This window comes from Hibiscus syriacus, unplaced genomic scaffold, assembly GCF_006381635.1.
Source record: "Hibiscus syriacus cultivar Baekdansim isolate YM2019G1 unplaced genomic scaffold, ASM638163v2 tig00006507_pilon, whole genome shotgun sequence".
NCBI classification, from domain to species: domain Eukaryota; kingdom Viridiplantae; phylum Streptophyta; class Magnoliopsida; order Malvales; family Malvaceae; genus Hibiscus; species Hibiscus syriacus.
This window is the reverse complement of record NW_024062101.1, coordinates 267,194-339,282: the sequence shown is the minus strand read 5'-3', so window position 1 is coordinate 339,282 and position 72,089 is coordinate 267,194. Positions and strand designations below refer to the sequence as shown.

At 34.2% G+C, this 72,089-nt stretch overlaps 4 protein-coding genes across 5 annotated transcripts; 3 read left to right on the top strand and 1 right to left on the bottom strand.

The window, feature by feature from the left end:
• The first annotated feature begins 23,920 nt into the window (after positions 1–23,920).
• On the top strand, positions 23,921–25,883 carry LOC120200736. Of its 2 annotated transcripts, none has more exons than XM_039201500.1 (4): positions 23,921–24,245; positions 24,457–25,066; positions 25,160–25,504; positions 25,598–25,883. In XM_039201500.1, the coding sequence occupies exons 1-4, from the start codon at positions 24,097–24,099 to the stop codon at positions 25,871–25,873; spliced, it is 1,380 nt and encodes a 459-aa protein (XP_039057431.1). In that variant the 5' UTR covers positions 23,921–24,096; the 3' UTR covers positions 25,874–25,883. The 2 variants fall into 2 exon arrangements, with proteins under 2 accessions (XP_039057431.1, XP_039057430.1); XM_039201499.1 differs by having other exon boundaries at positions 23,921–24,246; positions 24,449–25,066.
• A 4,092-nt stretch (positions 25,884–29,975) lies between these two features.
• On the top strand, positions 29,976–34,273 carry LOC120200735 (alanine--glyoxylate aminotransferase 2 homolog 2, mitochondrial-like). The gene is made up of 9 exons (XM_039201498.1): positions 29,976–30,316; positions 30,874–31,104; positions 31,389–31,559; positions 32,556–32,699; positions 32,811–32,990; positions 33,209–33,434; positions 33,534–33,647; positions 33,740–33,826; positions 33,904–34,273. Exons 1-9 carry the CDS (start codon positions 30,077–30,079, stop codon positions 33,945–33,947), a joined length of 1,437 nt encoding a protein of 478 aa, XP_039057429.1. The 5' UTR covers positions 29,976–30,076; the 3' UTR covers positions 33,948–34,273.
• A 2,135-nt stretch (positions 34,274–36,408) lies between these two features.
• Positions 36,409–37,622, top strand: LOC120200713 (protein LURP-one-related 10-like). The gene is made up of 4 exons (XM_039201476.1): positions 36,409–36,665; positions 36,787–37,076; positions 37,161–37,400; positions 37,468–37,622. The coding sequence occupies exons 1-4, from the start codon at positions 36,659–36,661 to the stop codon at positions 37,606–37,608; spliced, it is 678 nt and encodes a 225-aa protein (XP_039057407.1). The 5' UTR covers positions 36,409–36,658; the 3' UTR covers positions 37,609–37,622.
• Positions 37,623–39,117: 1,495 nt separating this feature from the next.
• Positions 39,118–44,691, bottom strand: LOC120200734 (acetolactate synthase small subunit 2, chloroplastic-like). Its single transcript, XM_039201497.1, has 11 exons — positions 44,457–44,691; positions 43,420–43,645; positions 42,834–42,917; positions 42,381–42,449; positions 41,395–41,478; positions 41,144–41,296; positions 40,736–40,822; positions 40,055–40,159; positions 39,844–39,966; positions 39,410–39,562; positions 39,118–39,334 (listed from the first exon to the last, which is right to left on the bottom strand). Exons 1-11 carry the CDS (start codon positions 44,669–44,671, stop codon positions 39,185–39,187), a joined length of 1,449 nt encoding a protein of 482 aa, XP_039057428.1. The 5' UTR covers positions 44,672–44,691; the 3' UTR covers positions 39,118–39,184.
• Positions 44,692–72,089: the final 27,398 nt, after the last annotated feature.

Below are 72,089 nucleotides of genomic sequence, written 5' to 3'. Positions count from 1 at the left end.
TTTTTGTAAATAAAAAATCAATCTTGAGAGGCGGAATGAATTCTGAAGATATTGTCTTTTACTTAGAAAACCATGTATGATTAAAATGGACTTTTCATGTACGTAACGTAGGTCATGGCTTATGGTTACGAAAGAAAGGAATAAAAAGGCCCAAATAAGTGTTTAAGGGTAATCAAACCAAGGATCAATTCATTCTGATGCCATCACCTTGCCTTGCTTAACTTGGATCTGCTTTGTTGGGGATTTTTCCATCATCTGGATCCCTCTAGACTGCCAAATTTTGGATTCATTTCCATTTTCTCATATCTTCAACATTTCTTGCTTTTCTTGTTTGTACTTGATCCATCTTGTAACTTGAGGCTCACCCATCTTGATTTAATTTTTTTCCTTTTTTTTTTCTCTTTTGTTTTGCTTTTCTTCTTTCTTTGCTGGATGAGTATAATACTTCAATTGCTTTGATCACCTCCTTTTCCTTTTGTATTTTGGAGGTTTTCCATTATTCTTGATTGGATTGATATTCAAGCACTCTGTATTTGACATACTTTGTAGTTCAAAACTTTTATGACTTCATGGAAACTTGTTTTCGTAAAAAATGTATTGACAATCTTTATTCTTATGAGCCAATATCCTTTACCTTGCCCCCCAATGTAGAGGGTGATCCTTGGTTAGGGTTGAATCAGAAGAAAAATTATTCAGGCTCAAATGGGGATAACAAAGGATATATATATATTAAAGGATAAATGAAACAATGCCATTCATCATCTCATAAACCTTTGTAAAAAGAAGTATCTCCAGGGGGATAAATATTCAAGATTAATTTTACTTACATGAAAAATGTAATTAATGCATGATATATTTATTTCAATCAATCACTTTCCCCTTCTTCTTGAGTATGCCCTAATCATCCAAAATCATCTTCAATGAGTTGGTCCATGATACCTCATCTCGTCTCTTCTTGCAGTCAGATTCATGGATAATTGAAATTTTGGTTCTTTTGAGGTCTTTTGGTTTATGATGGTTTTGTGTTTGGAAGGACAAATGTGTGACTTTTAAAGTCATGTATATGGTGGAAGGTAGTATCATCAATCAACTCTACCCGAAAAGGTAAACATCTGGAGTATGTGTCTCAAAAACAGGTGGAGACATTTCTTCAGAATCTTTGTAGTGTCAAGATTTGGTTTGAGTAATTGGCATTGGATGGGATATTGAAGATATAATTTTATCACTTGCCAATAGATCTATAACTCTTGCAAATTTAAAAGAATATTTAATCTACTTGATACTCAATAATCTCAAGATTAAAACTTGATTCTTTGCTCATAACCATAAAAGCAACACAATATTTATTTATTGCACAAAAGGCGGAGAAAGGAACAAAAACAAGTTCAAACAAGATGCTGAAAATAGAAAAGTACTACAGTGGTAGATAACACTTCCACTTATTTATTTTATTATGCCTCATTACTCCTATAATGGTATGTAATAGGATCAGGGTTCTTTTCTTCATTTGCCCCCATTTCATTGATCATTTCTTGTGTCAAAACCCCTTTGTCAACAAGCATCTCAATTTCTTTTAACAGTGGCCTACAATCGCCTGTAGAATGCCCCTTTGCCCCCAAGTGGAAATTACAAACACTATTTTGATCATAGCTATGAGAAGAAGGGTTTGATGTCACTTTAGTTGGTCTTGGTGTGATGTATTGACCTTTAACCAAATGAGGATACAAATCTGAAATGGAAGTTTGGAACACTTCCAAAGTTTTTCTTGATCGCATGACTTTCTTTGGTCGATCCGAACAGTTACTTGCTCTTTTTCTTTTGCAATTGCTAGGACTCTGGATGCAACATTCATTCACATGATCAGCTTTTGCTTTTTGATCCGTCGGGCTCCTGGATGTGACTTTTGAATTTTCTTCATTGATTACATTCTCAATTAAATCTCCACTTGTCACAAGATTCTCGAATTCCTTTTTCGGATTTGCCTGCATCAACTCGCAGAAAGGAGCGGGAAGGGAATCATGAAACATACGTGATATCTCTTCTTCTAACATGGGAGGTTGAACTTGTGCTGCCACTCCTCTCCATCTTAGGGCATATTCTTGAAATCTTTCATTGGTTTTCTTCTTTACTCTTCGAAGATCCATACGTGTTGGAGCTAAGCCTTTAACATACCGATATTGTCTCAAAAATGCATCAGCTAGATCTACCCATCTCTTGATCTGTTCTTGGGTCAACTGATTGTACCAGACTACTGTTGGGCCAACAAGACTATCATGGAAAGAGTGAATTAATAGATCATTAGAACTTAAATATCCTTCCATTTTTCTGCAAAACATTCTCAAATGGATTAAAGGACAACTGGTGCCATCATATTTCTCAAAATCAGGCATTTTGAATTCATGGGGAATAATCAAATCTGGAACCAAGCTAAGCTCTCTTGCTTCTAATTCTTTGTGGGAAGTATCAACACATTTCATATTTTTGATTGCTTCATCCATCTTCTTGAATCTTTCCTCATATTGCGAATAATGAACAAGGCTATTCTTTGGGTTCAATTGGGATGCCCCAGAGGGTTTACCATTTTGACTCTTCAATCTGACAGCATGGTTGCTCTTTATAAATTATCTCTTCTTTATCAGATGTCACATACTGAATAATTTGATTTGATCCATCTGGTACTGAATCTGATGTTTCTTTCCTTATATCCGGAGGTAACCCTGTCAATTGTTCTGGCCACTGGTCTTGTAGTCCCTTATAAGATTGCTCCATTGTTTTCATGATGACATTAAAGTAATATGAATGAATGACCTTGGTTTTACTGTTACAAAACCTTTCATTAATTATTAACATGTTTTTATAATTAAAGTACATAACAGTAAAAAAATGTAATGTAAATGCGAAAATGCATAAATTCCAAAAATAAAAATGCAAACTGTGCAATTCAAAGGCAAACATAAAAGTATGAATGCAAAATGGAAATGCAAAGATGTAAAAAGTAAGAATAAGAATGTAAATGCATTTATGAAAAGGTGTTACTCAAGAGTGATCATCTTAGAACAGATTTCATTGAACACAAAAGCTTCAGTACATCGAACAAAACTTTTACATGTAGGGGACAACTTTTAGTCCTAACTTCAACAAAACTAAATTAGTCTCCATTCATGCTCAAAAAGTTGAGTCTTCAGTCTGTTTCATCTCCTTGTAAAATCAGCTAAATCTATCATTTAAGAACCATATTGCTTGTCTGGACTGCAACTTCTTCTATGACATTCTCTTTTATCTTCTGTGTCACTTCTCGAAGTTGCTCATTTTCCTTTGTAAGAGAACCTTTTTGTCCAAGAAGTTCTTGAACAAGATCCTCATATATATTGCAATTCTTTTTCAGCTTGATGATCCCTGTTATCCACTATTCTGGGGTGTTTCCTATACCAGCATTTCGAAAAGCTTGACTGATCTTCTGAAAATCTTCATGCATGGTTTTCATTTCTGTGCTCAATTTCTTGTTTTGATCGTTCAAGTCCTTCAAATAACATGCTTGAGCTTCATAAAAACCTCCACTACTCTGAATGCCCTGACTGATGTTCTTACCATAGACTGCTTTTGGTATTAATCTGGTAGGATCCTTGTGTAATACTTTTGGTATTAATATAACCGGTTCTCTATGTATAGAACTTCCCTCGATCCTCGTAGTTTCTTCAGGATGTCTTTCCTTGGCCGCGTCATATTTTGTTCGATCATAAAACTTTTTGTCCATTTATGATTTCTTTCCAATTTGATGAACAGTCTTTCAAGTCAACACCTTTTGATTATGCCATGATCATGCAATGCAAACAAAAGAAATCAATATGAACAGATTAGAGCAATGTAACATGCATGAAAAAAAAATAAGAAAAAATAGAATAGTTAGTACCAACTATAAAAATCTATTTATCAATGTATAAATCTTAACCTCATGCTTTCTAGTTCCATGCTTTGTTTGGAAAAATTAACCTAACCGCATGATTTCTAGTTCGCATGCATTTATTCAGGAAAAAGAAATAAATTAAAAGCTAGAGTTTATTTCTCCTTTGTGTATACCTACTGACAAAATTTCGGCATGGTTTCAGATCGGGAGAAGTTCTAGGGTTTATTATATGCAGGTTTTCAGTTCTAGGAGTAAAGGTACCCGAACTGTCCTTGTTGATGTCCCCTTGGGCTGTCAAACCCTCAATCCTAGTCCATTACAGACTTAAGCGGATCGAGTTCAATTCGAGGGGATACATTTCTCTATACCTGACACGGAGAATAAATTCTCACGAAGACATAGAGCATATGAACCCCGAAAGTTACTTGCTAGGTCTGACACGGAGAATAAATTCTCACGAAGACGTCGCTTTAACTCCCACTTAAAAGGGACAACTCAATTTTAGAGCTTTATATAATGCAATGCAAGTGTTGTGTGTGAGGAGAAATGTCCATACCTCTGACAAAATAAATAATGAAATAAAATAATTGCAAATAAAATAAAACATATAAATATTATGAAAATAATAAGTAAATATAAACATTTTGAAAAGAAAAAAAATTAAAAAATTAAATATATAAATTTTTAATTTTTAATTAATAGAGACAATTTATAATTGATTTTTAAAAGTTTGACATCATCCCCAGCGGAGTCGCCAAGCTGTCGTAACCGGTTTTCGTCCGGGCACGAAATATTATACTTGGCGGGAAAAGTGATGTGAATAAATGGTTTTGAAAATAATTTGGGAGTAGCCATCGGCCTTTTGGGTCAGGTAGGTCGAATACCTAAAAATTATTTTTTTAAAAGAGTTTTAAGAAAACATCAATTAAAAAATGAACTGATCTGCGTTTATAACCAAAAATTCGTTCTTTTTAATAAAAAGGGATTCGTGGTCGGTTACGTTTAGGGAATGATTAGCACCCCTACAACGCCCAAAATTGGTACTTTTTAATTATAAATTGTCTCTATTATTAAAATTTAAAAAATTCAAAATATATTTAATTTATAATCATATATTTATTTATTTAAAATATCAGAAAATGACTTCTAGGTGCCTTAAGACAGCTCTTTTCTTTGATATTAATAAATATTTAATATATTAAAATTTTAATATTTTAAATAAAACTAAATTATAATTTTTATAATATTTAATTATTTAAAATACCAGAATAGGACATCCAGTTATATTAAGAATGCCCTTTTCTTTGATATCGAAAATAAATAAACATTATTTTAAATATATATATATATATATTTATATGACTAAGATAATAATAAAATAATAATTAAAGCAATAATTAAAATATAAAAGTAATAACAAAATAATATTGTAATTAAATAATGATCAAAATAAAAGAAATTCAAAAATTATAAAACTAAATATAAATTATTAAAAATAAAGATAATAATTCGAAATTTTATGAAAGATAATGATTAATAGTGTAATTTAACCTAATTAATTAATACGTGATTAAAATAATAATTAATAAACTATGAGGACCTAAATTTGATATTTTCCTAAATATATATAAATATAGTTAATGGTTAAAATATAATAAAATAAAATTTAAACACTAAATTAAAATGATTAAAAGTCAATTTCAGTGACTAAATTAAAACGACGTCGTTTGGGGAGGGTTTTAAATACCCTTAACGCCTGGCCCGAAGGGCCAGGCTTCCTCATTTGCTTCTTTCTCAGCTTCTCTCTAAAACAGAGAGAAGCATTTCTCTGGCTTCTCTCTAGGTTCCCTCGCCTGAGGGAAACCGGCAGCCATAGGCCACCGTATTCCAGTGTCGATCACCGCCGCCGGCCACCGTCACGGTGGCCGGAAAAATCCCAAAATACCCCAAAACGTAGCTCTAAAACCCCTAAAGCCGAACCTAGCCTCAGTTTTCCTTAAAAATCTCCTAATCGGAGTAAATCTAGAAAACAAACCGACGGTTTTACCTCGGTTTTTACACCGTTTTCGACTATGTTTGGGCTTCTCGAGGGTAAGTCTTTTCCTTTTTTCTCTCTTTGCTTTAGATTTGCTGCTATGGGTGTTGTTTGGCTCGCTGTTGTGGTCTGTTTCTCGTTTCTTTATTTTTTCTTTTTTCTGTTTCTGTATCTTGGTTGCTCTCCTCTGGTTTGTTGGTTGTTGTCTTTTTTTTTTTGCTTTTGCAGGCGCGATGGCTTTTATAGCCATGGAGGTACGCCCTTCAGACCGGTTCCAGTGGGGACTTCTGGTGAGTCACCATAGCTATGGCGGTGACTCACCATAGGGCTCGATGTGGGTATCTTCGTAGCGTTCTGGAGACTTCTTCATGGGAGTCGTGGTAGTAGTGGATCGTCGGCAGCATATGGTTGGGTCACCTGGCAGTGGGAGTGTCGGCAGAGGCGGCGGCTGGGCTTCTGGAAGCATCAGAGGCGGCTGGGGGGGGCTAGGGTTTAGAAACCCTAGCTGAAACCCCAAATGTTTAGGGTTTCTGGTTGGTCTGGGCCGGTTCTGGTTTGTTTGTAACTGGGCCGGTCCAGTTTTGTAATTATTTATTATAAAATAATATATAATATTAATAATAATAATAATAATAATTATTATTATTATTATAATAATAATAATAATACTAATAATAATAATAATTTTAATAATAATAATAAATTTAAATGAAAAAATGATGTCTACACGTAGCTTTGCGTATTATAATGAAGAAGCATAAGGTGGAGATAGTGTTGTTGCAAGAGACAAAGAATGAGGTCTTAGACGAGTTGGATATTCGTAAACTTTGGGTCGATGATGACTTTGATTTCAGGGAATCACAGGCAATGGGAAGACCATGGGGCATCGTTGTAGTGTGGAATAAAGCTACATTCAGGGCGGATCAATCGCTCTCCAATTCGATATTCATTTGTTTAAAAGGTAGCTGGGCACTGTCAGGTCACAAAGGGTGGAGATGTCATTTATAAAGGAAACAAAATTGTAATCAATGGACGGAGTGGTGAGATGACTATGGTATGACAATGAATTCGAATTTTCAATAGCACCGTTCCCGTTGAATTTCTGGCATCTCCCTCCAAGGTATAGTACTATTATTTTTAGTGAACATGAATATTCATAGGATCCTTATTCATGTATTTGATTTGTAAATTTTAAAATTTATATTATTTTGATTTAAACTAAAGCGTCACATAACTTCGTTTTATATAAATAATTTATAATTATTATGAATGTTGTATTTAGATAAATCATGTTATGTTTTGAAATAGAAATAAAAACAATATTTTAAATTTAACTGTTGCTTTGACTATGATCTTTCCAACCCATCATATAGGGGTGAGTTTACTATGCGTCATCTAAAATATTGTTAATAAATGGTGTGACTGATTCTATCTTGTATCGGTTGCCAACCTAAAATTGATAACAATTTTGGCTGCAACCTAAAATGTTGTCTAAGTTTTTAAATTAGTTCCAACTTAATATTGATGGTATTTTAGGTTGCAACTTAAATTGTTTCCAACCGTATAACATTTTAGGTTGCAAATTGAAAATGTTATCAAACTATAATATTTTAGGTTGAGTATACTTCACAACAAGTATTGAAACTTTTGCTCCAAGTTTCGATACTTACCAGTCCAACCAAAAAATGTTATATAGCATTTTAGGTTGGACTGGTAAGTATCGAAACTTATTCTCTGAAGTTTGATACTTATCATTTTCAACCTAAAATGATACCAATTTATATAACATTTTAGGTTGGCTTGGTAAGTATAGAAACTCATAGTCAAAATTTCGATACTTATCGTCAAATATATTCAATATGGGAAGATAAAAAATTCATTTAAAAATTTAGATAGAAACCTCAAATGTTACCAACACCAACCTAAAATAATATATATTTGATAACATTTCAAGTTGCAAACTAAAAATGTTATGCGTTTGGTAACATTTCAAGTTGTAAACTAAAATACCATTAATATTAAGTTAAAACCAATTTAGAAATGTAGATAATATTTTAAGTTGCAACTGAAATTTTATCAATTTTAAGTTGGTATGAGTAACATTTTAAATTGGTTATCGATGACAAAGCACTTTCTAATTATCAACCTGAAATATTAAAACAATTACAAATTTGATAACATTTTCGGTTATATCAACTTAAAAATTAAGTCTATGCACCTTAGACTCACCCATCATATAGTGATAAGGTGTGTTACAAAGAGCATGAGATGTGATTTGTTGTCCAATCATACAATTGGGATATTTACGAAAATAGTGCTAAATTTGGAAAATTGTCTCGTGACGAAACCATTGTTTTTGCTACACATAGTTTTCTGGCAACTCAGATTCCATTCCCTAGTAGAAACAGATAAGAAACAACTCAATATTTACTAAACCCTAGGGATGCTACTAATATTACTTAAATGAATTACAGTAATTCTATTTGTTTGTTTGTTAGAGGTTAACTTTGAAGCCATGATTTTTAGGGTTTTGTCGACTAATGGTTAAGGCTTGTTGGACGAGAGATTTGACAAGTGATCTCTCAGTCGGGTCCATGGCAAGACGGCAGACAATGCCATGTCCTCTTTCTGTTGTAGCTGTGACTCATTTAGGTTCACGGGCAATGTTGTTAGCCTTGGAAACCCAAAAAGAAAAAAGTTGTATTTTATTAGGATTACATCTTCTCACATGTGGGATCCTCTATAGGTAAAACAAACACTTACAATTAGCTAATTAAAAACTGTGTTTATGGATTTAAATTAGAGAAAATAACCTCAGTGACCAAAAATCTCATATAATATACGATTTTAACCAACTTTTTCCGGGTTTGCCAAAATGACCAACAAAATCGCAATGCGATCGCTAATTCGCCACGCGATCTCCATTATCGCAAATTCGCGTTGCATTTTCGCAATGCGATAGTTGAAAATCGCGTTGCGATGGTCTACAGTGTCGTTGCGATTTTCCCAATTCGCAATGCGAATAAGTAAATCGCAACGCGAATTGGGAAAATCGCAATGCGAATAAGTAAATCGCAACGCGAATTGGGAAAATCGCAATGCGATACTGACTATCGCAATGCGATAATACAAAATCGCAACGAGATACTTACTTTCGCAACGCGATACTGACTTTCGCAACGCGATTCTGACTTTCGCAACGTGATAATACATAATCGCAATGCGATTTTCAAAGCGCCATTAGTATCCTGGCCAAGTATTTTATTTTTAAATTCCAAACACGAATATTAATATATTGGAACACTGAACCGTCCACAGTATATCCCGTAATCGCAACTCATAACCTAAAACCTAAAATCACAACTCAGTCCCATCTCCATCTCTCACTCTCTCACCCATCTCCGACGAAATCCGTCCCCATCTCCGGCGAAATCCGTCTATCTCCATCTCTCAGAGCCACCCTCACAATCAGAAATGGAAAATCAACCAAATCAACCAACGAGGGTTAGTTTTTTTAATTATTTTCTTTTTGAAAATTTTGCATTATTATTAGGTTTTTCATATTGAAATTGATGATAAGTTTACTGGTAATTTCAATAATAGATTAACCATTTCACTTAGATTGCTTATTAAATCAACCGAGAATCGCAACGCGAAATGCAAATCGCAACGCGATTTTAGTTTCACGTTGCGATAGTCAAATTCGCGTTGCGATAGTCATTTGCGTGTTGCGATTTTCATTTTCAGAAACTATTCTTCTTCTGCAAATTGAAACTTGAATGAATTGCATTACTTCAACCAAAAAACAAAGACAAATACGAAATTCACAGTGTTGCAAATTTAAGTTTGAAGAATAAACTACTACTCTTTATGTTTATTATTGTTTTTGGTATATCTTCACAGTGTAGTTTTTGGTATATCTAATTTAGTATGTTTATTGTTTTTGTAGAACTTTTATTCGGTTCAATTGACCTTGAGAAATAAAGTCAGCCTGGTCAAAACAATTGCGTCGAAGCTTTCACCTGCACAAAGAAAAATGTTTGAGGATACATGCTTCGGGCCATGGCTGAAAGTACAACATCCCGGTGGAGATACGATGTTGACACACCTGTTTCTTCAAACCATGACTAGCGATCTACCAGAGACTATACAACGTCGTGATGAAGAGATATGGTTTGATTTTCCACCGGCGTATACGTGTTTTGGGCGGGAGGAGTTTTGCTTAATCACCGGTCTACGCTTCGGACACGATGATGTAGGTCGGTACACTAGACACATTACCCGCCCATCAGGGCTATCCCGGGTTTTTCCTGAGCTGGAGAGGCCGAGTCTACACGTAGAAGACCTGACAAGATTTTTGAATAATAAAGACGGTTTTACTCGGATGGATGACGTCGACGTTGTCCGAGTATGCCTTCTAATTCTTTTGCATGCCGGCTTTTTAGGCAGAGATGCCAGACAACCTATTCCAAATGATCTAATCAAATTGGTAGAAGACCTAAATGCGTGGAACCTGTTTCCGTGGGGCTCGTATTTATGGAAAGCTACATGGAATAAGTTATCGTCTGCCTTGGATGATCGAAAAAGTTTGCATGGCGATGGTTCCAAATACACTTTGACAGGCTTTATTTGGGCCTTTAAGGTAAGAATTTTTATATGATGTTTCCAAAATTATAAGTAATTATTTAACAATTACTAATGTTTGTTATTATATTGTTTGTAGATTTGGATATTTGAGGCCTTTCCCGCCATGAAGACATATGCAATAAAAACTTCAAATGATATTCCCAGGGCTATTTCCTGGAAGAGGAAACGGACCTTGCAATGGGAAGATTTACTACGGTATACGATAATAAATAATGTAAGTTAACATAAATACTACCATATGTTTATAAACAAGTTATTACTAGTACACGTTTAACTTTGTTTGAGCTTTTATATTGTTAGGAGGCCAACACTCCTCTACAGAGGCTGACACCCACGGAAGCTGAGCTTGCCACTGATTGGTGGCAAGCTAGTAAGCGTTTTTTGATGGAACGGTTGATGAGCAGCCTCCACTTCGGGAGCCATCACCTCGCCCAGAGCTATCACCTCACCCAGAGCCATCATCTGATCGACCCGGCTATACACCTCCACAACGACAGCCATCACTTATTCTGTCACATCATCGAGCCTCTTCTCCACCATCACCGCAAGATAGGCGACCGGCAAAGATGCCACGACGTTTATCTCCCTGTTCTCCACCTCCACCTCAACGGGATGAGTTAGGGGAGTTACGTGATGAGGTCAATGCCTTGCGTGAGGAGGTCGGTACTTTACGCAAAGACGATGGTGCATGGCGTGTTGAGGTGTCTACATTATGCGGTGAGGTAGCCGCTCTACGTGAGATGGTAGCATCGTTGCAGAATGAGGTTCATACTCTACGCAACGAGGTAAGTTTAAGATTTTTCATACTCGTAATTCATTCGGTTGCTGCCAATACTGCTAAACTGTTTTTGTTAGTATTTGTTTTTGGTTTTGTTTTTGTCTTTTGGTTGAAGTAATGCAATCCATTCAAGTTTCAATTTGCAGAAGAAGAATAGTTTACTTTCGCAACACGAAAATGACTATCGCAACACGGAAATGGCTATCGCAATGCGAAATGAAAATCGCAACGACAAAATCGCAATGTGAAATGAAATCGCAACGACAAAATCGCAACGCGAAATGAAAATCGCAATGCGATTTATGTTTCGCGTTGCGATTTTGTCGTTGCGATTTCATTTCGCGTTGCGATTTTGTCGTTGCGATTTCATTTCGCGTTGCGATTTTGTCGTTGCGATTTTCATTTCGCATTGCGATAGCCATTTCCGCGTTGCGATAGTCATTTTCGCGTTGCGATTTTAAGTTTCGTGTTGCGAAAGTAAACTATTCTTCTTCTGGAATGTTTATATATGTTGTCCTTTTAAATGTTTATATAAGTGCTTACTTCTGGAATGTTATCTGAGCATTTTGTGAACTATGATAGAATAATGACTTGGGTGAATACAATGCTAGTTTGAAACATATTTGTCTTTGTTTAATATCATGTCTGTTTATTTACTGATTTATGTATTAATTTTTTTAGCGGCCCGATAAGGTGGATGCTTTACGTCGGGTTTTCCTTGCACGACGGAGTTCACGCATCAGACGGCGTGGACGTGCTATTACGTCTCCGTTCACCCCAATGGTGCGAAGACTCCGCAAGAAGAAGCCCGACTCACCGGTCATCCCTCAAGAGTCCCCTCCAATCGTTCAAGAGGCCCCTATTCTCCCTCAAGATTCCCCCCACCGTTCAAGAGGCCACTGTCATCGTTGAAGAGGTCCCTCCCACCATTCCAGAGCCCGATTCACATGGGGTATATATCGAAGTATTGAGAAACCCCCACCGGTTCCGGACATGATGGATGAGAGTTGGCTCTCGTATGAGTTACCGGCTAGTACCCTTCCGGTATCTGAAGTGGAGAGGAGACAACTACCGGAAACAATTGTGGATAATACCCTTTGGGCTAAGACCGCAGTTGATTTTTATCTACATGAGTGGAGCCAAGGGTGTTACACTGACATCAGCAAACTCAACGATGAAATGTTTTTGTTGCTTGATCGGTCTTGGTGGGGTGTGCTATTAGGGGTTGAAGACAGTGGCTATTTGGATGGGGAGGTAAGTCTTATATTTGTCTTATATATGATTTTGATTAATTTGTTTAAAAATTAATGTAATTCACTAATATATGTATTTTTTTGTAAAACAGTATATCGATGCGTGGGTGTCACGTCTACTAATAATAAGGAAGCTTAGGAAAAATAAAAAAAATTCGCTATATACAATAATGCCGACGGCTTTTCACGCAGTTCACTTGAAGAATCAACGAGATGAATCATTTTTGTTGGGCAATGGACAAGCTAAACTTTATCCTGCATGGTGGGAGGTCGATAAGGTTAGTGTTTATTTTTTAAATTTTTTAAAGGTGTTCATAAATAAGTGCGCAAATAAATGAATTATTACTTATGATCGTAGGTGTTTATCCCTGTTTTGGAACATCATCACTGGCTTCTCGTCCAACTTCAGCTCCCATCCCTGAAGATAATAGTGTATGACAGCATGATCAATTACATATCACTGTCTGATTTGAGAGATATTTTCAAGGGATGGAGCTCTCATTTGGCTAAATTCTTGGATGGGATTAAGTATTGGAGTCATTCTGGACACAAGAAGCCAAAGAAGTTCAATGTCATAGTTGTCAGAGACGAGACCGCGCCACAGCAATCGCCGGGAGCCAGAGGGGATTGTGGTCCTCTCGTATGCCTTTGCTTGGCGCGTTTGACGACGGGAAGCACAGAGTTTTTACCTCCCACCGATATAGATAGAGCTGCAGTAGGCTTGTGGTTTCGGTATTATATGGCTAGAGCAATATATTCGAGACGCTGCCTACCTGCATCCGCGTTATGAAAGTGTCCATTATTAATTGGTAAGTCAAATGCAAGTTTTGTTAACATATATACTCCTTTTGGTTTGAAAATGTTTGGTTAAGTACCTAGAATTCAATAATTTGCTGTTTGTAGGTTTTAGATGTGTAGGAAGTCTTGTTTGAGCAAATGTTTGGTTTCTGCAGGTTAATCCTTAAGTGAGCTGCGTGAAATGGATGTACGGGGTCATAAAGTTGTTGATTCATTGATTCAATAATTGATGAAGAAATAAGAATTATTATTATTTTTTGATTGTTTAATTGATTTGTAAAAGATGATTTGTAAATGTTGATTTGTTTAATTGATGTGTACATAATTTGTGTTGAAATGTAATAGTTGACTTGTTGATTTTCAATCTGCTTTATGTTGAAGGCAAAACAGACTATCGCAACATGAAATGGCTATCGCAACGAGAAAATCGCAATGCGAAATAAAATCGCAATGCGAAATGAAAATCGCAACGAGAAAATCGCAATGCGATTTTCATTTCGCATTGCGATTTTCTCGTTGCGATAGCCATTTTCGCGTTGCGATAGCCATTTTCGCGTTGCGATAGTCAAATGAATGTCTAATAAGTGATAACAACTGAACAGATCATAGCAATGTTCAAACTCAAGTTACTAATACATGCCTAACTGAAAATGTTAAAAGTGCACACATAAAATACACATAATGCAAGTTTTGTTAACATATATACTCCTTTTGGTTTGAAAATGTTTGGTTAAGTACCTAGAATTCAATAATTGTTAAAAGTTTATGCATGTTAATCCTCGTTGCCTTTTTCATTTCGCATTGCGATTCTATCGTTGCGATTTGCATTTCGCATTGCGATGGTCAAATGATTGCCTTTCGCAACGCGATTCTGACTTTCGCAACGAGATAATACAGAATCGCAATGCGAGTTTCAAAGTTCGCAACAGGTTTTAGTTTCGCAAGCCAAATTTTTTGTGTATATATCTACGCAGCAGCAACAACTCATAACCTAAATCCTAAATCGCAACTCATTCCATCTCCATCTATCACTCTCTCCGGCGACATCCGTTCCTATATCCAACGACATCCTTCCCCATCCGGCAACAGGTCTTAGTTTCGCATCTCGTTTGTTTAGTTACAACCATGAAATCATCTAATGTTGATCATGTTTGGATAGATTTGTGTTTTGGAGGGTCATGGGAGAATGTTCATGGTGTTTTACAATATATGCCTTTACCCATGAATCTTTAACTAAAACTGTCATTAAAGAAGTTAACTTATGAAACCCTAATGTTATGTGTTTCAAAGAAATTGAATTTAGAGCCCCTAAGTGGATTTAGGCTATCTTATCAGAGAAATGGTAAAGTTTATTTGTTAACCGACAATGAAGATGTTGAACGATTCATTGCTTACATTAATGTTTCAAGTGATGATGTTACATTGTATGTTGTTGAACCTAGAAGTAGTATTGTTGGGTCAGTAGCGGGTAGTAATCAACTAAGTGGGTCTCAAAACCCACAGCCTTTCTCTAATCCAAATCCAAATCAACTTTCAGCACCAAATTCCGGTTTTCGTATTGACCAATTAGACGATGATAAGCCAAGAGAAAAAATTGTGAGTACTAGTCAGTATTCGAAATTTGATCTTGGTTAATACTCGGACTTTGATATTGGTCAATACACGGATTTTGATGATGTTTCAGAAGAAGAAACAGACCCTGCGTGTAATGATTTTGATATTGGTTAATACCCGAATTTTGATGATGAAACACCCGTTGCCGAGGAAGATGTTGTTGATGATAATGAGGAGGAAGTTACGACTGTGAATGAACATGTTGAACATCCATTCTGTAATTCATATAATCCTGAAGAAGAAAAAGAAGAAGAAAAAGTCCCCGAAGAAAAGAAAATGCCACGGGAGTATAACTGGAATATGCCAGAATTACTTCAGCTACCGGAAGAAGAGTTGGCAAAGAAAGCAGTTGATTGTTACACAAAAGTTATTCGTATCAAGAAAGATGATTGTTTTGATACAAAGGAAGACTTGAAGATAGCTTTGTATACGAAATGTGTGGAAGATGGCTATCAACTAAAAGTTAACAAATCAAGCAAAGATCGTTTCGAAACAAGGTGTACGATTGACAAAAACTGTACGTGGCGTATGATTGCAAAGAGGATAAAAGATTGCGCAATGTTTCAAGTTAGGACTTTTATTGATAAACATACATGTTCAAGAACCCAAGTTTTTCCTCACCATAGACAGGCAAACAAAAAGGTGTTGGGTGGTTTTCTGGCTGAGTTAATGTTTTTTTAATGGCAGGGTATATCGGGGACATGAAATTATGACTGACATGAATGCTCGGTTCAAGATTAGTATATCATATTCTCAAGCTTGGAGAGCCAAATGTTATGCCTTGGAATTGTTGAGGGGGTCGCCAGAAGCATCGTTTGCCCAACTGTCGGCTTATTGTCACAATTTAAAGCTGAAAAATCCTGGGTCGGTAACTCATATCAAAACAGATAGAGATGGACGCTTTAAGTTGCTGTTTATCACCATTGGTGCTGCGGTTAGTAAATCAAATAATTATGTTGACTCATTTCTGTTAGTTACATGCATTTCACATTTAAATGATTATATTTCTTGTGTATATTATTTTGTAGATTCGTTCGTTTATTACTTGCATGCGCCCAGTTATTATAGTTGACGGAGCACATTTGAAAGGTCGATACCTTGGAGTAAACTTATTAGCAGTAGCCATGGATGCTAACAATGGGATATTGCCAATAGCTTACGGGGTTGGCAAATCTGAAACCTCTGATTCATGGACATGGTTTATGGGGCATCTTAGGGATTGCATAGGTCCTATTAGCAATCTGACAATCATATCCGATAGGGCAAACTCAATTGACAACGCTGTTAGAAGGTGTTTCCCAGATGCTTTTCATGGACTTTGTGGTGTTCATTTGTATAGAAATCTAAAATCAAGGTCTGCTGGTATAAAAAAGCACAAATGGACATACTGGAAGACTGTAAAGGCTTATCGGGAAGTGGATTTCAATAAGCATATAAACTGTTTAAGACATGTTTTGCCTCAGTGTGCTCAAACACTAGAAGATGTCGGGTTTGAAAGATGGTCAAGAGTACATCAACTTGGAGCAAGATATGGTTTCATGACGTCTAATAGTGCAGAATCAATTAACGCTCTAAGTCGTCATTCCCGAAAATTACCCATTACTATGTTAATGGAGTTTTTTCGAGCCTCTATTCAACAGTGGTACTACAAGAAAAGAAACCATGCAGGTATTATTTCTTTGAATTCGTAACTTATCATATATTTTACTAAGTATTATTTATTTAAATTTACAGGAACATTGGAACATCGTGTTACACCATGGACTGAAAAAAGATAACGAAACGTGTTGTGAAGTCAACGTCATGGAGAGTTGAACCATGTTCAAACACTTTGTTTGAAGTACTGGATAATAACTTAAATGGGCTTGTCGATCTAAATGCAAGGACGTGTAGTTGTATGAAATGGCAAACATCTGGTTATCCGTGTGGCCATGTTATAAAATTTGCTCTTCATCTAAACCAAGATGATTCAAGCACATACGCTATGGATTGCTACACTACAGAAGTATATCGACAGACTTATGCCGAGATTGTCTACCCTATTTCACATCCTTCTGAGTGGGACATACCAGATGACTTACAAACAGTTTTGCCACCAGCCATGGACAGAAGGCTACCTGGCCGACCAAAAAGTCACGATCGTATACCGTCTAAGGGTGAAGAGAAGAAGAGATCGACATGTAGTCGGTGTAAGGAAAGTGGTCATACAAGGTTGACATGTGGATCACCAGTGCCATCACAATCATCTTTTCCTCTACCAAAATATGGATCATCATCAAAATCCAAAGCTCATATGGTGTCAAGAAAAAGGCAATCAAAATCGCAATCATCTTTAAAATCCCAATCACAACTGGCTTCACCTTTTGGGACTGTTAACTTAGGTGATTTTTAAATGCAAACGTTGTATTATGTAGATTTTGTGTGAACTTTTAACATTTTCAGTTAGGCATGTATTAGTAACTTGAGTTTGAAAATTGCTATGATCTGTTCAGTTGTTATCACTTAATAGGCAATCATCTTAATGTCTATCGTAACGCGGAAATTACTATCGCAATGCGAAATCAAAATCGCAACGAGAGAATCGCAATGCGAAATGAAAATCGCAACGCTAATTTCGCAATGCGAAATGAAAATCGCAACGAGGGAATCGCAATGCGAAATGAAAATCGCAACGCGAATTTAATTTCGCATTGCGATTCTCTCGTTGCGATTTTCATTTCGCGTTACGATTCTCTCGTTGCGATTTTCATTTCGCATTGCGATAGTACTTTTTGCCTTCAACATAATGCAGATTGAAATCAACAAAATCAACCATTACATTTCAATCAATTAAACAAGCACAAATAAGAATTATGTTAACATCAATTAAACAAATCAACTTTTACAAATCACCTTTTACAAATCAATTAAACAATCAAAAATAAGCAATAATTATTAGAGAAAATAACACTTCTACTATTGAATCAACTTTTGCAGCCATACATCATTTTCACGCAGCTCACTTCTGAGATTAACCTGCATAAACCAAACATTTGCTCAAACAACACTTTCTACACATCTAAAACCTACAAACAGCAAATTATTGAATTCTAGGTACTTAACCAAACATTTTCAAACCACAAGCCTATAAACATACCAATTGTTTATGGACATTTTTATAACGCGAATGCAGGTAGGAAACGTCTCGTATATATCGATCTAGCCATATAATGTCGAAACCACAAGCCTACTGCAGCTCTATCTATATCGGTGGGAGGTAGATACTTTATACTTCCTGTGATCAAACGGTCCAACGTCAAGCATACGAGAGGACCACAATCCCCTCTGGGTCCTTTCGTTTGTTGTGGTGCGGTCTCGTCTCTGCTAACTATAATATTGAGCTTCTTTGGCTTCTTGTTTCCAGAACGAGTCCAATAATTTATCGCATCCAAGAATTTAGCCAAATAAGAGCTCCATCCCTTAATAATATCTCTTAAATCAGCCAATGATATGTAATTTATCATGCTGTCATATACTATTGCCTTTAGGGATGGGATCTGAAGCTCGACGAGAAGCCAATGGTTACGTTCCAAAACAGGGATAAACACCTGCAATCATAAGTAATAATTCATTCATTTGCGCACTTATTTATGAATACCTTTAAACTCAATCTAAAATAAACACTAACCTTATCGACCTCCCACCATGCAGGATAAAGTTTAGCTTGTCCATTGCCCAACACAAATGATTCATCTCGTTGATTCTTCAAGTGAACGGCGTTAAAAGACGTCGGCATAATTGTATATCGTGTATTTCTTTTATTTTCCTTAAGTTTCCTAATTATTAGAAGACGTGACACCCACGCATCGATATGCTGTTTTACAAAAAAAGACATATATTAGTAACTTACATAAATTCACAAAAAAATAATCAAATTAAAATATACGAAAAATATAAGACTTACCCCTCCATCGAAATAGCCATTGTCTTCGACCCCTAATAATACGCCCTACCAAGACCGATCAAGCAACAAATAGATATCATCATTGATCTTGCATATGTCAGTGAAACACCCCTGGCTTCGCTCATGTAGATAAAAATCAACTGCGGTCTTAGCCCAAAGGGTGTTATCCAGAATTGTGTCCGGTAGTTGTTTCCTCTCCTCTTCAGATACCGGTATGGTACTGGCCGGTAACTCATACGAGAGCCAACTTGAATCTATCATGTCCGGCACGTCAGAGGGTTTCTCAAGAATCCTACATATGACGCCATGTGAATCGGGCTCTTGAATGGTGGGAGGGACCTCTTCAACGATGGCAGTGGCCTCTTGAACGGTGGGAGGGGACTCTCGAGGAATGATAAGGGCCTCTTCAACGATAGGAGTGGACTCTTGAGGGATGACAGGCGAGTCGGGCTTCTTTTTGCGGTGTCTTCGCACTATTGGGGTATACGGAGACTTAATAGCACGTGCAAGCCGTCTGATGCGTGAACTCTGTCCTGCAAGAAAAACACGACGTAAAGCATCCACCTTATCGGTCCGATAAATAATTAAATACAAATATCAGTAAATAAATAGACATGATATTTAAACAGTGAAAACAAAGATAAATATATTTCAAACTTTCAACCAAAAGACAAAACAAAGACAAATACTAACTTCACAGTGTTAAAGTAAAATGTTTAGCAGTTTTGGCAGCAACCGAATAAATTTACTAAGCAATCTAAGTGAAATGGTTAATTTAAGTGAAATTACGAGTAAATTTATCATCAAGTTAAATATGGAAAATCTTAAACGTATCTCGTTGCGTAGAGTATGAACCTCATTCTGCAACGATACTACCATCTCACGTAGAGCGGCAACCTCACCACGTAAAGTAGACACCTCCACACGCCATGCACCATCGTTATCGAGTAGAGTACCGATCTCCTCACGCAAGGCATTGACCTCATCACGTAACTCCCTTGACTCATCCCGTGGAGGTGGAGAATAGGGAGATAGAAGTCGTGGCATCTTTGTCGGTCGCCTATCATGAGGTGATGGTGGAGAAGAGGCTCGATGATGTGACGGGATAGGTGATGGCTCTCGTTGTAGAGGTGTATAGTCGGGTCGATCAGGTGATGGCTCTGGGTGAGGTGATGGCTCTCGAAGTGGAGGAAGTGGAGGCTGCTCATTATTCGTGCCATCAAGAAAACGCTGACTAGCTTGCCACCAATCAGTGGCAAGCTCAGCCTCCGTGGGTGTCAGTCTCATTAATGGAATGTTGGCCTCCTAAAAATATAAAAACTCAAACAAAGTTAAACATCTACTATTAATAACTTGTTTATATATGATAGTATTTGTGTTAACTTACATTATTTATTGTCGCATATGGTATTAAGTCTTCCCAATCCAACAGACGTTTCCTCTTCCAGGAAATAGCCCTGGGAATATCATTTGAAGTTTTTATTGCATATGCCTTCATGGCGGGAAAGGCCTCGAATATCCAAATCTACAAACAATATAATAACAAACATTAGTAATTGTTAAATAATTAATTATAATTTTGAAAACATTATATAGAAATTCTTACCTTAAAGGCCCAAACAAAGCCTGACAAAGTGTATTTCGACCCATCGCCCCGCAAACTTTTTCGGTCATCAAAGGCAGACGACAACTTAGTCCAGGTAGCTTTCCATATATACGAACCCCACGGAAACAGATTCCATGCATTTAGGTCCTCTACCAATAATATTAGCTCCTGAGGAATAGGTTGTCTGGCCTCTCTGCCTAAAAAGCCGGCATACAAAAGTAGTAGAAGGCATACTCGGACAACATCGACGTCATTCATCCGAGTAAAACCATCTTTCTTATTAAACAATTTCTTCATGTCGTCGACGTGTAAGTTCGGCTTCTCTATTGACTCATCAGGAAAAACCCTGGATAACCATGATGGGCGGGTGATATGACGAGTGTACCGGCCTACATCATCGTGTCCGAATCGTAGACCAGTGATTAAGCAGAACTCCTTCCGCCCAAAACAAGTATACGCCGGTGGAAAATGAAACCATATCTCTTCCTCACCACGTTGTATACTATCGGGTAGATCGCTAGTCATGGTTTGAAGCCACAAATGGGTCAAACTAGCATCTCCACCCGGATGCTGTACTCTCAGCCATGGCCCGAAGCAGGTTTCTTCAAACAATTTTCTTTGTGCAGGTGAAAGCTTCGAAGCAATTGTAGTGGTTAGGCTAACTTTATTCCTTAATGTCAATGAAGCTAAAAAAATTTCTACAAAAAAACAATAAACATACCAAGTTAGATATACCAAAAACTACACTGTCAATATATACCAAAAACAATAAACATAAATAGTAGTTTATTCTTGAAACTAAAATTTGCAACACTGTTTTGTCTTTTGGTTGAAATGAAAATCGCAACGAGATAATGAGAATCGCAACGCGGAAATGACTATCGCAACGAGATAATCGCAACGTGAAATGACTATCGCGACGAGAGAATCGCAACGCGAAATAAAAATCGCAACGCGAAATGAAAATCGCAACGCGAAATGAAAATCGCAATGCGATTTTTGTTTCGCGTTGCGTTTTTTATTTCGCGTTGCGATTCTCTCGTTGTGATAGTTATTTACGCGTTGTGATTTTCATTCTCGAAACTATTCTTCTTCTGCATTACTTCAACCAAAAGACAAAACAAAGACAAATACTAACTTCACAGGCTAAACAGTTTAGCAGTATTGGCAGCAATCGAATGAATTTAATAAGAAATCTAAGTGAAATGGTTAATCTATTATTGAAATTACCAGTAAACTTATCATCAATCTCAATATGAAAAACCTAAAATAATGCAAAAATTTCAAAATAAAAATAAAAAAAACTAACCCTCGGAGGTTGATTTTCCATTTCTGAATGATTGTGAGGGATTTTTGACTGTGAATGGTTGTGAGGGATTTCGCCGGCGATGGGGACGGAAATCTTCGGAGATGGGGACGGATTTCGCCGTAGAGAGTGAGAGATGGAGATGGGACTGAGTGTTGTGATTTTGGGTTTGAGGTTATGAGTTACGATTACTGTGGACGGTTCAGTTTCCGATTTTTTAAGAAAAAATTCGTGTTTGGAATTTGAAAAAAAAAATACGCGTTAATACGAATGGCGCTATGTAAATCGCGTTGCGAAAGTCAGAATCGCGTTGCGAAAGTCAGTATCTAGTTGCGATTTTGTATTATCGCATTGCGATAGTAAGTATCGCATTGCGATAGTCAGTATCGCATTGCGATTTTTCCAATTCGCGTTGCGATTTACTTATTCGCATTGCGAATTGGGAAAATCGCAACGACACTGTAGACCATCGCAACGCGATTTCCAACTATCGCAACGCGAAATGCAACGCGAATTTGCGATAATGGAGATCGCGTTGCGAATTAGCGATTGCATTGCGATTTTGTTGGTCATTTTGGCAAATCCGGAAAAAGTTGGTTAAAATCGTATATTATAAGGCATTTTTTGTCACTGAGGCGATTTTCTCTTTAAATTATTGTTATATATGTATAAATTTGACATAAATCTATTTAAGTTTTATATTTTACAAGCAGATTAAATTTCATATCTCAAAGATGAATATAAAGTATAAATATTAAAAAGAGGGTAGATATTATAGGGATTCTCCCCTATGAAGGGTTTTTACCTTGAACAGAATGCTTACGTCCCCCACAAAATCGGAGGGGAAAAACACCTTTCTCTCCCTCAGCGAACACCCTACATTATAAAGTTTGATAACTTCTTTTACCTGAATTAAAGTATGTGGGTTAGTATCATCGCTCAAATTTTATAAAATTTAATCTGAATTAGCTAATTAATAGATTAAATATTAGTATTTAATATATATATGATCAATAATAATAATTAATTATGTTGATGAGAGAAATGAAAGTTTAATAGTGTTTGAGAGCTCACCTCTTCTTATTTAGGTTAAGAAGAATAGATGGGCATTCTTTTGATTGTTTAGTCGAGAGAGGAGAGAGAGTCTCTTTTTTTATTCTTACATGGTGATTTATATACAAGACTCGTTAGTGTTGATGTCAGGCCTAGGGTAATGATATAGCTATTTGTAAGCTAGCATAATAAATAGATCTAACTGTCACATAATATATTTGGTTGGTAGATCACGTGGATCTTTCAGTGGTCGTGTCAAGTGCAGTCAAGTTAAGGAATTGTAGCTAGTTGGAGAATATGAAACTCAAGAGGCTTCAAAGTTCGATACGCGGAAGAGTAACGATGGAGGTGTATCTTGCAAGTAGGTCTAGAGGAGTTGTGGCTTCGCGTACAAACTTTCAATGGCTCAAAGTCAATCATAACATTAGTTCTCGAAAAACAATTCCTTTAATGCAATAAATGTATTTTTTTACAAGTCTCACCTCAAGTCACTTTATGATATTCTCTCGACAAAAGAAGGACAAATGGCGTACTTTCTCTAGATTTCTTCTGCAAGTCATACCTGCCACTCCTCCCATCAAACCCTAAAATCTCCAAAGTTTTAAATATTTCAATCAACTATACTATCATGAATAAACATGACATGGCTAAGACCCACATAATCAAATGATAAAACCTAATATCTAATAATCAAATTTATTTTTCTTCTAATGTACAAGTAACTATCATCATATTAAGTACATGATTAAATATGTAATTTACTTATTTTTAATCTAGCTCGACGGTAGTTGAATAAATATGACCCAAAAGTTTTAAAAAATTGACAAATCTCAATGATTTGCATCAAATTAAATAATAATTCGTCCCTTTGAAAGAATTTAGATGGATTTAGAAACAAAATAAAGAAATTTTTTTGGTCCAATTCATCTATTATTTGTAGCTTAATATGGGCCAAGATCGGTCCAACTCCAAAACCTGGAAGATCTTTCGTCTTTCGTCAAAACAAAAACACTGACTCTTCGAAATCCGGCGGAGAATCGAAATCTTCGCCGGCAAGCTTATCGTCGCCCACCTTTACTCTCCCTTGACTCTTCGGTGAACTCAATCGTCTCTAACGGCGCATTTAATTTAGCACCTTCGCCTATCCTTTATAAAAAAAATGCTTGCTTTACAGCGAATAACTCGATTCGACCATTGTCGCTTATCAACTGCTGCCCTTATCTCTCGCCAAATTTCTCTTCCATATTGTTTTATGAAGAAGATGAATGCTTCCCAGAAACACATTTCCAGCAATTCTGTATATTCGTCGGTGAGTTCTCCAATCTCTGAATAAATTTTCTATTTTTTGAGAATTTTGGTCAAATTTTAATTGTATAAGGTTCTTAGAATAATTACACTCCACTGGTTTATTTTATGATTTATTTCCCATGGCTGCTTCTTTTTGTTATTTTAATTCAACTGTGTTGGTTAATTTGAGAGGAATTACTGAAATTTATTTGGGTTTGTTTTAGAAACAACATATTACTGCTCAAAAGCCCTTTGGCAATGAATCTTCTGCTGAAGAAACAAGCCAATCTTCTTTGGGGGGAAATATAAATCAGAAGCAATTTCAATCAAGCTATGAGAAAAACTTTCCTTCATTGTCTGTGAATGTTGGTTCTAGTTCTAAAGGTAAGAACTTTGAAAATTGGAGAAAAAGGACTGGTTCAGCATTCGAGCTGATGCAAGAAGCTATTAATTCTTCTGAACTCGAAGGGATTGCAATCCTACAGGAAGACGGCGGAACCTGGATTGATTTGGGATTGCGGCCGAGGCCTCGTCCTGCTAATTCATCTGAACATGAGGGAATTGTGAGCTTGCAGGAATCTGAATATGAGGGAGTTGTGAAGGTTGCAAGCGTGCAGGAAGAAAATTATTTTCCTAGCCATTTTGGAAAGAAGAAGGTTTATCGTAAATACTTCGAAAAATCCAATAATGTTGTTGGTACTAAGAGCTCTGATTGTTCCGAGGGTTTGCCTAAGCCTGAAAGGTTCAATATATGCTTACCTCGATTTAGAGATATCAAAGCACAAGAAATCCTAAGGCCTGGAATGGTTTTGCTGAAACATTATATATCCCTTCGTGATCAGGTTTTGCCCTCGAGGCTTAGCTTTAATTCAATTTCATTCTCTTGTGAGAATTGGGTTTATCTGATAATGAATTTGTTTATCTTAATTTCTCAGATCAATATAGTCAAAACGTGCAATTCACTTGGTGAAGGCCCTGGGGGATTTTATAGGCCAGGCTACAAAGATGGAGCAAAACTTAGACTTCACATGATGTGTCTTGGTTTGAATTGGGATCCTCAGACAAGAAAATACGATAAGCGACATCCAGTTGATAATTGTGAGCCACCCGAGATTCCGCTGGGATTTCGTCTCCTGGTTCAAAGTGCAATCAAAGATGCTCATTGCCTGATCAAGAAGGATTCTGATATGGTCAATCCAGAAGATATACTTCCTTCAATGACTCCAAACATATGCATCATAAATTTCTATTCAATTCATGGTCGACTCGGCCTCCATCAGGTCTGTTCTTACTTGGACATTCTTTGGATTTACAACCTTTGAACATCAAAGCCTTAACAAAGTAATAAACTCATAATATGCTTTGTATTGCAGGATCGAGACGAAAGCAGAGATAGTCTCTATAAAGGATTACCTGTTGTCTCTTTCTCCATCGGTGATTCTGCCGAATTCCTATATGGTGATGGGAGGGAAATTGACCAAGCCAAGAAAGTGTTATTAGAATCGGGGGACGTACTATTATTCGGCGGTGAATCCCGAATGGTGTTTCATGGGGTTCCATCCATCGTCCCATCCTCCGCTCCTGAGCCTCTTAAAACCAAAACCGGGCTTCGACACGGTCGTCTTAATCTGACCTTCAGACAAATTTGAAAACCTTGAACTATAAACACAACTCACTTATACATATCCATTGCAGTCTTCATATCTATAGCTTGAGTAATCTGTATTTTGAAGTGTTTCCTTGTTAGAATTGTTATACATAAGCACAAATATTTATAGAATATTAATTTGCAGTTATATTAGTTCATGCGTTAAACATAATATGTGTCCAACATGAATATATTCAATATCTATTGAAGTTCTGGCGTATTATTTAATTTATTTTTTCAGCTTTTTATGTATGATTATATTTTTTATTATATCCATTTTAGTATCTGACATGAGTGTGTATATATAAGTACATTATGAAACGTGAAATGTAGGAATCAATAAGACTCTGCTTCGTATACCAGCATGTGCTATATGATTCAACGTATTGGAACCAACCATTTTGATTGACGAAACTCAATGTTGGTTTCATCGGAGATAACAATAAGAATATTAATTTAAAAACCCTCCATTACTGGCAAAATTTATAATGTTAAACATGTCAGAAACGAGATAACTTATAAAAACCAATACAATATTTCTTTGGATAAACTACGTAGTCACCCATCTGTCAGCAATTTAGGTCACCGAAAATTGCAAACAAGTCACTATTGTTGGCTTTGATTTTCATTATGGTCACCCACTTTAACTTTTTGTTTTCTTTTTGGTCACATATGATTAATTTTGTTGGTAAGATGATACATGTCACCTCTTGATTGATTTTTAGAAAATAAGACAATTATTTGGAGGGCTGAAGGTGAGATTTGAGAGAGAGATTTCTTTTTGAAGAATTTTAAGGGTTTTTTTAATAATTTGAATTATGAATAATTTGATGGAATGTGTAAATTAGAGTGTTAAAATTGTTACTATGTTATGTCACATCATCAATTTCTTTAACTCAACGGTCAAATTTAGTTATGAGTGACCAAAACAGAAGAATAATATTAGATATAATTTTTAAATAAATAATTAAATGGTCAAAACAATAACATAAAAATATATAGGTGATTAAATAGATAATTTATCTGATAATAAAATTTAAGGGTTGAAGCTGAGATTTGAACTCAGACCCTATCTACAAAAAAATCCTTCAATGCATAGAGACTGCACTCGGTGTTACATTCACTACATTGTTGAGAAGATACTTGTTCAAGTAAAGCTATAACAAAAAGACTTTAGGTTAAACTAAAGTTCAGATTAATTATATTAATCATGATATGAAAATATTAAATAGAAATGAATAATTAAATGTTTTTTTGTATAGTTAAAAATTAAATTATTTAAATAATATTATTTTATTTTATAGTTTTATATTTTTAAATAGTCAAGTATAGTCTCAATCATATAATAAATGTAATATTTAGGTGAAGTGGCTATAAACTGGAGGATTTTTTTTTAGAGCACTTAAGGGTGCGTTTGGTTTACGAAATGTAAGATTATCAGTGGGAATAAAAGATTACCGGGGAATAGGATTACTGGGAATGTTGTATTTTATGTTTGGCTGGTTTAGCATGAATATAAGATTACATTGTTTGGTAAAATTAATAAAAGATTATTAGAATGTATATTTTACCAAATTGTCCTTATTATATATTTGTTTTTTTAACAAGTTGAATTCTATTATAATATTACTATAATTAATTTATATATTTTCTTTAGAAATTTTAAATTCATAAAATTTATATAATTTTTTTTACAAAAGTGAAAAGATAAGTAGGTTTAATGAAAGGGTAAAATTTTATTTTAACCCCTGAACTTCATATAAAATTTTAATTATAGATTTTTTTTAGTAAATCTAAAATAATTTAAGGATAAATTTGTTGGATAACCTTCGTAGAATTTTTATTATTCAACGACAGAAGAAGACATTTTAGTCTACAACGCCGGTAATCCAACAATATCTAAGGAAATGAGGTAACCACATTTCCAGTAATATGCCCAAAAAAATCTATTGTTGGTAATAAAATATTATCGGGAATATGATTACTGGTCAACCAAACGAGGGAATGAAGATTTCATTCCCCCAATAATATCTTATGCCTTGAATCAAACAGCCCCTAAATCCCATCTCGCAATCCTTCAAATAATTATTTTATTTTTTCTAAATCAATCAAGAAATGCTATATGCCACCATATTAACAAAATTAAGTATGAATGGTCAAAATAAAAATAAAAAACAACTCGTGTAGTCAGAACAAAAGAAATAATTTTGGTAACTTGTATATAAAATAATTGATGACAAAAATATTTTTTATAACAAAGTTATTATCTGCATAAGTTAATCGAAATTTTTATGAAATAAAAAGAAAAGATAAAGAAGTGCGTTACTGGATTAACTCTACAACACAATAATAACGTCGTGTCCGTCAGATCGTCATCACACTAGACTTATCTAGAACTTAATATAACTCGACTAAAATATATAATTTAAAATTATTGTGATCAACGATATAGGACAGATTGGACAGTAGTTTTTTTTGAGATTTTAAATTATTATATATTTTAGATAAATTTTTTAAGTTTTTGATTGACGATTTACTTTTGTATTTTTAACATAAAATTTTATGTTGGTTGATGATTACGATAATGTATATATCCATTGGTTTGCCAGGTCAAAGCATCGTCGTCCTGATTCTGAAATGAAGTATGCAAACAATCCAGTAGAAGACAAGGTTTGCAAACTCATAGAGTTGGTGGTTGATATAATGATGTTTTGGAATCAAGCTTTGCCCATCCCTTTGATAGAGAGATTGTGTATGCTTTTTTTTCTTCTGGAAGGACAATGATGTTCCTGCGAAGAGGGAGGGCTCAGGTAAGCTGGTCTCAAGTTTGCTCCTTGAAATCTGAGGAGAGTTTGGGATTGAGAAGTTTGCTTTGCTGGAGTAGGGTATGTAATCTGTTGTTGGTTAGAAATATTCTTGCCAATGAGGGATCTCTTTGGGTGGCTTGGTTGAAAGAATGTGTTGAAGGGTGCTGATTTTGGCATATGGAGTGCAAGGCTCATTTCAAATGGATTTGAATTGGGCTAAGGTTGATTGCAGGTGGATCTGGGAAAATACTAGAGTGTTAAGGAAAAAGTGAAGTGGCATAGGCTTCCCATGTGCCGAAGCATTCCATTATAGCTTGGATAACCATATTGGACATACTGCCTACAAAAGATAGATTAACTCGGTTTAGGATAGTCACTGATGGCTTGTGTAGTCTTTGTGATGTTGCTATGGAGTCTAGGTGCCACTTGTTCATTGAGTGGTCCTTCTCAAGGGAGGTTTGGAGGGAAATTTTGTGTACTTGCCGACTGCATTTCATAGGATTGAGTTGGGATGATCAGTTTTTGTGGGCAATGAAAAACTTGAAAGGTAGTTTTTTTCTTGTTCGTATCCTAAAGTTGGTTTGGGTGGAGTTCTTTTATTACATTTGGGAAAAACGTAATCATCGTTTGTTTAAAGTAACTAGGCATCTATTTCTGTCATTTTTAAACGTGTAAAGGGTTGATTAGGGTTAAATTGAGTAAATGTTCTATCGATTGAAGTGATAGGATTAATGTGATTTTGTGTGTTGATTGGGACATTTTTTAGGACCAATCTGTCTAGTTGTATTGGTTTGATTGTGATTCTACAGAATCAAATTTTTTATCTGATTTTTGTTAGTTTTGTAGGTTATTGTGGCTGACTGGTTGTTTGTAGCAGCTAGACTGCTTTCTTTGATAATATATGATACGCGACTTATCCAAAAAAATTATTTAATGCATAATGTTCTAATTATAATAGATATTTAGATTGATAATTAAATATTAATAATATTTTTAATTTTTAAATCTTTATATAAGATTTTATAATAAAACTAATTAGAACGGAGATCCAAAATTAATTAACTCGTCATTTTTATGCCTGACCATCAATCAGATATGACAGCCAATAGAACGTGACAACTGGCAACATTTCGTCGACGGCCAATATTAAGCCAGGTATGAATGAGGACAAAAGTGTAATTATAAAGTAAAAGAGGGGCATTTCTTTATACCTCGTTTTCAGCCAGCACAACACACACTGAAGTACACGTCAGCAATGCCTTGATTCTAAATATAAACTTGCGTTCTCAACCCTCGCCTCAAATCAAAACTGAATCTCCTCTGTATCTTCCCTTCACAGTTTTGCGTTTTTAGTATCCAAACAACCAAACGCATTCCTACATTTTCGACGATAAAAGATGCAGAGATTTATTCCGGTGAGGAGGTTATTAACGGAAACTAAATATTCTCTCAGCCGTCAACGACGTTGCTTTTCTCTGGTGGCTCAGAATGAGGTCGATAACAACGATGGCTTTGTTCCTAAAATGCCCTCCTTTGACTACTCTCCACCTCCATACACCGGTCCTTCCGCCGAAGAGATCCTTTCCAAACGCAAGGAGTATCTCAGCCCCGCCATGTTCACCTTGTACAGCAAACCAGTGAGTTCCTTTTTGAAACTTCTTTTTGTATCAATGGAAGGTTCTTTGGTAACGTCTACAACGTGTTTCTGTACATGCAAACCGTGGATTTTAATTTGATATTTTTCGTTAATTAACAATCTAAATGTCTTGTAAAATATTTATTATTCACTCAATTGATTTCTTTTTATTTGTTTTTTAACTTAATAAATAAGACGATGAAGAATATGAAATTATTTAGAATGTTCAATACGGCACTTAATCACGATCTGTATGGTTTGGCTGATTTAGCGGATTCATTGAACTAAATCTTAGCAGAAGATTTGTCCTTATGTGAATTTTTACTCGTGTGGTCCCACCGCTAGGATTACTACTTACTCGAGTAAATCGTTCTCCACGGCCCCACATCACCCACATATAGAACCGGACAAATCCTGTATAAATCCATTAACGAGGGCTGTGGTGAACTCCGTTGGCCACTGTGCTAAACAACGGGTTTGGACCGGGTTGGTTTGATAATTGTTAATTTTGTTATTGTAATAATGGATAATGAATATTCCTTTTTTCCTTGTTTTCAGCTGAACATAGTAGATGGGAGGATGCAGTATTTGTTCGATGACAAGGGGCGAAGATACCTAGACGCATTTGGAGGGATTGCTACTGTGTGTTGCGGCCATTGTCACCCTGACGTAGTAGAAGCAATCGTCAATCAGACCAAGCGCTTGCAACATTCCACTATTCTCTACCTCAACCATAGCATCGCTGATTTCGCTGAGGCCTTTGCAAACAAGTTACCAGGCAATCTCAAGGTGATTGCTTTGTACTTACTTCCACACTTCCAGTTCTGAGATAATACTGGGTATATAGAGCATGCTTCATTCCTAAACCCTATCAATGAGATAACTTAAGATCAACTTATGACTCAAGTTAGATCTTTTTTTATTTCTCGAAAGGAACTTAGAGTTGAAGAATGCACAAGGAATTTTTATTTATTTATTTTATGCCGGTCATTGTAATATTATGCATATATGGATTTGGTCTGTGCCGTTCTTTTTTGTATAATAAATTGGGTTTCTGTTTTGTGGTTATGTAGGTAGTATTCTTTACAAATTCAGGGACAGAAGCAAATGAGTTGGCGATGATGATAGCAAGACTATATACCGGATGCCATGACATAATATCATTGAGGAATGCATATCATGGGAATGCTGCGGGGACCATGGGAGCCACTGCACAAAGTAATTGGAAGTTCAATGTTATACAGGTATGTGGCTCCTTTTCTCATTGTATATTCTTGAAAGATTTGTTGTACCTCAAGTATTGGCCCAGATATTTGTGTTTGATTACAGTTGTTAAAGATGAAATAACTTGGGTAGGTGGTTCTTAGGACACACTGATGTCATGTCAATCTTACTTTATTGTTGGATTGCCAACCAGCATATTTTTTTTGCTATGACATAAACATTGTACTAGTAATTTACATCCAATTGCCTAGTTGGTAAAAGGATTCTGTAATTGATATAATAGTGCCTAAAATGCTAAAAGTAAATAAATATTAATCTTTTGGATTGTATGTACAGATGAGCTGCCTTCTTTTCAGTATAAAGGGAAATGATGAAAACAGAGAAAGACATATTAATTGTGTAAATTATCTGCATTCTATTAGAACTTATCGGAAAACTTGTGCATAGGTTTGCCTCAAAGTTGCGTGAGTAGAAAATACGTATTAATGCATCACATGATGTTAGCTAGTTCTTTTTTTGCATGGACCACCGTTTATTATCTTTTACACCATAAGGTCCATAACTTTTGACAATGATAGCTGGCAAAACATGCCATATGATTGCAGCGTGCTGATGTAAAGACAAAAGAACACTTCAACATCTCCCTCTCCATTTTTTCCCTTTTCCCTTCTAAAGGGTGGATGCAGTGTCTAAAATTCAATCCCCTTCTGTATGGCAAACAGCCAATGAATCCTCTATTAGACACAGGTTTTATTTATGTAATGTTTAATATCTTTAGTACTAAATATGTGTACATTTTTTGATAATATCTAAAGCAGATATAATTAAAAATCAAATCAACCTAATTGTCTGATCATGCCCAAACCATTCCATATATACACTGCATATAACCCAATGTTATGGCTTATAAAGTTAACTTGTTATGTTACTCTTTAATATTAATATGCCAAGTTTTGATATTATGAAATAGAAATCTGTCAACTTAAGTATGCCTAACTCATAAATATGTACATCAGAGTGGAGTTCATCACGCTGTAAACCCAGACCCGTACCGCGGTGTCTTTGGTTCTGATGGAGAGAAGTATGCAAGGGATGTCCAAGATCTTATCCAGTTTGGAACTTCAGGCAACATTGCTGGTTTCATTTCTGAAGCTATACAAGTAATCACCAATATTCAGAGTCTCCTTCAATCTTCATTTTCTTCTATCAAAATTTCATATGATTTCCTAGTGAAGACTACATCACCTAACATTCCATGTTTTCATTGACAGGGAGTTGGTGGAATCATAGAATTGGCCCCAGGTTACTTGCCTGCTGTTTATAGCACCATAAAGAAAGCTGGAGGTCTTTGCATTGCTGATGAGGTTCAGGCTGGGTTTGCTCGCACAGGGAGCCATTTTTGGGGATTTGAGAACCATGGGGTTGTTCCTGACATAGTGACAATGGCGAAGGTTATAAATTCTTTCAGTATCTTAGTGTTATTAAAAGATCCCACCTGCCTGCCTTTTATAGATATACATTATAACAGTAATCTTATTCTGATGGTAGATGTTTTTTTTCCTTTTAAATTTAAACAAAGTACACCGCCAGAATCTGTTTTTGTGTAGCTTATCCATTCATTTGCAGCTAACTTTTATGCATCGACATGTTTCTTTTATCACATGGACAGGGCATTGGAAATGGCATCCCTCTGGGTGCTGTGGTAACTACCCCTGAGATTGCGGCGGTCTTGACTCGCAGGAATTACTTCAATACCTTCGGTGGGAACCCTGTATGTACTGCTGGAGGTTTAGCCGTCCTGAAAGTAATTGAAAAAGAAAAGCTCCAGGAAAATGCATTTGTTGTTGGGACCTATTTGAAAGAGAGACTAACAGCACTAAAAGATAAATATGACCGTAAGCTTTTATCCTTTCTCCTGTATATTCCGCTTTGAACATTCTCTGATCCAACGGCGACTAACGTTGCCTGATTGTACCATGTACGGATGTCTGAAGTGATTGGTGATGTTAGAGGAAAAGGATTAATGCTTGGAGTTGAATTTGTCACCGATCAGAAGCTCAAGACTCCTGCAAAGCTTGAAACTCTTCACATAATGGACCAGATGAAAGGTTTAGGTTCTTCCAATCCCCACATTAATCATACCATAGAAAGTGTAGTATGCTTCAACTTACTAACAAGCCTATTTATTTGGTTCTTCTAGAAATTGGAGTATTGGTCGGAAAAGGTGGATTTTATGGCAATGTATTTAGAATCACCCCTCCTCTCTGCTTCAGTAAGGAAGATGCAGGTCGGTTTCTCTTCTTCGGATAATTATCATAGCATCCAGTACTTGCGTTTTTAATGAACGATAATTTCTTGCTGCAGATTTCCTTGTAGATGCAATGGATTACATCATGGCTAGGATGTAAAGCATCCGACTTCAAACGTGAATGAAGAGATCACTATATGATGGTTCATCCACAAAAGTTTCTCTAAGCATAACACCCCTATTGTAAGTGAAGAAATCATAGGTTTCTGCTTCAATAACCTTAATAGGTTTGGTACAATGGTTTTAAAATAGTATGCTATTTATGAGTCAACAACTCGTTGGCTCTCCCGTTGATGAGTCAACAACTCGTTGTCTCTTGTTCAAACTCTTCCGGTGTGGACACGAACTAGTTGAAGTAAAGAATAAAGTGTGATGGTTTAACTATTCAATACCTTTATGAAACATCATTCACATCAAAACATTTTGGAGAATAATGAGCCCCTTTTGAATTTTGGTAAATTGCTTGTTTATTATCTGTTAATGAATATGCCTTGTGGATCTAAGTGTTGTTGAATGTAATTTCGAAACAGAGATTAGGTAAAATGGATACTCTCATATTTAAGAATATACAATATGATGTAATAAAATGAAATAAATGTCACTGTATGAATTACTTAATATATATTTAAGAATATTGAAAATATTAAAATTTATTTTTTGAAAAAATGTGTTCCTCTAATTCGAATTATCCAAAAAAATCACATTACAATATGTTTGGATAATATCTTTTGATTATTCTAATAAATAAATATTATTTTGATTTTAAACTTATCAAGTGATCTCAGTGGTAAAAAAGAATGTTATTCTTCTTAGAGATCCAAAGTTCGAAGAGTTGCATCTGTAGGGTGTGTATACATTCTCATTGATTAAGAAAATTATAAACAAATATTACATTGTTATTACCTCAAACTATTTAAAAATTATTGCTTTAATTTTAATAAATATATATATATATATATATATATATATATATATATATATGTATGTATGTATGTATATATAGGAAAATCGTACTAAAATTAATAATATAGAAATATATATATATATATATGATATATTAATGTAAATAGAAATCTATATAATATAAAGAAAAATATATACAAAATGATAAAAAAATCAACATGAATATATAAATATAATAGGAAATATTAATGAGGATATATCTATAAATGCAAAAGATTTTATACATTTATAGACTATATAGTATGTGTATGTGTATGCGTATACGCATACGCATGCATATACGAAACCATTAGTTAACACATGATTAACGCTCTAAAATAGAAACATTTTTTAATCTAAAATGAAATGTTGAGGGCTAAAATATCCACACACAAAATAATAAGAGACAGTGATTATTTTGTCAAATGTTAGGGATCTTTTTATTCTAAAATGAAACGTTACGGGCCAAAATACTTCAAAAAAACAGAATATATGGCAAAATGACAGTAAACGTTCAAGCTAATTTTAGCATTATACCTAAAAATATATGGATTATAAGTTACTTTTTAAGAACTTATATGGTCATTTTAGAAAATTAAAGTCAATTATACATACCAACATATTTAACATACTAATATCATACTTGTAACTTAGTCCAATCAAACTATTTTATCTTATAATTTAACATAATTATTTTATATACTTATCTATTTGTCTAAACATGCTTACTAACATAAAGCAAGCAAGCAATCAACTACAATATATATCCAGACAAAATCAAATTACCTCAAAAATCTTATTAAAATATTCTTAGTCCATGCATAAGCTAAATCAAGTCTAATCCCAATAGTTATCCTCTAAATCATTTTTAAAATAAGGGTAAATTCTTGTAACCATAAGAAATTCACGAGTCGAATACTAAATCCCGTATATAGAAAAGAAAAGAAAAAGTTTTACCAATCATTCAAAATCAAGTAAAGTACACAAATGGTCCCCTGACTATAGGATATTATTTTGTTGAGTCCCCCAACTGTTAAAAGTAACAAAATGGTCATCCGACTATAGAGAGTTCCTTTGTTGAGTCCCTCAACTATTAAAAGTTACAAAATGATCATCTGACTATAGAGAGTTCCTTGACTATTAAAAGTTACAAAATGGTCACCTGACTATTCATTATGTTTTGAACTAGTCATTTTATGTAAAAAAATTAATGACAGTCTGAGCTAGACGTTAACATACTAATTGAGACATGATAAAATCTAATCTCATAATCTTAAACGATTATCATATCTCAGTCAGCATGTTAACGTCCAGCTCAGACGATCTTTAAATTTTTAACAAAAAAGGACCAGTTTGGAACATAATTAATAGTTGAGTGACCATTTTGCAACTTCTAATAGTTAAGGGACTCAACAACGTAACTCTCTATAGTTAGGAGACTATTTTATAACTTTTAATAGCCAGGAGACTTAACAAAGTAGCATCCTATAATCGGGGGATCATTTGTGTATTTTACCCAAAAAATACAATTTCACAAATATTTATTATCACGCTACAACAATTACAATTATACAAATCTGTTATTACCCAAAATTACATGCATCATTGTGGAAGTAGGCTGATATTAGAAAACACACCGTCGGTGGCCAATCGCTATCCTATAACCACCGCACGCTAAATTTAGCGTGGAGAAGACGGCAACATCATTGCATAATTATTTTAAGTTTTGTTTATCTGTGTGTTTGGGCGGGTGGGAGGAAAGAAAAGAAGAAAAGAAAAAAAAAGAGTTAATTCTCTTTGTTTATAGAAGAGAAAATGGTTAACCCTAATTTGAATCGTAGTATGTGAAATCGTTGAAACAAACATTTCATGGCCGGTAAGTTTTGCCTCCTTGGAAACAAAAGCAGTGATCGGCAAATGAATTTTGCGTATCTAATTGTCAATATCATACGGAATTTTCTGTAGATTTGTTCATTGTTTTCAATATTTAATGACAGTTGCGAAGGGAGAAGAGGTGCCAAAGCCAGCGTCAGAAGCTGCATCTCTGGCCAGTGTCAATACGGCGGAGAGTGACCCGATCGTGGTGATCGATAAACAGTTCCTTGCCCCAAACCCCGTGGAACTGAAAATACAACATACGATATTTACAGTTGCTGAAAATTACTTTGATATTACCGACGACAATGGCAACCCTGTTTTCAAGGTCAGGGATAAGTTGTTCAGCTTCCCTAATCGTCGCGTTATGTTTGACGCCGATGGACGTCCTCTCGTTTCTCTGAGACAGAAGGTAATTTTGCTTTCCCCTTCCCCCCTTTTTTTTCCCGAGAAAACTGAAGTAAAATTAAATGAATATTTATGTATGTGGGGTTAGATATTTAGTGTTCGTAGGAGATGGAAAGTATTCAGAGGGGAAAGCGAGAAATCGAGTGATTTTCTGTTCAGTGTGAGGAAATCGTCATTGATTCTGTTGAGGATGAAAACGAGGATGGCGATGTCGTTAGATGTGTTCTTGGCATCCAATACCAGTGAAATACTTCCTGATTTCAGAATCAAAGAGAACTGGCATGACAGCAGCTGCACTGTTCTCTGTGGAGACACCATCATTGCTCGGGTAATTCACATCTCAATTTTCATCTTCTCCAATTTTACATGCACTCTTATCAAAATTAAACTCACAGATGCACAGAAATCACAACATAAGAAGTCTGGTAATCAACGCTGACAATTACGGAATAACTGCATACCCCAATGTGGATTACGCTTTCATTGTTGCACTCGTCGTCATTCTTGATGAGATGAATCGAAGTATCGATTGCTGAGATTTAACCTCAAATCGTAATGTTTCTCTTCATTATTTGCCCTACAATTCATCATTCTTTAATTGATACTAGTTCAAAACAGTTTTAAAATAAAATAATTTTTTTATAATAAATCCCCAAAAAGTACTGAATTATTATTATGATAGGATTATAAGTTAATATATGTTTTAAAAAAAAATTCTTAGTCTATTAACAACGTATTTATCCTATAAACACAGTTGCTCGAACTTGTATCTTTTAAGAAAAATAGCATTATCTTTTATCATTAATATTATTCAATAGATTTTTTAATTTTAATAACAGTAATATAATTATAATATTTTAGGGTAAAGTACAAAATAGTTCAACTATAGAGTGATATTTTATTGGATTCCTCGATTATTAAAAGTTATAAAATAATCTTTCAACTATAGGGTGTTGTTTTGTTGAGTTTTCTGATTATTGAAAGTTATAAAATAGTCACCCGATTATTTAGTATGTTCCAAACTGTCTTTTTTCTCTAAAAATTGACAACATTCTGAGTTGGATGTTAACTTATTGACTGAGATATGATAGGTTTTTTAGATTATAGGATCAGATTTTATTATACCTTAATCATCAGGTTAACATTCAATTCAGACTCCCGTCAAATTTTTTAACGGAAATAGACGAGTTTGGAATATACTAAATAATCGGGTGATCATTTTGTAACTTTTAATAGTCGAGAGACTCAATAAAAATATTATTTGTATATGATTTACGATAATATATTATCCAAGTTTTAATATGTATCTGATCTTCAAAATCAAATAGAGAAATGCTAAATTTTGGTAATTCTTTTTATCAAAATTACACATATATTTGGTAAACTAAAAAAGTGTACCAGTTTGGAGTTTGTTTCTAACACTTATTTTCTGAAAATGTCAATCAATGCCACATGATCTCATTTCTTCTACTTGTTTTTGTCTTTGGATCTCCGGTGGGTGACATCTTCTTGTCTGCATATTTTTCTTTTATTTAACTGCTTTCATCTGTTTTATTTCTTTGAATCAATCAACAATGTCCCGTGAAGAAGTGGTAAGGAGCAAACAAGTTATATTGAAGAACCAATGTGAATTGCTGTCTGCCCGAAGAACATGGAAAAGCAGTATTTGAAGAGAGAGAGAGACAGACGTAGAATTTTAAATTAAGGGATGGACTTTTAAAATTAAAAAAGAGACAAACTTATAAAATTTTAAGAAGGTGGAATCAGATTATCAATAGAAAATATAAAAAAAATATCTAAAATATATAATAATTTAAAATTTTTAAGAAAATGATTGCCTTCAACCACTCTGCTCTCTATCCGTGACTAAAACCCTAGTCAATTTTACTCTAGAAACCCTACTTGCAATCTAGTCAATTTTATAAATGGAATAAAAGGGATTTAGAACAAGCATTCTAGTTTCTTATAAATGGAATGTTGTTCATAAACATAGTTTTCATAGTCAATTTTGCATTAAACATTGTCAAGCAATGCCAGAAAGCAAGTTTCAGATAGAAGAAGCGCCAGAGCTTTGATTGTTCAACCTTTCCGGAATTGATTCTCCAAAATAACTTATAAAGGCAAAGAGTATCCACGGAGATATTTGGAGTCCACACCCGACTCTCGCACCAACGCTAGACGCCCAGTTCGAGCAACCTCGCAAATGCCATAGGGTTCCAACAATCTCTGCAGTGCAACCAACTTGTCTAGATCTCCCGTTAACTGCAACAACCATTCAAATCATGTTCATCCGTATCCGCAGTCAAACAAAAGTAAAGTCCCAGAAAGGATATTTACCTCTAGAGTGATTGTGTGGTCAGAAACATCAACAGCCTTGGCTCTGAATATGTCGGCGATGTCGAGGACATCTTGTCGAGCAGCAGCATTCACAGCAATCTTTATCAACATCAATTCTCTTTCAGCAAATGGCAAGTGGGTAAGATCTTGTACCTAAGAAGTTAATGACAGTCAGCCACTGAATTCACTTTACATATTTTCAAACAACGTGGTCGATAATGATGCATCTATCAAATATCAGCAGCTGAAGACAGAAAAGAAAAATCTTGAGGCTGCATCATGTCATATGCAGCTCCATCAAAAATCCATATTTCTCGTTCTCGAACTATTTTGCTTATTACCCAACAAAACAATTCTGCCAGAATCCACAAAAACAGTTTGCAAGCAAGTGCAACAGAAAATTATATTAAGTGTGCCTTTCCAAATAATCTTACCTCATGAATATCCGCGAGCTTACAGAGTTGCTGCACCAACTTACTAATTGATTCATCTGTACCGGGGACAACTGTTGTTATGCGAGAGAGCCCCTCTGTTTCAGCATGTCCAACAGCCAAACTCTGGTAATAGTAAAGTGGATTCAGCAGGTGAGAAATCGTATGATGAGAAAAGGAGGACAGAGATAAGAAATAACAAGACGAAACCTACCTGAAGATTATAGCCTCTTCGAGCAAAAACCCCTGTAACATTGTTGAGAACTCCGGGAGAGTCGTTTACAATCATGGATAAAGTGTGAGATTGAAGTCCACTCGTCTGAAAAAACATAAGCAAAAATATTATTCTCTTAAACTAATGTACGCTGCTTACCAAACTGATACATTTTATAAACTAGCTCAATGAGCTGGGAATTTGGATCTTGTACAAGTTAAACAAAATTAAATTGGCTTATATCTGGTTATCCTTTTTACTAAATTCCAAAAGCCTTGAAGTTTAGATATTCTTTTCTTGAAATACAACTGTTAGAAACAACATCAGTATTGTCCAGCACTACATTGTGGGAGAGCTTTGGGAACAAAATAAATGAGGTAAGATCTGAGTAAATCTAAGAGTGATAACTAGGAGGCGAACGCCGAACAGGTGGATTCTAATCAAAAGACATAAGAAAGCTCCAATGGATGACTCATCTTATGAATAAAAGATGAAGTAGCAATAGCTTTACAACTTCAAACTGCGCAAGCCAAGCATGTTCTAGAATGAGAAAACTTCAGCACCAACCCAAACTAAAAGTCAAACACACCATTCTCGGAAGTCATGAAACCGATGGCTCGCTCATGTCTCCTTAAGAAGCATGAGTATGGATGAGTAAAGATAAACAATAAGCAATCTTACGTTGTCATCATTGAGGACACCCCAATGAGCATCAAGAACTTGATTGATTGTAAAACCATCAGCCGACTCTACTGGATAAACATCCCCCTGTATGAACAGATAAAATGCATAAACTATAGATTTTGGATCAGAAACTGTAAGAATCCAAGTGTTATATAAGGATATAAAAGCACAATCTATGAGAGTCAGAAGCATCAATAACCATGTATCTTTCTACTATAATCCTAAACGGTGCAACCTAAAAGCCCTAATTTGATTTTATACCAATGTTTGGAACTTAAAGTCACAAAAGCATGGTGGATAATCACTATTAAGCTAACCATAGATATGACATTTTCCAAATACAAAGAAATTAAAAATATACTTTACTAGGGAAAAATCAAACTGAAAGCTAAGAAAAATGCTTACCCCTCCAGAAACATCAGCCTCACTAAATACTGATCTATCTCTGGCCCCAGCAACACCACTGATAGGTACTTTTTCTTGAAGATCTGGATAAGAAGCAGTTGAAAATCTCCAGAATGGAGCAGATGCACCCATTTTTTCCCTTCTAAGAGCAATCTTATAGGAGATAGAGAATAAAAGAAGTTGATTGGTCGAAGACTAGTAAAGTACTAACTAGAAATTTTTATAAAGTAATTTATAGGAAAGGTCATTACCTTTCCTGTTCTAGCAACTTCTTTGATCCCAAACTTCATTAAATTTTTTTGCACAGCAACCATCTTGCCAGGATCTCCAGTTACCTGGGTTCAACACATGATAAGTAACTTATTATTTCAAACTGCAAGAATACAATTGAATCCCTTCATCCCCCACAAAACCATAACCAAAATAAATAATAAGGCTCCATCCTAGAAGCTCTATAAGTAGCTCTAGCGAATATCACTTCAAATGGATAACAAGAACAGGGACATTGTGATATACTTAAAATCTAAAACTCTTTCTTCACACTATAGTGACATTCTTTGTTTCTCTCTTCATCTCCATATTCCTATCTAAGGGTCCATGATGCGGAAAAACATTAACAAAAAAGGGTGTTCCTCACCTCAACTTTAGAAATATTACTAGGATTTGATCTATTCCGCAGTCAAACACCAAAACTGAAAGAGAGGGATACGAGACCTCCATGTCTAAATAGTTTTGCTCCAAAAAAACACTTATCTACCATGCAAATTATGTTTCTATAGACTTTATTGAGTTACTCTTAATTTCTAGGCTGCACCAATGTTGCAGCTAAAATTTCTTCATTCTCAGTCAACAAGGACTCTCAAAGAACCTCATCTGTAGGCAAGCACCCAAAATTCTGAAGCGACAAGATGATAATCCAGTGGCATTGCCAATAATATTATCTTATAGTCAGCAACTTTTCATTTTTCTTGAAGTACCTGCATCCAACTACCAGTCCGATGCATATTCAGACATGGGTATGACGATATAACCCTCAAGGATCTTCCAAGTACATAATATACATGTAACAAGTACTCACACCCAAGTCCAAGTAACATTGAATATAATTTTTTTCTGAGACATCATAATAAGAAAACCGCATATACAAATTTAACTTATGTAACATGACAGGTATTTGGGGTTGGAGAAGAAAGGAAAAGAATGAACATTTACAGAAGGCATATCTGCCATTCATTACCTCAATAGTTACCAAGTGTTCTGAGATATCCACAATCTTTGCCCTGAAGATGTCTACTAACCACATGATCTGATAAGCAATAGAAGGTCGGCCGTTCAGAAAAAGAGAGAGGGAGAGAACGGATTTAGAAGGAAATCTTTGAATACATTTGGGGACTTGAAATTCAAAGAAATAGAGTTGAATTACAAAAATTATGTAAACTGTGTGGTAAAAGTAAAACACATATAGATGTAACATCCATAATTTCTTTTTTCAAATTCATGGATTTGTTGGATGCCTATTTAGTACTGGATTTGAAATTAATATTTTCATACCTTTCAAATATATGATAATAAATCTTTACTAATTTATAAGCATTTCTTTCTCACAATTTATATAGCATATAAATCTAAATGCAAATTCTTAATTCATATTTCCAAACACAGATATTCCAAAAGTTATAGCATGATTTACCTCAGCTCTGAACCGTGGATCGGCATTCACTTTTATTAGCATTAGCTCACGTTCAACCTGGGGTTCACTTGAGAGATCATCAACCTGTACATTGGGTTAAAACAAGTAATTTGAGAAATTTACATGTAACGCAATGAATTTTCCATAAATATGGTGATGAAAAAAGGCAAAAACTGACACAGAAAGAAGTAATCGCTTAATTTCTTTTCTCACCGGAAGTAGAAAGGTATAGTCATCTAAGAATGTCATCTACCACTTTAAGATATTCTAACCTCTGTTCCGACTCCTCATTTTCCCTATAATTCCCATGTCTAGTACTCATATCTAGAAATAAGTATAGGTACTATTGGATATGATTCTCCAAATGTATGGAAAACCTTAGAAAATTTGAGTATACCCGTGTTGGACAAACACTCGCACATCCAACACTCACCGGAAGTCGAGTAACATAAATTCTAACAGACAATCTTCAGATTCTTAAGTGCTATCATACAGATTTCAGGAGAGAAATTTAATGAAAGAACAATCAAGCCTATAAAAAGCCAAAAAAATGTGTAAAAAGAAGGAGCTCAGGATAATATCGTACCTTCCAGACATTTACAAGCTTTTGTAACTGCTCCACAACTTGTTGCAGCACTCTCTCAGTACCAGAGACAACTATGGTGAAGAGTGCTTTATCTTTGTTCAGACCAACAGCAAGAGACTCGATGTTGTACCCTCTCCTAGCAAAAACTCCAGCAATCCTATTAATCATTCCACTTTCGTCGCCAACAAAAACTGAAATCGTGTGCCGCCTCACCCTTGACTCATCACTGTTAAGACAATAGAGAGATGCGTAAGGATATGGAAAGACAGCAAATTATCGTCACATAGCTCCCAATATCATCAATAGAGAGACATCCAAATATCATCAAACAGTAACCAAGTCATCGAAAAGAAGGTTCAACTAGTAACGGATTGAAAACCATGAGAAATTGCTTCAAGTTCTACCCTATGTTACTCGTACTCAAGTTTGAGTATTCCATATCGGCACGTTTCCAACTCGGGTATATTCAATATTTTCTAAGTTTTTCCATCTATTTGAAGGATCTTTGTAGTTTCATGTTCCCCTACCTATACTCAAATATATATCAGATTCAGACAATACATAGATGTCAAACACCGGTACTTTTAAGAAAAATGAAAAATCAAAGCAACATACGTTTTACTTCTACACAGCAACAGCCTAGTGCTGGACTTTCATCATTAATGTATTCTAATCATCCATTAAAGAAACAATGACGATACAATAGTAAGAATATTATTATAAACTTATAAATCATAAAACCCATACTCTACAGCTCAATATGCTAAACATGAGCGTATGAGCTGCAAGATAATATGTGTCCTAACCCTCATAATTACCATCCACAAAATAAGCTAAACGATCCAATACAAAACAAGCAGAATTCGTCCCAACACTTTTGCAGAACACCACATAACCAGGGATGGACAGATGGTAATTTTAAATTTTCAGGAGGGCGACTGCCCGACCCGCCCCCTCGTCCATTCCTGGTGGGAACCATGGTAACAATGGCTTCGAAATCAATGCCAATATGGAAAAGAGTAGGTTAGGTAACTTACTTTGGTGGTGAGGGGGTCAAAGGAAGAGGGCCATTGGAGGGGAAAGTGTAGTCAGAGATCTTTTCATTGACACTCCGAGGAGAGAGCACAAGTTTCTCGGGGACATTGCGGGTAGGTGTTGCTATCTTTACTGGGAAACAAATGGGTTTCCAAGAACAGCCTGACTCGGGCTTTGAACAGTGGAATAGTAAGTGAGAAGTCGAGAGAATTGCCATTGAAGACCAGAGCAAGATAAGGGAAAGAAAGAAACACAGAAGAGGACTAAGTGTTAATAGAATTTAAGCACGATTTTAATGCTGGGATTTACCGCACTCTTGTAATTGTCTTTTCATTAACAGAAACTATTCATATATATATATATAGAGAGAGAGAGAGAGAGAGAGGCATTATTTTTAAAAAGTAACGTGAAAAAGTGATTTTGAAAAGTGATTTTAAAAAATATTTTTGTATAAATTGAAAATATTTTAGGGATTGTCTCAGGAAAGGCGGGTTAATATACGGCTAATATACAGCATTACCGGATACATTAAAATGTATTTAATAAATTCGGTTTAGCGGTACCTATTATGTTGACAACTAATAATGTTTTAGGTAGAAAATATGAAAAACTATTAAAAAATTTGATAACCGGTAAACTTTGGTTATCGGTAAGTATCTATCCTTTTTATAAAAGTGTCCATACGTTTAACATATCAAGTAAATTTTACCGGTTTTGTCATAATGAATCTGGTTTTGTCATATTTTTACCTGTTATATTGTAAATTATCTATCCTTTTTATAAAAGTGTCCATACTTATTTCACTGTGAAAATATATTTATTATTATCTTTAGTTAATATTGTTAAATTTAAAATCTAAATAATATTTTATAAAATATCAAAACAATCAAATAATTTTTTGTGTAAATGAAATTATTAAATTAATATTGTAGGTGGAAAAACATGAAACACTATTAAAAAAATTGAAACATAAATTACATAACTTTCAAAAAAGTATATATCATTTTTATAAAAGTGTCCATACTTATTTCACTGTTGAAAACATATTTATTATTATATTTGGTTAATATTGTTAAATTTAAATTCTAAATAAATTTTATAAAATATCAAAACAATCAAATATAATTTTGTGTAAATTAAATTATTAAATTAATATTGTAGGTGGAAAACATGAAACACTATTAAATAAATTGAAACATAAATTACATAACTTTAAAAGCAGTTTTAAATCCTAAAAAGTGTCGATACTTTTAAAAAATATATCGATCCAAAACGATATACCAGGTAAAAATATGATAAAACCGGTAACAAAATGATAAAACCGGTAAATTTAAAAGTGTCGATACGTTATATAAGGATCGACACTTTGTGAATTTAAAAGAAGCAGTTATAGCGCCTATAATGTGTCGATACTTTAAAAAAATATATCGATCCACAACGATATAACAGGTAAAATATGATAAAACCGGTAACAAAATGATAAAACGGTAAAATGATACCGGATATATTGAAAGTGTCGACACTTTCGTAAGTACGTGTAATAAATTATCGACACTTTCAAAGAAATAGGTAATTATCCTTTCGAAAGTATTGACACCTGACATAAAAGTATCGACACTTTTTTATTTGTATCGATTAAATATAAATAACATATCCGATGAAAATATAAAGGCCATAGCTAAATATCCTCTGAAAAAAGATAGAACGGACGAGTTTTTGAAATCGAAGAGTAATTGTTGCTGCATTTCAGAAGGCGTTTCTAAAGCGAAGTTTGTTTGTTTGTTGCTGCAGTCGAATCGAAAAGTATGTTGTCGAAACCCTAATTTTTATTATTACAGTAATCGCGATAGGGTTTTTATGTGTTGTTTGGGGTTTTGGAGTAAGGAAGCATTTGGGACCGATTGCAGGTAGAAATAGATATTCAAGGAAAAATATAAATGTCGATACTTTTATTAATATTATAGGTAGAAAATGATATTATAGGTTGTAAATGTGCCGACACATTTTGGTGTGGCCATTCAAATTCTTTTGAAGAAAACCGTTTTACCACAAGAGTAGTTATCTATATTTGTATATTGAAAAGTGTATGTAACAAAATAATTTGATTTGCGTAAACTGATATATGAAGGAAAAATGGAGTCAATGGGTTGGAAAATTGTTGGTGGAGCAGATGACTTTGAAATTGAGGCCGAGACTCGAAAGCAACCAAAGGGTGGATATATGTACTTCTAGTAAGTATCAATGTCTTTTTGTTATTATTGTTGAAATGGTAATTGGATTAAGTATCGATAAACTTTAAATTGATTACAAATTTTAAATGTTAACAGTATGGCCGAATGCAAAAGGATGAAGGGAGATGGCACACAGAGCGGTTCGGTATGTAAAATGAAATTGACATTGAGTAGTATTAGTATTTAGTGTTAATGTATTGATTAAGAAACGTTTATGTTTAATATTAGGTGAAAAAAGATGTGAGGTCCAAATGGAATTCAATGAGTGATGCTGAAAAGGAACCTTACATCACACAGTCAAGGAATGATAGTAAAGAATACAAAGAACGGAGGAAAGCACATGAAAATAAGGTATTCATTAAACTTGTAAATACGTTGATACAAAATATATAAGAACTATAACATTATATTGTTAAAAAATGTAGGAAGTGTCGACAAGGTGCAGCATTAAAAGGGTGAATTTTAATTAAACACCTTAAGGAGAAGGGTCAGTTGAATGTGCTGGGAGAAATAGGTTTTGGATCGTTGATCGGAGTAAGGGATCGACCTATTCGGAGGGAATTGTGTCGATCCTTGATGGCACAATTTGACGTCAGTCAATGTATGGCTAAGTATGGTGATTATTCATTCCCTCTGGGGGTATCGACTGCTGCAGCCGTATTGGGGGTACAAAACAAAGGCAAAAGTGTTATAGAAGTCTGTAGGAGTAAGAACTGGAAAGCACTTGCCTCCAAATATGGTTTGAATCATAAGGTGACATATACTGAAGTTGAAGAGGATATCAAAAGTGGATCTTACTTGGGGGATGAGCTGAAGGCCCGAGTTCTATTGTACCTTGTCGGGATATTTCTTTGTCCAACGGGTGATACGTCAACGAACAAGGAATATATGAAGCTCATTTGCGATGAAGGCTTGAAGGGTGAATTCAATTGGGCTGATATATCCATTCGAGATGATTGAATCAATAATCACCTTTAAAAAGGGCAGCCAGAGATACCTCAAAGGGTGCATAGCAATCTTAGAGGTAAATGAGTTGAATCACTTTTTGTGTTTTTATATAAAAATATAAATTTTATTATAAATGCAGGTTGCACTGTTCGATTTTGGTCGGGCTGTGAGGCAGTGCCGGCTTATGAAAAGAACCGGAGTGGCACGCATCCGTGCATGGGGGAAGGAAGAGGTGGTTAGAGTGATGGTGAAGTTGAAGTTGGATAGAGAGAAGAAGCAAGAAATGGTAATAAATGTAATTAAATAATATTAAGAATATAATCAATGTCTTAATATTGTAATTTAATTTTTTGAAGGTTATTGGCAAGGATGTAGAGGAGGCAGTGGAGGCAGAGGAGAAGAAAGGAGGGATGGTTGTATTAGGGGATGAAGGTGAGTGGGACGACGGTGAAGCAAACAGAGTAACTTCGACATTTTGATGTCTGAATTGGCTGATATCAAAAAAATCCAATTTGAAATCATGCAAAGACAATCAAGAGTCGAAGAGAAACTTGATCAAGTCGTAGAGAAACTCGAGAGAGTCGAAGATACACTCGAGAGGAATAAGGGGGTAGTGGAAGGAAAAATAGATGGAGTGGTGAAAGAAGTAGAGTGTTGGGGTGAAGTGGTGAAAGAAGTTGGGGTGTTAAGGGGTGATATTAAGATGGTGACGGGAGAAAAATTTGAGGGAGTGGTGAAGGAGGTTGTTGATTTGAGGAGTGAACTTACGGGGGTGAAGGGGGTGGTTGATAAATACTCGGATGAAGGAGCTCAATTGAAGGGTGAAATAAAAGATATGAAGAGCTATGTAGAAAAAAAATACGATGAACTGAAAAGATATGAAGAAGAAAAGAGGGAGGAGGAAGAGAAGAGATGGAAGAAATGAGGAGGAAGGAAGTCGATGTCATGTATACACCGGAGAGTGTTATAGCAGCAGTTTTGGATTCGGAATGTCCTGCACCCCAGAAGAAGAAGCAGAAGGTAAGTTTAATAAAAGAATACTTAATTTGATTTTATTATGTTGTTGTGACAAAAATTTGTATGCAAAATTGTAGGTTGAAAAAGCGGATATTCCAACCGAATCGATGACATCGAAGCTGCAATTTGTGATTATTTATGGAATAGCGAGTTAGAATCGGGGTAAGTGAAATATATTGTTTTGTGAGTGATATTTAAATATTTCATGACAAGATATTAATCCTAATGATTCATACATATTCTGTAATATCAATGGGAAATCAATTCGCTACTGTATACGACGTTGCAACGTTGAAGCCTACGGAATGGGTTGGCGGTGTGGTAAGTAAAAAGTAGAAAATAAATAAAACTTATTGAATATGTTCTGATTGTGTAATTAATTTTGTTAGGTTATCGATTTGCTCGCCTGGACCATATGCTACGATTCTCAAAAGTCACACCGGAGGATTGGCTACCTTCCATACCTCTTAGTGGTGAGTTAAATTAATAAATATTGAAAAGTAGTGTTATAGACGGTAAATTAATAATGTTTGTTGCGTAATTACAGCAACAGGCGTTGGAAGCCAACAACAAAGAAAGTGTTGAGAATATTTCTACCTTCTGGGGTGTCATATTGGATAACTATGTGAAATTCACCGACTGTGAGAAGGTAAGACACCATACCAATTGCAAATGATGTTTTCGGATATAGAATGTTGAATTTTGTCAAATTGGGTGTGAAATTTGTTGCAGATAATGATCACAATAAACTACCATAATTCACATTGGTATCTGTTGGTGTTGGATATGGTAGATCATGTTGTAACAATATATGATAGTATGTTTACAACTGAAGCAGCTAAACAGAGAGTGAAGGATGCTAAGAGATTGGTATGTATGTCTGTATGAAAGGACATTATGTAAATTATAATGCATAATTTTTTGGTGCATAACTTCTTCTATTTTAATGCAGATTAAAATATAGATTCTTATAATAAGAAACGCATTTGGGTTGAGTCATGTGGATCTCTAGGAAAGTATCCCTTGAAAAATTTCAAATTTGTGGAGCATAAGAAGAATAAGCAATTGAATGGGTATGAGATGTTATCACAAATAGAAAGCTTAATTTATGCAGTATTCATCATAATTGACATGTGTGGTTTTCAAATTTTGTAACAGATATGATTGCGGCATGTATGTGATGATGTGGATGGAATCGATCGGTTCTACAGGGGCAACTGGTGATTTTGTAAGTGGATAGAAAAAATTGTTTGTGGTAAAATTGTTAAAAGTCGTAGATTGAATGCTGTAGTTGACAATACTTAACGTTCTGACAATTTGAATATAGGTTGTTGGAGACTGGGATCGATCGCGAGTATTAAACGATCTCGTAAGCCACAATCAAAATGAACGAAGACAGGAGATAACAAAAGCTGCAATATTACATAAGAATAACAAAAGGATGCAATGATGTAAATGTCAAGTTAATTTTGTATAAGATTTATAATTTTGTATACGATTTATATTTTTGTATGTGAATATAATTATGAATGAGAGAAAAGTTAGCAGTATGTTGTTGTACATGTTTCTTATACACATTAAGGGTCATGTCGATACTTGGAAGTAAAAGGCAAATTTACAATATGGCCAACAAGGTGCACCCATAAAGTGTCGATCCATATATAAAAAAGTGTCAATCCCAAAATCATCGAACCCAAAAGTATAATGTAATATGTAATTTTTCAATCTAACCGGTACAATTATACCGGTTTTATGAGAGAATATGTCTAAATAATGTGTCGACACTAATATAGTTTGTGTCGATACTTTTTTCCCAGAATGAATGGAAACAAGGTGCACCCATAAAGTGTCGATCCATATATAAAAAGTGTCGATCCCAAAATCATCGAACCCAAAAGTATAATGTAATATGTAATTTTTCAATCTAACCGGTACAATTATACCGGTTTTTATGAGAGAATATGTCTAAATAATGTGTCGACACTAATATAGTTTGTGTCGATACTTTTTTCCCAGAATGAATGGAAACAAGGTGCACCCATAAAGTGTCGATCCATATATAAAAAGTGTCGATCCCAAAATCATCGAACCCAAAAGTATAATGTAATATGTAATTTTTCAATCTAACCGGTACAATTATACCGGTTTTATGAGAGAATATGTCTAAATAATGTGTCGACACTAATATAGTTTGTGTCGATACTTTTTTCCCAGAATGAATGGAAACAAGGTGCACCCATAAAGTGTCGATCCATATATAAAAAGTGTCGATCCCAAAATCATCGAACCCAAAAGTATAATGTAATATGTAATTTTTCAATCTAACCGGTACAATTATACCGGTTTATGAGAGAATATGTCTAAATAATGTATCGACACTAATATAGTTTGTGTCGATACTTTTTTCCCAGAATGAATGGAAACAAGGTGCACCCATAAGTGTCGATCCATATATAAAAAGTGTCGATCCCAAAATCATCGAACCCAAAGTATAATGTAATATGTAATTTTCAATCTAACCGGTACAATTATACCGGTTTTATGAGAGAATATGTCTAAATAATGTGTCGACACTAATATAGTTTGTGTCGATACTTTTTTCCCAGAATGAATGGAAACAAGGTGCACCCATAAAGTGTCGATCCATATATAAAAAGTGTCGATCCCAAAATCATCGAACCCAAAAGTATAATGAATATGTAATTTTTCAATCTAACCGGTACAATTATACCGGTTTTATGAGAGAATATGTCTAAATAATGTGTCGACACTAATATAGTTTGTGTCGATACTTTTTCCCAGAATGAATGGAAACAAGGTGCACCCATAAAGTGTCGATCCATATATAAAAGTGTCGATCCCAAAATCATCGAACCCAAAAGTATAATGTATATGTAATTTTTCAATCTAACCGGTACAATTATACCGGTTTTATGAGAGAATATGTCTAAATAATGTGTCGACACTAATATAGTTTGTGTCGATACTAATTTAAATATCAAGTGTTTTCCACCGTTTACGATATATAGTACTCTTAATCGAGAAACCCTAAACATAAATGCAAGCAGGCGATCTTCCTCTTTCTTCTACCGTTATCATAAGTGACGATCAGATATTCAGGTAAATTTATCGATATTCTATGGGTTTGATTGATTTCTATATTGGAGTTTTTATCCTGAATGTGTTTGTGTTCCATTGTAATAGGGGTAGCATCCAACCAAAATGGCTCCAAAACGTCAGCGTCAGAAGCGAGGTCTTTCTCAAAGCTCTTCTCAACCCAGTTCTTCTCAACCACCTCCTTCTGTAACAACGATTCTTCTGAGGAAATCAGGTCCTTCGAAACTCTGACTTTAGATCCGACATGGAGAAACAAGATGGCATACGAGTTTTAAAGTAAGGAAGATTCGTCCCGAACGTGTCATTGACCTGGGTTTCTTGTTTGATGATAAATATGCATTTAGTTTTAAATCCACATTTACATCTTGGGGTTGGCTTGAATTCCTTGGTGTAGAACCAAGATATTATCCCAACCTAGTTAGAGTCTTCTACAACAATGCTTCCTTACAGCACGAGCCTAATAAGACTAATAATAGGAATTAATACACATGTCATGGGGAAGGATATATATATATCTCCAGAAACGATTGCGGAGGGTTTAGGTGTAGCGAATACAGGGGATTCAGATGAAAATGGTGTAGATTGGTCTACAATTAAACGGGTTACTAGAAATAGCCCAATTCACCTCGATGTAGAGTCGAGAGTGTTCACAAAATGCTCACATGGTATATCCGGCCTAGTGGGGGAAAACATTCAACGCTTCGAGACAGCGATTATTGGTGGATAGCAAAGTATAAATCCAAAACGGCTCCAAACATTGCAAAACCATATTTAATACAATTGTATATGGTCACAAAGGGAGCAACAATTTCAACTACACTACCATATGGATGTGTCATCACCCATCTGTTGAAGAAGAAGGAAGTTGATTTTTCGCATGACGCCCCTGTTCGATTAACCCGCAAGATTGACATGGTATTTATTAAAAAAGCGGGATATGATTTTGTTGAAAAACTCGGTTGGAAGCGTGTCAAGGAGGTCGGATTAGATCAAGAGAGGGAGGAAATGGACCCGTTGGCCATGAAGAAGAGCAACCAAGTGGAGACGCAATGATGGAAGAAGCTCCAGTTGCAGAGGATGTCACAATTAAGACCGTGATGGAATACATGGTCAATTTTCGGGAGCATATTGATTCCCTTGTGAGTGGAATGCGATCCGATATTCATCATTGCAACGTGAAGTCTCCATGTTGCGTAACGAATTACGTCAACGACATCAAACGAGTTAGGTAATTCATTATCTATGTTTCTTAACATTTACACGTTCTGAACTTTATTTTATTTTCTTTTAACAGATGTGGACAACCAAGCGGTCGCAGAAGATGAAGCTGACGATGATGATGATGATGACGATGAAGCTGGCGATGAAGATGATGACGATGATGATGATGATGATGAAGATGATGATCCAAACAAGTATATCGTGTCTGCAACGCCGCTTCAAGAAACTTTTAATTTTTGATCTCAATGGTGTCATTGCCTACATCCCAAGACTGCCGGCAGGTTTTAATTCTATTCTTTTGTATCCATTATTTTAACATATAAGCGTAGAACTTTAATCTCATTTTCTTCATGTTGTAGATGTTGTCCTCAGAAGAGGATTATTTGAATTTATGCAATTTTGTGTCGACAATTTTGTTGTTGCCCTTTGGTCTTCAAAGATGAGGTTAGAACATGTTTGAGGCAATTGAATTACTGTAGTCAAAATCGTAATATACATTTGAATGTTAACATTCAAACTTGATTACAATCTCAGGCATAACGTCGACCGTGTACTTGAGAAACTACCTGTATTTTTCGAGCATTTTCTATTCGTGTGGGTAAGATGAATGTCATTACAGTTTGCTGACTTTTCGTTGTCTATGATTCCTACATATTTATGTTCGACTGTTTGTGAACAGGATCAAAAAAATGCAAAACATACGATTCTGTTACCTACTGTAAAGATCTCAATGATGTTTGGAACGCGTGTCCAGATTTTAACGAGCTAAATACACTTTTGGTCGATGATTCAGCGGAAAAAATGATTTATAATCCGGTAAGTTGCATTTATGCAATATGTTTTTCCAGTTGAACAGATGTTCAGACATTGATATTTTAACAACTTATGTGTTATATAGAAATACAATTACATATGTCCACATACCTTTGACGCTGCTTCCCATTCGAACGACAAAGCTCTAGGTATGACACAAATTTATTCATGCTTATGCGAATTTAATTTATTGTTAGTAAATTGCACCTCATTAGTTTGATAATTGAAATTATTTATGTATGTCCTCAGAAAAAGGCGGAAACATACGAGAGTATTTGGAAAATTTGTTGAAGGCCTCTAATGTTCCGGACTTCGTTAGAAACAACCCTTTTTCATCGGATTAATTTTGTTTGTCGGTACATTTTGAACATTCTTGTGTATTTATAATTTGGTGTGATTATATTGTGTGTATATTTTCATTAATTATTCCATATTCGCTTCTATGTGTACATATACATTTGAGGATTGTTGAAATATCAATACTAATATATTTTACATCTACTTGCAAATGTATCGAAACACATGACTATAGCATTGTTTTCGATATCCACAACAAAGTTTTCACACTTTTTAATATTGTGTCTGTACTTTATGTCCAGAATGAAAGAAAATATGTCGATACCATTTAAAAAAGTGTCGATTGAAAAAACATCGGAACCCAGATTTATAATGTAATAGATAATTTTGTAATATAACCGGTATAAATATACCGGTTTTATGAGCGAATAGGTCTACAACCTATATCGACACTTTCTAATATTGTGTCGGTACTTTATGTCCAGATTGGAAGAAAAATGTGTCGATACCATTTAAAAAAGTGTCGACATTTACACATCGGAACCCATATTTATAATGTAATAGATAATTTTGTAATATAACCGGTATAAAAATACCGGTTTTATGAGCGAATAGGTCTACAACCTTTATCGACACTTTCTAATATTGTGTCGGTACTTTATGTTCAGATTGGAAGAAAAATGTGTCGATACCATTTAAAAAAGTGTCGACATTTACACATCGGAACCCAGATTTATAATGTAATAGATAATTTTGTAATATAACCGGTATAAAAATACCGGTTTTATGAGCGAATAGGTCTACAACCTTTATCGACACTTTCTAATATTGTGTCGGTACTTATGTTCAGATTGGAAGAAAAATGTGTCGATACCATTTAAAAAAGTGTCGACATTTACACATCGGAACCCAGATTTATAATGTAATAGATAATTTTGTAATATAACCGGTATAAAAATGTGTCGATACCTTTTTATAAAAGTGTCGATACTTTTTCACTGTGGAAAACATTAATTTAAGGTTATCTTTTGAGTGAGTTTTAAGATATTAATTTAGTAATTATAGGCGTCTAATGATTTTTTTTACGTTACGGTATATTATTATTAAATTAAAAATTCTAAATAATATTTTATAAAATAAAAACAATCAAATAATTTTTGTGCAAATGAAATTATTAAATCAATATTGTAGGTGGAAAACATGAAACACTGTTAAAAAAATTGAAACATAAATTACATAAGTTTTAAAAAAAGTATCGATCCTTTTTATAAAAAGTATGGACATTTTCAATATAATAGGTAAACATATGATGTAATAGGTAGCCCTTATATAATGTAATAGGTATCGTTTATATAATGTAATAGGTAGTGGTTATATTGTAAAGTGTCTATCCTTTTATAAAAGTGTCCATACTTTTTTCACTGTGGAAACATTAATTTAAGGTTATCTTTTGAGTGAGTTTTAAGATATTAATTTAGTAATTATAGGCGTATAATGATTATTTTTTACGTTACGATATATTATTATTAAATTAAAAATTCTAAATATTATTTTATAAAATATCAAAACAATCAAATAATTTTTTGTGCAAATGAAATTATTAAATCAAATAATTCAAATTGAAAATTAAACAACAAATCAATTAAACATTGTTGTGGGTACATTAATTGAACATTGTTATGGGTACATTATTTGGATTAATTTCGTTGAGATGGGTTAGTATAACAAAACAATCTATATCGCATGTGAGTACTTTATTCCAACCATGTGACAAGTGTGACAACTCCATCAACTCACAACTCAGCTTTGAACTCAATCAATATTGTCTTTTAGCTTGATGGTTCATAAAGCATGTTACTTGAACAGTATGAATCAATTATGCAATTTTCATGTTCAATTTAACACTGCATTTCAAATTCATTTCATATGTAATTGGAGTTTGAATTTAAATTTCAATTTGAGTTTGAATTTCAATATATATTTCGGCTCCACTATAAATATTAGCCCAAGCCAATATGCATGTTATCATTGATTATTCCTAATTTCCATTGTTTTTTTTCCAACGTATAAACGCGAGGGAAATCCCGACCATTTTATTTTTTGGTCAACTTTAAAGCGTCAGAAACGTTTCGGGCGTATGATCTGGGTGGTATACAAGAAATGTAACAAATAGCAACTAAAATCATAAGTTGAGTACCACCCAAATCATAAGTCTGAAATACTTCCGATGCTCATCAAAATCCAAAGCTCATATGGTGCCAAGCAAAAGGAAATCAAAATCCAAATCTCATATGATGCCAAGCAAAAGGAAATCAAAATCCAAATCTCATATGATGCCAAGCAAAAGGAAATCAAAATCTACAACTTGAGTTTGAACATTGATATGATATGTTCAGTTGTTATCATGTTGGGATTTTCTCGTTTTTGATTGCTTGGATAGTTGTTCTCTTGCTTCTTCAAGTGTTCTTAAGGTTATCCTTTGAGTGAGTTTTAAGATATTAATTTAGTAATTATAGGCGTCTAATGATTTATTTCTTACGTTACGATATATATTATTATTAAATTAAAAATTCTAAATATTATTTTATAAATATAAAAACAATCAAATAATTTTTGTGCAAATTAAATTATTAAATTAATATTGTAGGTGGAAAACATGAAACACTGTTAAAAAAATTGAAACATAAATTACATAAGTTTTAAAAAAAGTATCGATCCTTTTATAAAAAGTATGGACACTTTCAATATAATAGGTAAACATATGATGTAATAGGTAGCCCTTATATAATGTAATAGGTATCGTTTATATAATGTAATAGGTAGTGGTTATATTGTAAAGTGTCTATCCTTTTTATAAAAGTGTCCATACTTTTTTCACTGTGGAAAACATTAATTTAAGGTTATCTTTTGAGTGAGTTTTAAGATATTAATTTAGTAATTATAGGCGTCTAATGATTTATTTTTTACGTTACGATATATATTATTATTAAATTAAAAATTCTAAATATTATTTTATAAAATATCAAAACAATCAAATAATTTTTTGTGCAAATGAAATTATTAAATTAATATTGTAGGTGGAAAACATGAAACACTGTTAAAGTATCGATCCTTTTTATAAAAAGTATGGACACTTTCAATATAATATAATGTAATAGGTAAATTTGCAATGCTATCGGTATAAATATACCGGTTTACTTATAAAATAGGTAAATATAAGCGCTACCTATTACATTATATAAGCGCTACCTAGTATGTTATTGTACTTTATAATATTTCCGGTTAAATAATATAACATAACCGGTCTAAATTTTAACCGGTCACTTGTTTAACCGGTCACGCCGTATATTAGCCGTTTTTTAGGCGCCGCACCGCAGAACCACCCAATATTTTATATGGTTGTCAAAAAGTATCTTTGAACAAGTAAATAATTATTTTAGATATGATAGTGTAACTTAAAAAAAATTATATTTAAATGATTTTTATTTCTTTTAATGTTGTGATATATAAAATATATCAACTTAAATTATAGTTAAATTATTAAAATTCAGATATCTTTTTATGGATGTACATTTTTTTATGAAAATGTATACTTTAAAATAATTTTGTCTAAAAAAATTTAACAGAAAATATAAAAAAATTAAATTTATAAATAATTTATTTATCATATAATTATGTCATGATAAAAAATTATATGTTTATAAATTATAAAATAAATACATCATACGATAATAAAAAAAAAGATTAAAACTGTAATTTAAATCTAAAAATATTTTTTAAATGTAAAAATTAAGACTTTCAACTTCTATATTTATTTAAGTGGAAAAGCACTTTTTAAACATAATTGTTTCTCCTCTTTGACATTACTTATGGTTTAAAAAGTATTTTTGGAGTTAAAAGGCACTTTTATTCCTTTTACTCCCAAATATGTGCTTAGGGCCTCTTTGTCTCATGTATTGGGTAAAAATTAAATATTTAACAACTCAACTTTACTTTTACTTCTATTTAAGTCATTAAAATTTAAAAAAATTTAATTTAATCATCAACTTTTGAATTACTCATGTTTCAGTTATTTCATGGTTAGATAAGATGACATGATTTATTTTATTGATATATTTTCTATGACATGTTATATTTTATTATTATCTTTGCCAGTTAAGATTGGAATGAAAAAAGAGAAAATCCAAAATCATATCTCTAAATTCTAAAACCCCAAATCACAAAATTCCTACCCCAGCCTAACCCTCAATCCCTCACCCTTGACAACCTCACCCACTTATCGACCCCCCGACCACTCACCCTTCTCTTTCTATATTGCACCCTTTTCCATTAACATGCATTTATCTTCGAATAGAACAAGTATGTGATTTGAGCGAGTTAGTCAGATGAGTTTTAAATGTTCCAGTTAAGAATGATTGACAATGGTTGTTCGAGTTAAGAATAATTAGCAATGGTGACTTGAGTTTAGAAAAAAAAAGAGAAAGAAGAAGCATACAACAAAACAAATAGAATTGCGATATGAATAGATGTGGGATGCATAAATGATGGAGTGAACAATGGTGTCATCTTATTAATAAAATACGACTAAAATAGCAATTCAAAAATTGAGTGATTAAAGTAAAAAATAAACTTGAATAATTAAAATAGGAGTGATAGTAAAATTGAGTGATAATATTTATAATTTTTCCTTGTTTTTATGGTTGCTCTAGATATTTGCTTCCTCGAATCATCAAATCAACTAAAACAAGTATTCTTCTGTAAAATAATTTAATATCTTTCTTTTGGTAAGTCGTATTAACAATTATATTACAAGAAACTACAAAATCATACTCAAAGAACTCGGATGCTAATATTATCTTTGGTGTTCTGAAAAGAGCATTATGATGATAAAAAAAAAGTTCCTAGTACTAAGTTGTTAAAGAATAGGATAAACTTAATATATGTGTTATTTTATCTCTAAAAATGGACATGAACTTGGATTCATCGATATGAACGACTCTGGGTGAAACGGCATAGTATTTGAGTATTATGACAAGTCAATTATATCGAATGCAATCATTATATAAGATTTACTATGACATTCATATTCAATTTAGTTGTTTAAAGATAACTCTCAACTTTTTTTATATTGAATGCTCACATCTCTGATACTCATAGTGCTTGAACCCGGAACCTCAAAGAATTACAACAATTCATTTACCACGTGAAACTTAATCGAAACAAACATCAATACTCAACTTTCCATACAATGAAATACCATCATCATGCACTTAATTAAGAATAAACACAATAACTTTATGCCCTCTAAAACAAGTGTAAAGATATACAAATTAATACTTCATGCAAGAAGTTTAATCAACTAGCGTTGTTACTTTATCTTTCGCTTTGAAGTTCTGACAGCCAATGATTCTTGAAAACTCAATCGAAACCATTCCTTAAACCCATTTCACAATAAATAAAAAAATGAAATAATCATAGAAACACCTAATTGTCAATTCTCCTTTCTAACCCTTTTTAAGTCAACTTAGTGGACATTAGTAGATATATTCTACTTGTTCTGGTCACTTAATATCATTCCTAATCACTTCATTTTAACTTAAAGCCCCATTAGAACATCTATTTAACTAAACTAAACTCGGATCCTTATTAGACTCAAGAAATCACATTTTCTTAATTGAAATCCATTCGATTAGTGCAATTTTGGTTTCTACATGTTTTTTAACACCTTTAAACTCTTCACAAAATCTTACGAGAAAGACATGGTTTTCATACTTGAATTTAATGAGAAAGGAAGTGAAAAATTAGGAGAAAGTGGACACACTTTAAATGATTTGGTGAAATTTTAGATTTTTGAATTGTTTGGGTTAAGAGAAAATGAGAGAATTAAAATGGCTTGAAGTGTCACGAGAGTGAGTTGAAGGCCGTGTTGTGTGTGCATTAATCCACCAAAGAGGTTGTGTACGAAATATTGGACTTGTCTAGACCAGTAGACTTGGCACGATCCTTGGAGAACGCTAAAGAGTTTGTTCACAGTGACGTTGAAGAAAAAGAAAATGACATATCGAGTGTGACCTCCTATCAAGATAAATTACTATGCTAATTGATGTGATTAGATATGACTGTATGTTATTTTCTTAGATAAGAGATCTTGTATGATTTGGGCACATCTTAGCTATAAATGTAAATCCATCTAGATTGTTCATTGATAAATCAACTATAAATAGAGGCTCTCCATCTCATTTGTATTCATTTCCATTCATTATCATTCTTTTCAAGAGTAATAAAAGAAACATTTACTTTATACCATTTCTTGTCTATTTGTTCTTTGCTTTGTTGTCTCTCTTGGTGGTTATAGTAGCCATATTAGTGTTTACGTTTCTGTATATTTTTTAAGCCAAGAGGGCTTGATCATTAATTTAGTAAGATTAAGTTCCCAGGAGATTGCTTTGCAGTTTGACTTAGGCTATCGACTTAAGTTTCATCTTCTAAGGTCACATAGATCGATTAGTCGAAACCCTAGTTCCATGATAAGTGGTATCAGAGCTAATTTTTCTTTGAGACGAGATGACACCATAACAACAAAGTGAGGTTTCCACATCCGAGGGAGTCGAGACCCATGTTGTTGAAAAGAAGATGGGATCTTTGAGGGATATCATTTCATACTTGCAGAAGAAGCAAGTTCGAGGATTTCATGAATTAGGCCAAGGCAATCCAACATGTTGTGGAGTCATGTCTTAACAAGTTAGAGTCCATAGAGGACCAGTGTAAGGACGAGACACGATACGTTCTTAACGAGTTAAATTGGAATATAGTTCAAAGGAGTGATGCTCTCGAAGCCAAGGTGGTGGCTTTAGTGAAAGAAATAGATGAGCTCAAGAGTGAGCTACTCATTTGCAAGGCTACAATGAATGAATGTGTTGAACTCGTTACCTTCTTAGAAGGACAAAAATCAAGGACCAAGCTTGCGGTAAAACAAGGAAGTGCTTAGAGTCTTTCGGAGGTCATACCTATAACCAAGTCGTTGATTGAGCTAGATGAAGACAAGCTAACCAACATTGAGTCGTCCAGACCCACGCCCAAAGACAGAGACAATAGTGGGGGAGACCATGACAAGGGATAGTGGAGAGATAACGAAGAAAACTCTTTAAGGGGTCAAGATGAGCCATTAAGTGTAACCTTGGAAAGTCATCGAGAAATAATGGCAAGTTCAAGTATGCGTTGGAGAAGAAGGGGAAGAAAAAAATCATTGAAGTGCTACTTATGGAATAATCCCCACTTAATAAGAGGATGTCCCAAGAAGAATTGTCTTGTGACTATCGTCAAAGGATAAGACAAGCCAAAAAGAAAGTAGCTAGAAAGGAGTCTGAGCCTTTAAAGGACATTGTAATCGTGGAGACACCACTCATGGGCAAGGTGGAAGGAGCACTGAACTTCATAAAAAAGGGTAAATGCATATAAGAAGAAATAGAAATCCGTATTACTTCAAAAATGGTCATCGAATGGTAATACAAAGTCTTTTATAATTTTCTCTCTCGATCTCTATTGAAAATGATCGTTTTTTCTTCTTTTCCCTCTTTGATTTTTTTTAGTGTTGAATAATGATTTTTGGTTGCTAATCATTTATCTTGATTCTTTTGTAGGTTTTAAAGGTTGCTAGTGGGGGTTTTGCTTCCTCTAAAGGCAATCTTGTAGATCTCCCCTTACTGTAACAGAAAATGGATCCACAGTCACGACTTGCTTCGACGATGGGCTTTCTTGGGTGTGAACACATACGACGTGATTTCACCAATAGATGACTGTCCGGTGGCCTTAACTACTGATGTGGTTAATGTTGGTTGGTTAAAAGTTGTCATAAATTGTTGGCTCTCAACAATGAGGTCCTTGTACTGATATGGCTCATCCGTGGGCTTTCTTTGTAGGTGTCGAAAGGTGAAGAGCTTCTGTACTGGCGCGTGGATGTTTAGCTATAGAATTGAAAGGTTGATGCGTGGGCTACACACGCGAGCCAACTGTAACTTCTTGTTATGGAAGGCATCATTAAAGATGATAGTTTCAATAACCCCAGTTAATATACAATATAGACTGTTGATCTGGATTCAGTCTAACAACTTTGGTCGTGCGACGCTAAAAATTAATTACAAAACCCTAGATTTATTGGATCTGTACATTTAGGCCTTTCTTGTTGGGCTTCAACCAGATCAAGCTTCTTTAGGTCTTATATTGTATTTTGGCTAAATTATTTTGTAACGACTTGTACCTGTAAATAAACAAATGAATATTGTTACTCATTTTATGTATAGTATTTAATATTTATATACTTAACAATTATATATATAATCATAATTAATAATACTTTAATAATCTAAATTATAAAAACTTAATTAATACTATGATTTATATATTTAAAATAATTAATATAATTAATTTAAAAAGTAATAAAAATAAAATTCAAATATAAGTGCAGACAAAAATATATGTCTATAATATATTCCATAGAATTGTAGATATAGATATAAATATCTATAATAATGAGGCGATAAATTATCATGTTTTGAGGACGTTGCAAATTGGGCACTAATAATGGACCAGTTGTTCTACTCCTACCCTACTATGTTTAACGTCATTGCTCAAGTGACACTTAAGGTCTCCCTCGAGATCCGCGGTAGTTCGGTGTCACCTCCCAACTGTCCTAATTTAAAAATTATGTTTACACGACTCAAATTATCTCCGTGTCAAAGAAATTATTATTATTTTTCAAGATCTTGGGTTGAGTATCATGAATGTTAGAATTATAAATGTTTAATATTAAATGATTGAGAACTATTTTCAAATAAATATTATTTTGTATTTATGTAAGATTAATAAAAATTTTATGTAATATTATGTACATTTATCTTCGTAAAATTGCACTTAACTATTCAATAAAATTTTTGACGTTTAACCCAAATATGTATTTATTAAATATGACTTGAAAGCTGGCTTACTCTCCTACATACCCGAACTTGGTTTCAATTATATACTATAGATCTAATTTATTTTTAATTAGTAAAATTCGGTTTAAACTTTAATTTGTTATCGATGGTAAACTATATGTTTAATATTATAAACTATCATTTTTGTTTTATTTTGGTCACAAACTATTTTTTAAAATTATATTTAATGTTTCGTTTTGGTCACTAAACATAAAAAAAAATTGTTGATTAAACATTTTTTAATGATGATGTGACATTATCATACGATGATACATCAACATCACTATTATTTTTTAACCATATATTATCAAAATAAAATCAAAATTAAACATTAAGTATGAATTTGAAAAAATAGTTAAGTAATCAAAACAGAATAAAAGTGATTTCTAGAGTATCAAACTTGTAGTTTACCCTTGTTTTTGACATCTGTGGGAGTTTGGGGTCAGTCCACTCTCGACACGACCAATTGTTCACATGTTGCCGACATTGAATCCAAATTAAATCCAATATTTTTCCAAACAGATTTTTATTTTTAAAAATAAATTAAGATACTGTTGAACTAGCCAATACTATATTACATATATCAAATTTACATTAAAAACGTCAGTGATTTCAAATTGATACGACGATTAACATTAATAAATCGAAATATTTTAGCTTTTATTTTTTATTAGACTATTGCCTCATTTTGTCTTTGTTTATGCCATTCTTCGACAATTTATATAATAAAAAATATCGTCAAACTATTTATTTTCTTTTGGTTCAAATTCGTCAAATAAATCTTTCAATCTTCTAAAATTTCAAGTAAATTCTAACCGGAATTAAAAGTTAAATTGTGCGATATGTCATTATCAACTTTCAGATCAACTTAAAACCAAACTATGTTAATCTATTAAACAAATAGATTATTAATTTCCACCATTGAAATTTATCGACAATTACTCTATTTATGTATTTATTTATATATGTTTTGCATTTTATCTATATTTTTAATTTTCTGACTGCCGGATGTCTTCCACGGAAGCTATTCACAACCTGGCATTGGGGGTAGCCTATTACCCTACCTCCCTCTTACCCAATTGTATATGAGAATTGGGTTTTGTTGTTGTTGTTGCTTTCTAATTGTAGTGTCCGTAATGATAACGGATTGAAATTTTTAATGATTGTAACATAGATTTTAAAAGTATAACAATATTACTCTTGTTATGATAGTAAATAACATACAATATTATTTATTACATATGCATATAATCTTACAATCTCCCACCTGGATTATATATATAATTGCCTAATTGGTACGTAAATATGACAATCTTATTCCATATTGAGAAAATAAACTACAGAATTTAGAAGTAGAAACTTACCCTATTAATTTTTAATTACTACAATATTTTGATTACTTCTTTCATAAAAAATATTTTCTATTAAATAATATTTATAACATATTTGTTTCTAAAGTACGTATTTTCCCTTAAATTCTATATATTTTAAAAAACTTCTTAGATATATGAAGTTCTAAAATATATGTTATATTTAGAATTGTAAAAAATCATATTTATATTTTTTTATTATATAAAAAAATATTAAAATTTTAATATATTAAAATTATTTAATATATTTTTATGATTAATCTGAGATAAATACAATGTAGTATATGTTCAAAGATAACTCTCAACTATTTGACATTGGACGCTCATACGCTTGACATTCATAGTGCTCAAACTCGGAATCTCAAGAAATAATAATAATTCATTTACTACCGTGATCACTTGGTTCGTGTAATTATTTAATATATTTTAATCTGTATATATAATTAACTCGTACATTTCGAGAATACAAATTAATTTATAATATATAAGTAAAAAATATTCGATACTGTTAGTGGAGATTTTAGATTCCACAGGTAAGATCACATGTCTCATTTATGGTGCAATTAAAAAAATACAATAATGAAATATATGACAGAATTTTGACGTCTGTTTGTGAAAATATAATACGCCCTGTATATATATATAAGGGATAATATTATTTTTCGAATGGGATAATATTATATTTGGCATCTGTATTTTAATAAAATTTATAGGCTTAATATAAAAATAAGTATTCAAACTATATTGTTTTTCTTAAAGTGGTGTCTAAATTTTTCGGTTAATCTAAATGTCTAACGTTACAAAAGTTATCATTTTAGGATCCCGGACCGTAACAACCGTTAAAGGGCACATGTCTCGTTCTGATAATTTTAAGATTTTTTATTTAAAATAAGAAACATAAAATATAATTTTTTTTAAGAAAAACCCAAAAAAAATTAGATTACAAAAAATCTCAGAAACTTTTAAAGCCATTATTTCAATCACTTTGTCACCGCCGTCAATCGGCCAAAATTCCAACAACGTATGATCGGAAGATCGCCCAACAGTCGAAATCCCCTATTCCAACCTTTAATTACAGCGAAAATCGAATATATATGTGGAAATCGAGGTTCACGAAATATTAAACCTACACTGTCGTTGGTTGCTCGACCAGTTGTGAAAACAAGGGGGTTTTGGTTGTGAGTGGTTGGTCGGTCACTGTAACATCCTCAATATCGGGTTAGTGACTAAATTGTAAAGTCTCAGAATTTGGTGGTTAAAATAAAATGAATGAATAGTATAAAGATTTACATGTAAATTATTGTGTATGATGGGATTGAAAGGAAGAAGGAATGAAAGGACAATAGAGTAATTGCAAGGAAAAATAATTAAAGAAGGGATAAGTATGTACATATAACGATACACGTGGGTGGAAGGGGAGAAAATAGCCAAGGCTTCCAGAGTTCTCTTCTTCTTCTTTCTTCCTTGTGCGTGTGAACCAAAGCAAAGGTAAGATTTCCGATTATTGAGTTTCTTGTTAAATTTAATATTGGGTTTTGATTATTAGATGATAACTAAGCTTAAGGAAAGCTTAAGTTATCTTAACATCAAAGGATGATGGAGTTAGAAGAGATTTAAGATTTGAAGTTCTTAAATGAAATCTTGGAATAGAGTTCATAACTAGAATTGAAAGTTAAATTTGACTTGTCATCAATCTAGTTAAGATATACGAAGTGTTAAAAGCGGAATTCAAACATGTTGAATTATTGATGTAATTCTTAAATTACATATGAAGGATAGAATTTGGAGGTTTAAGATGAAATAAATGAGTATAAATTGGTTTAAGGATGTGTACTATAGTTAAGAATGAAAAAGGGGATTAAACATGAAGGATTTAATCCAAAATGAATGAATTTTCGGGTTCAAAAAGAGGATTCTGGGCAGAGTGCATCGATGCATCAAGGTTAAAACCCATAAATTGTTTGAAGGTGTATCGATGCACAGGTAGTGCATCGATGCACTCTTTTAAAATATAAACATCAAATGCAATTAGTGCATCGATGCATAAGGCATGCATCAATGCATCCCATTAATAATAAAACATCGAATGTATTTTATGCACCGATGCACAAATAGTGCATCGATGCATACCTTCATTAAAAGAGGAAATTGGCATTTATCTTAATCTAAAGAGTGAACTATTAGAGTATATTAGCTATAATACTGATATAGATCCATGTGTGATTATGTAGATACTAAAAGTAAGCTTATTCCAGAACGGTCAAAGGATTAGAATCGAATCAAAGCAAACCTAAGGTGAGTACATACTATATGTATAGTATAATGGAATAAGACTTGTGATAAGTCTAATTTCTATATTGATTTTCATAGTACAATAGTTGTGAACATGCATACATGATAATTATTGTAATACATGCATAAGGCATATATATGTTCATGTGATTGGATAAATGATGTATATATGAATAGATTTAAATAAAAATGTGATATGATATGTGATATGAGAACATGACATGAGCTACGTGATCCCAAGAGAAATGACATGAGCTACATGATCACAAGAGAAATGACATGAACTACATGATCACAAGAGAAATGACATGAGTACATGAACATATAAAATATAAGAATAATGCCCATAATATACGATATGAGAGCTATAGGTGTAATTGGCATGCCAAGAGTCGAGGGTATAATAGTCCTTCGGGACGTAGCCCTTCGGGATGTAGTGGTCCTACGGGACATATATGATAGTCCTTCGGGACGAATACTGAACTACGGTTCGGTGCCCCATGAGGGAATTGATACGAGCTGTGGTGACAGCATTAGTGCACAACCTCAATGCACTCACATACCTCTATTTTCAATAATATACATGGGCAATTGAAATACAAAGTAAAGTGAAAGTGGTACAAGAAGGTAAGTTTTGTACATGCATAATATGATTTATATATATTATTATGTAATAGATACATGCATATTGAAATGTCATGAAGGAAATGGTAAGAATGCATATTCATGAAGATATTGTTGCATATTCATTTATTGACTTACTAAGTCTATGACTTAGCATGTAAGTGATTTACACGTAGGTACCAAGAAATAAGAAGATTCAGAATAATAGTGGCACGGACATCAACATTACTAAGAAATCATATCAGAAGTAATTGACAAAGTAGGTATTTTGTTGTGTATAAAGTGTTGGTATGTAATAATTGGTTAATTACGAATGCTCTGATCGATTTTGTATTAAGTGGTCTCTTTTATGTAAATTAAAGTATTTTGTTTTAATGAAAGTTTTAAATTCCCGAGATTTTTCTTTAAGAATCAAAGTTTGAAAAGTCAATGTGATATCTCGGACTTGTATTCGGGTTAAATATGAGTTAGGGGGTGTTACATTTAATGGTGTCATAGCTACGGTTTAGTCGATTCTCGGCATAAACCGGAGTCTAGAGTGTCTGATAATGTATACATACCAACAAAATAGTGGAAACTTCTGATCTGATGGAATAATAAGTATGTTGTTTTGCTAATAAAACTATATGGTTGTATTTTTATAGATGTTCGGATGAGGTAGTTCTAGGAATGAAGCGGGAGATGATAGACCCGCTGAAAGTAGTAATTCACCTGCCCTGGCCAGGCAGATTGAAGAATAGACATCCTCTGGAATGCCTGTAAATGATCAAGATGTATTCTTTAGAACGTTAGGCGCGGTATTGACGCGCTTCCAACCTCCTGTTACTTCAACTCCAAAAATGAATATTGCGAAAGAGTTGAAGGGATTAGAAGCTCCAGAGTTTAGAGGGAAAGCCGATGAATGTCCTATTACTGTAGACTTTTGGCTTAATGACGTGAAGGTCATGCTTACGAGACTTCATTGTTCCGATTTTGAGAAGCTGGATGGAGTAATTTCCTTGTTGAGAGGACAAGAAAGGATCTGGTGGACCAATGTTACATTGAGGATGTCTAACGCCCAAGTAACTTAGTCATTATTTTTAGAAGAATTAAAGCATAAGTACATCGGAGATCAATTTGTTCGTCAAATGAAGCAAGAGTTCATGAATTTGAAGCAATGGAATCACACTGTATATGAGTACGAGTGTGAATTCAATAAGTTGAGCCGCTTTGCTGCCGAGTTAATTCCTACGGAGAAGGATACTTGTGAGTGGTTTGTAGAGGGATTACATCCTCGGTTAAAGGAAATGTTAATTATCTTGAATTTATCCTCGTTTCAAGAGGTAGTCAACCGTGTCAAGGCTTTGGAAAGAGCTCAGAACGAGAGGTTTGAGAATTCGAGAGCTCAGACAGTCAAAAGAACGGGTGCTTCTTCGAGTTTCGCACCATCAAAAAGGGGCAAAGATGTTGGTTTTTGACCCCAAGTTAGATCAGAGTCAGTGGCATCTTCCGCTAAAGGATCAAATCAGATGAGAGATAGACAAACTCAGTCAGTGGGATCTGGAGCTGGGAGATCTAATCAGAGTCAAGCCAGATAATGCTCACATTGTGGAAAGAATCATTTAGGGATATGCCAGATGATTTTTGGAGTCTGCTTTAGATGTGGGGATGATGGGCATTTTGTTCGGGATTGTCCAATGTTAACCAATAAATCTACACAGCCAGAGAGATCTATTTCTGCATGCCAGATAGGAAGAGGTAGAGGCAGAGGAAGAAGCCAATCGGAATCCTCTGCTCAACAGGAGATACACTCCACTGCTCGAGTTTACAACCTCAAGACCAATGAGGATTGTGATAACCCAGATATTATAACAGGTACCTTTCTATTGTTTGAAAAATGTGTAGTTGTATTGATTGATACGGGGTCTACATATTCATACATTACTAGTAAGTTAGTGAAATAATTAAACATTTTGTTAGAAACTACTAGCAATGAGGTGATAGTGACGAACCCATTAGGGCACAGTGCTCGGATAAATTTGGTGAGCCGAGGGTGTCCCATACAAATTCAGGGAATTGAATTTCCTGCTAATTTAATGAAATTACCTTTCAACGAATTTGAAGTGATACTGGGAATGGATTGGTTATATCGTTATTATGCTAATGTCGATTGTAGATTGAAAAGAATAACGCTGAAAAGTCCATAAGAGGTAGATGTGGTGGTATTTAGTTAAGGATGGAATCCATTGGCAAATGTAATTTCAGTAATGTCGGCGAAGAAGTTATTGCTACAAGGATGTCAAGGGTTCATTACTAATGTGATGGATGTTAGAACCAAGGAGAAAGGGATTGAAAGAATTCCTATAGTCAAAGAATTTCCCGATGTATTTCCTACAGAGTTTCCAGGTTTACCTCCGGACAGAGAGGTAGAATTCCAGATTGAGATAATACCGGGAACAACGCCCATTGTAATGGCACCATACATGATGGCTCCAAAAGAGTTGCAAGAATTAAAGATTCAATTACAGGAGTTATTAGACAAGGGTTGATTAGACCAAGTGTATCACCTTAGGGAGCTCCTGTTCTATTTGTTAAAAGAAAGATGGATCAATGCGTTTTGTATCGATTACAGACAACTCAATAAAGTGACCATCAAGAACAAGTATCCACTTCCCCGAATTGACGATTTATTTGATCAATTAAATGAAGCTTCAGTGTTCTCAAAAGTTGATCTACGTTCGGGTTATCATCAATTAAAGATTCAAGAGAAAGATATTTCAAAAACGGCATTTAGAACAAGATATGGTCACTATGAGTTTATCGTGATGCCGTTTGGAGTTACGAATGCACCAGCTGCTTTTATGGATCTAATGAACAGGATATTCCAACCTTATTTGGATCAGTTTGTTGTGGTGTTTATTGATGATATTTTAATATATTCAAAGTCAAAGAAGAGCATAGTTCACACTTACAGATTGTTTTACAGATTTTACGAGATAAGAAGCTTTATGCTAAATTTTCTAAGTGTGAATTTTGGTTAAATGAAGTGACATTCCTTGGACATGTAATTTCTGTAGAAGGAGTTCGAGTGGATCCCCAAAAGATTAAAGCTATTTTAGAGTGGGAAGTTTCAAAGAATGTATCAGAAGTTAGAAGTTTTCTGGGGTTAGCTGGTTATTATCGAAGGTTCGTTAAAAAATTTTCGATCATAGCATTACCCCTAACTAAACTGTTGAAAAAGGAAGTAAAATTTGTTTGGACTCAAGAATATAAAGAGAGTTTTGAAAAGTTAAAGAAGATTCTCACAGAAGCTCCAGTGTTAGTTCAACCTGAGTCTGGCAAGAACTTTATAGTGTATAATGATACGTCTAATAGTGGTTTGGGATACGTATTAATGCAAGAAGGCAAGGTGGTGGCCTATGCTTCGAGACAACTAAAATCGTACGAGAAGAATTATCCAACACACGACCTAGAGATGGCGGCAATAGTGTTTGCTTTAAAGATCTGGCGTCACTACTTGTATGGTGAAAAGTGCTACTTGTATACGGATCATAAGAGCTTATAATATTTGATGACTCAGAAAGAGTTGAATTTAAGATAAATAATATGGGTGGAATTTCTCAAGGATTATGATGTTGTGATTGATTTTCATCTCGGAAAGGCAAATGTGGTAACTGATGCCTTGAGTAGAAAGACGTTTGCAACTTTGCGAACTCTTGATGCTAGATTATCGTTAAGAGAAGATGGTGCAATTTGTGCAGAATTGACTGTCAAGCCAGCATGGCTAGATCGAATTAAAGAATTGCAAGCTAAAGATGGAAAGTGTTTAAAGAAGATACAACAGATAAGAAATTGAGAGGGTACAGATTATGAGATTAAGTCTGATGAGAATTTGTATTATCGAGAAAGATTGGTAATTTCGGATGATGATGAATTAAAGAATGATTTGTTAACGGATGCTCATTGTAGTCCATTGACAATGCATCCGGGAGGGAATAAAATGTATATGGATCTCAAGAGGCAATATTGGTGGCCGGGAATGAAGAAAGACATTACGAAATTTGTATCAATGTGTTTGACTTGTCAACAAGTCAAATCTGAGCATCAGGTTCCGTCAGGATTGTTACAACCAATTTCAATTCCTCAATGGAAATGGGAAAATATAACGATGGATTTTGTGACGGGGTTGCCTTTAACTCTAAACAAAAAAGGATTCAATATGGGTGATCGTAGATAGATTGACTAAGTCAGCCCATTTTATTTTGGTACGAACTGATTTCTCCTTGGATAAGTATACGGAACTGTATATTAGAGAGATTATACGTTTGCATGGTGTACCTATTTCTATAGTTTCTGATCGAGATCCTAGATTCACATCACGGTTTTGGAAGTCATTACATGGAGCACTGGGAACTCGGTTGAACTTCAGTACAACGTTTCATCTTCAAACCGATGGTCAATCCGAGCGAACTATTTAAATTCTGGAGGATATGCTAAGAGCTTGTGTCATTGAATTCAAAGGATCGTGGGAAAGGTATTTATCACTTGCTGAATTTGCATGAATCTCTATACGGAAGAAGATGTCGTACACCCTTGAACTGGTATGAACTTAAGGATCGAGAAGTTATTGGTCCTGAGTTGATTTAGAATACAGAAGAAAAAGTTCAAGTAATTCAGAATAATCTGAAAGCTACAGCTGATAGACAGAAATCGCATGCTGATTTAAAAAGGAAAGAGATTGAATTTCAAGTCGG

Excerpts from the sequence above, each read along its gene's own strand:
- LOC120200736 (XM_039201499.1), top strand. The coding sequence starts at position 24,097 with ATGCTTGCTTTACAGCGAATAACTCGATTCGACCATTGTCGCTTATCA. Across the intron at positions 24,247-24,448 it reads GCAATTCTGTATATTCGTCG|AAACAACATATTACTGCTCA; the intron begins GTGAGTTCTCCA and ends GGTTTGTTTTAG. Across the intron at positions 25,067-25,159 it reads ATATATCCCTTCGTGATCAG|ATCAATATAGTCAAAACGTG; the intron begins GTTTTGCCCTCG and ends TTAATTTCTCAG.
- LOC120200735 (XM_039201498.1), top strand. The coding sequence starts at position 30,077 with ATGCAGAGATTTATTCCGGTGAGGAGGTTATTAACGGAAACTAAATAT. Across the intron at positions 31,105-31,388 it reads AGTTACCAGGCAATCTCAAG|GTAGTATTCTTTACAAATTC; the intron begins GTGATTGCTTTG and ends GTGGTTATGTAG. Across the intron at positions 33,435-33,533 it reads ACTAAAAGATAAATATGACC|TGATTGGTGATGTTAGAGGA; the intron begins GTAAGCTTTTAT and ends GGATGTCTGAAG.
- LOC120200713 (XM_039201476.1), top strand. Across the intron at positions 37,077-37,160 it reads TCGTTTCTCTGAGACAGAAG|ATATTTAGTGTTCGTAGGAG; the intron begins GTAATTTTGCTT and ends ATGTGGGGTTAG. Across the intron at positions 37,401-37,467 it reads GAGACACCATCATTGCTCGG|ATGCACAGAAATCACAACAT; the intron begins GTAATTCACATC and ends TTAAACTCACAG.
- LOC120200734 (XM_039201497.1), bottom strand. The coding sequence starts at position 44,671 with ATGGCAATTCTCTCGACTTCTCACTTACTATTCCACTGTTCAAAGCCC. Across the intron at positions 41,297-41,394 it reads AAGTTGCTAGAACAGGAAAG|ATTGCTCTTAGAAGGGAAAA; the intron begins GTAATGACCTTT and ends ATCTCCTATAAG. Across the intron at positions 39,335-39,409 it reads ACCACACAATCACTCTAGAG|TTAACGGGAGATCTAGACAA; the intron begins GTAAATATCCTT and ends TGGTTGTTGCAG.